Source organism: Solea senegalensis, linkage group LG1 (assembly GCF_019176455.1).
Source record: "Solea senegalensis isolate Sse05_10M linkage group LG1, IFAPA_SoseM_1, whole genome shotgun sequence".
NCBI lineage: Eukaryota > Metazoa > Chordata > Actinopteri > Pleuronectiformes > Soleidae > Solea > Solea senegalensis.
The window spans coordinates 18,260,693-18,328,862 of NC_058021.1; the positions used below are offsets into that span (position 1 = coordinate 18,260,693).

The window sequence follows — 68,170 nt, forward strand, 5'->3', positions numbered from 1 at the left end:
AGGTCCATGTAAAATCCTTCGTGGGGGCCGGCAGCTTGATCTGGGTTGGTGAGGTGGATTTTGAGGAATGTGGTTGGTTGCTGAGTATTTCTGCTTATAATTCTATGCAGTCTGGTGATTTGGATGCATTTGATTTTCCTGTTCTTCTTTAACTTGTGTTTCAGTGATATTGATGTTGATGCCTTTAATGACCAGTAGTTTTACAGGGGGGTCAGATGGGGTTTCAGTGCCTTGTTTACGTGCTAGTCTGCAGGTGAAATGTGCTCCATTGAATGCTCCTTCGGGCCATGGTGACAGAAGACTGTTCAGGGAGGGGATATCCTTAGGGAAAATGAGGAGATTGCCATTTCGCATGTGGATCAGTTTTTGAAGTTGGATTAGTGGCTTGTGTTTTTGTATTTCTTTGTTGATAGATAGGTTGGTTATAAAAGAGCTGTCTGGAGTGTTGTAGTTTTCTATTACAACTGGTGTAATATGTTGGATTTCTGTAGATTCTCTTCTTGCTCTTTTTCTGGTGCCTATGTTGAATATTTTATATTTGTGTATATTTGCATTGACAACGTCCGAGAAGCTGGCAGAGAGTGGTGGGAGAGGGGTGAGTGGGTCCTGTCCTTCCAGTAAGATCCAGTCACTATTCCATTGTGACTAGGGTGGACTTCATCTGTGTGATGGCGCTGTTGATGGAGGTGGACTGGGTGTATTTGCTGAGTTCGTAATACATGTGGTTGATTTGGGCAAAAATATTCTTAATGATAAGATGGTCGATTTTCTCTGTAGTTGGAGGGGCTGGTGTCTCAGCAGAGGTGGTTGGGTTTGGACTGGTTACCATGGTCACTTGTTTATCAGTTCTGAAAGGTTTAGATAGTTTCAGTGTTTTTTCTTTTTCTTTAATGGCCAGTCTGGATTCTGGTGATGCAATAGGGTCCATAGTTTGTAGTTGTTGAAGAGTGTTTGTAATGAAGCTGCATACTGCTGGGTCACTTGGGGGAACAGGATTCTTTTTTACTGGTGCTGGTTTCTGTGTTTTATGATCGGGAGCTTTTTTCTTTAGAATGGTGTCTTTTGCTCCAAAAGCAGTCGCCCAAATTTGTTTTCTTTCCAGAGCATTTGAAGGTTTTGCTGTGGCCATTTTGATCAGGGGACCAGAGTGTGTGGTGATGGGGAGGGGAGCAGTGCTTTAAGTGAGTGAGGTGATAAGTGGGTGATTAATGATAAACGTTGTGACTGTGTATAACCAGTGGGTTATACACAGTTAAGGATCGGTTCACTTCGGCCTCTTCTGGTTATGCCGGATTCTGAACGGCAGTTTGTGGTAGAGGTGGACACCTCCGATGTGGGAGTAGAGGCGGTCCTATCCCAGAGGGTCGCCACCGACCAAACGCTGCACCCCTGTGCCTTTTTCTCCAGGCGTTTGACCCCGGCCGAAAGAAATTATGACATTGACAATAGGGAGCTTTAGTTATCCTTGGAGGATTGGCGATACTGGCTCGAGGGAACGAAGCTGCCGTTTCTGGTTTGGACTGATCATAAGAACCTTGAGTATATCCAGTCCGCCAGACGTCTAAACTCCGGGCAGGCTCGCTAGTCACTCTTCTTCACCCGGTTCAACTTTGCTCTCTCGTATCGGCCGGGGTCCTGCCCTGTCCCGGCAGTTCCAGGAGGAGGAAGAGGACTCTGCTGGCCCTGATACTATCCTGCCACCCTCCCGCTTGGTCAACACACTCACCTGGGACATGGAGGAGAGAGTGAAAGACGCCATCCAGGACTAGCCCGGTCCCTGCTCATGCCCCTCCAATCGTCTGTTCGTGCCACCCAACCTCCGGTCCGAGGTTCTGCAGTGGGCCCACAGCTCCCAACTCTCCTGTCACCCTGGTATCTTGCTGCAAGATGTCTCACTTTGTGCCATTACCCAAGCTCCCATCAGCCAAAGAGACTGCCAGGGTCTCTGACCAGGGTTCCCAGTTTGCCTCTGTCTTCTGGAAGGAGTTCTGCTCGCTCCTGGGGCCCACCGTCAGCCTGTCTTCGGGATACCACCCCCAGTCCAATGGCCAAACCGAGTGAAAGAACCAGGAATTGGAGACGGCCCTCCGCTGCATGACTTCCCAACACCCCAGTTCCAGATGGAAAAAAAGGAGCTATTACTTTTAATCTTGAAAAAAATCCTCTTTAAACCATGGCAACATTTACAGGTATATAAAATAACTTGTTTGCACATACAGTTGTGTGTTTACAATTAAACTAAAATATAGAAAAAAGTGGTAAACAAAACAGGACTACTTTCCATGGCGGATGGATAATATGGTGTTCTACCTTTACACGAAGACGTTTCGGGTAAAAATGACAAAATATTTTATTGGAAGTGCCTTTCGTTTAGGCGGTGACAGCGTTTTTGGGAAACCACCCTCCAGAGTGGATAACTTGAATACGCTCCGCCGTATCATCTCCATCTACACTGGCAAGATGCAAAACTCAGATCTGCTCACGTCACGTACGTGTTTACATCACATTCATGCGCCAGTACAGGGAAATAAACAAACATGTTGGATTATTTCATTGGGACGGACCTTCAAGCTGCTCTGGCAGCTCTATTAAACATACGGGAGTCTTTCCACGAAATGTACATGATATGTCCAGATAATATTACTGAACAGAGAAGGATCTGTAATCTGTTTTGCTTTTCGCGGAGAGGAAGGAAGATTATGCGCATGTGCTCATACATGACGGTGTTTTGTGATAGTGTATCACAGCGCCACCTAGCCGCCTGGCATGCATACCCAATCGAATTCCATGCACTTTTGCGTCACCGTATGAACGCAGATTTCCTCCCGAAAACGCTCGTCTAAACGCGGAATAAAAAGTGAAGACACTTTTGTGTCTTCTGTTCAGACCGTCATCATGTAAACATAGCCTTACTGTATTGACCAGTGTATTGAGGCATTAGTTTTGCGAGAAACGCGGAGAATTTTGCTGACCCCGCCTTCGTTGTTCTCGTTGCTTGCTTGAGTGAACTTGTATGCGCGTTACCATCTGCAGTGTTCTTATGAGTGGCAACAGAGGCTGAGACGGAGAGATGAGACATTAGTTTGCATCAGACCTTTGTTTAAATTATTTATTTTTAAAATGTAATCACTAGTGTTTTCAGTTAAACGCCAAACCCCATTTTAACGGCTGCAATTTCTTTATCGCAAAATCAACATTCTTTTTGGCCGAGCAAACTTTGTAGTTTTTTCACATACTGTTGCAACAACTAGTACGTTAGAAAAACTACAACACCACACTGGATATGGCTAGACCGGAAACAAAACAACAGGCAAAGAGTAGTAGGTGAATGTTACGCGTTGAGTGGATGGCGAGCGCTGTGTGTCTCCAAGTGGGCTCTCCATATCCAACACAGCCTGGATCTTAAGTAATGATGTATGCAGTGTTATCAACCAAGCTGGCAGACCCCCCCAAACGGATACTGCTAGCTCCTTTAGCTTGGTTTAGCTCGTTACAGCAACAACTAAATCATGGGACTTTGTCTGCGTTAAATTGTGCGGCTCTCACAATAAGAGGAATAACTAAAAAATGTGCAGGGTGACAGAGATATTCACCTGTGGCTCGCTAATGTATGTCTGATATCTGTAAGATATGTATGTATATATGCTATGTAATGTCTCTTCGTAGAATAAGATGTGCAATAATAATTAATCTAAAATAATATATTGACACATTTTGGCTTGAACAAATATTGTGTCTCCTGCAATTTGAAATTGCAGTAAGCTGTATTGCTATTTCAATACAATTTTGAAGTGTTCAGCCCTACACTACAGTATATGACAATGTTGTTTTCAGTTTAAAAAAAAAAAATTTAGAATAGATAAAAATGTGTGATTAATCGCGATTAAATATTTTAATAGTTTGACTGTACTAGTAATCATCTGATGTTTCCGTCAGTCACTGATGAATTAAAATGAATGTCGCTGTAGACTAAACTGGTTCAGTCTGTTGACGTGTGTCTTAGCCAGCAGAAAGAGGGTGTATGAGGAGGGTCAGTGATGCTGTGAGACTGGTAGTCACACTCATGTTATAGTTAAGGATTTTACATTTCATTTTAATTCTGATTCTGGTCAATTGTTGAATATTTGGAACAACAGTAAACTGAAGTCCAGTTAAAAAGCCTGTTGGTCCTTAGCAGTAAACTCAAAGCCAAATTGATGGATCTCTGGCATTGCCTGTCAAAACTGAACACTATTGTCTTATCTAAAAGAGAAGACATGGCAGAATTGTTCAACTATATTGTTAACTTTGATAGAAGCATCTGAATAATTTTCAAAAAGTCAAAGCCTTTCGTGTATTTTCATTGTCTTTATAAAGCTTTATGCAGCTCCAATGTATTTCACTCATGCCCCTTTCTCTGCATTTTGTCATTTGTCTGTTTCAGTGCTGAGTGCTGAGTTTGACAGTGTTGTCACCAAAAACCTGCTGGAGTCATTTCTGGAAGGACTAGATGCCACAATGGCAAGTCTGTTGGAGCTCTACAAAGCTGGGGTGGCATCAAAGAGAAGGTCAAACCTGAACAGTGTCTTTAACAGGAGGTATGGACTGTTCAGCAAGTTCAAATATCTTGGTGTGCTACTTGATCCAAATCTGAGTTTCAAAAAACATCAAAAAGATGACAAAAACTATCAAATACAACTTGGCTAACTTCAGGCAGATTAGATCCTCCCTATCCACAGAGGTTGCAGAAATATTTCTGCATGCTCTTATTTTATCACACATCTCCTATTGTATCACTTGTTGGGGACAGGCTAGTCAAACAACAATCAGGCCCTTAGAATCCCTGTATAAACAGGCACTGAAAATATTTGACAAAAAGACAGTTAGGTACCATCACTGTGACATACTACACAGGCACAATCTTCTATCTTTTGAGAAATTCAGATTTTTGTCAAATGTATGTACAGTCTACAAAATCCTAAAAGGCTTGGCTCCCACCTGTCTGCAAAGGTTTGTTTGTGACCGTGGCTCTGTAAGGTCCACTAGAACAGCATCTGTACACAGCTGCACTGAACCCTTTCACTACTCAGCTACAACCTAAAACTCTCACAACAATGCACCCACTAATTTACCTTTGCTTTTGTGCGTGCGTATGTGCGTGTGTGCACCTGTGAGGGGCACTTCCTACATTGCTGTATGTTCTTACTTGTTGCATAATGTTTTATTTGTGCTGTATTTATTTGTCATGATATTACTTGCTGAGTGATATTTGATGTTTTATCTGTGTTGTATTTATCTTTAGGTAGGGACTGCAGATGTAAATTAGCCCATGGCTAACTCTGGTGTAGTGCATCAAATGGTGACATTTATGTTTTTAATTGCACATGGTCCCTTTCAAATCAAATCAAAATCAAAATCAATCAGGAAAACAAATCCTATAAGTATGTACCTAAATGGTACATACTTGGTACATAGAGGATTCTATTGTATTTACATACTCTTTTTTGTGTAGGACACAAACCAACTCAAAAGAACAGCTGCCTTACTTGGTCTTTCGCACTATCTGGCTGAGGATTCGTCAGACATAATAAGGATGTGTGATGTAAGTCAATGTATTTACTAGGGCTGGAGCAATTACTCGATTAATAAATGAATCGTCATCTACTTCTATTTTGAGTATTTTTCTTTAAACAACCAAAATAAGTTTTCTGATTTTTCAGCTTCTTAAATGTGAATTTTCACTGGTTTCTTTGCTCCATATATCAAAGAAATTATAAAGCTGAATAATTTTGTTCTGTGGACAAGACCTTTGAGAATATAATTTCCAGGTTTGAAAAACACTGACATTTTTAATGTTTACTGACATTTTATTGATGAAACAAAATCGATTAATCAAGAATTTAGTTGCAGCCCTAGTCTTTTATACAGATTTTTTTTTTTTTTGCCAAAATTAAAATGCATAAAATATTCCAACTACCAAGGACTAATCTGAAACTGTCAGTCTTTAACATCTTTAACGTCTTTAAAATCTTACCAAACCGTCTACACATAATTTACAGTAATAAAATGGAGGACTAGCCTGGCTTATGTCAGACTGTATCTCAAGCTTATTTGAGATTGAGTATTAGTGCAGACCTTGTCAGAATAAAGGTTAAAGGGGATAAAGGTTCAACCACTGTTGAGCATCTGTACATGTTATACAAAACAGTACAATTTAAGAAAGATGCAGCAACCTGGCCCTCAATAGGCTGTGTTAAAGGGGTTTACGTCTATAAAATGTTTAAATATTGATAAAATTATGAGATGTAACAACTGTTGTATCAGTATATTTCGAGTACCTGACCCACACAACATGGAATACATGTTTGAGTTCTTGCAAAGGGTGATCATGGGCATGAAACCAGATCAATGCTCTGCAAGAATACATGGGCTAAGAAATAAACTCCTCAGATACTGCCTGTAAGCTGAATTGCTGAAATGTTGCGTGGTGTTACCCAAACCTCCAAATGGTTCTCTCAAATGTCTTGTCCTTACACCCAGGAGTTCTAATGAACAATTTCAATGATTTCTTTGTCATAGGGAAGATTTTCATTGAAATTCACAATCAATTCAAGAAAATGAAAAGCTATGTTGTCATTACTCAACTTTATTAGTCAAAACAGTCTATCACTTAAGTCTAGTTGATTTACAATTTCAAGGCAGCAGTTGAACTTACATTTGCAAGTTACACAGAGTAGAAATGTCTTAAATTGTAACTGAGTAACTAACAAAGTATGAACAGTATAGTTATGTTGGTGTTCACCACATTTACTGATGACAGCTTTGATATTATAATAAATATATAAAACATAAAGATGTGTTTATTCATAATGGAAGACAACAATTAATTGATATGTGACTTGTATTATACTAAAATTAAAAAAATATTAAATGTATTGAGGCGGCAGAGAACAGTTGTCTAGAGTTGAGAGTCAGGTGGCTCTTAAAAGAGCCGTTGAGGTGGAGGTTAGTGGAGCAGCATAAGCACAGAGTTTAAGCTCTCTCTCCACGGATGCGGCGAGCCAGCTGGATGTCCTTGGGCATGATGGTGACTCTCTTGGCGTGGATGGCGCACAGGTTGGTGTCCTCGAACAGGCCGACCAGGTAAGCCTCGCTGGACTCCTGCAGAGCCATGACCGCGGAGCTCTGGAAGCGCAGGTCGGTCTTGAAGTCCTGAGCGATCTCTCTCACCAGGCGCTGGAAGGGCAGCTTGCGGATCAGCAGCTCCGTGGATTTCTGGTAGCGACGGATCTCTCGGAGAGCCACGGTACCGGGCCTGTAACGGTGAGGCTTCTTCACGCCGCCGGTGGCAGGCGCGCTCTTACGCGCAGCCTTGGTGGCCAGCTGCTTCCTGGGAGCTTTACCTCCGGTAGATTTACGGGCGGTTTGCTTGGTTCTTGCCATGTTTCTGCTTGTTGCTTTCAACAGGAGAAAAAGTGAAGCAGACACGAGCGACTCTCTGCTCTTAAACTGTGGGAGCAGCTGTGACACGGTGACGCTGCTTCAGTCCTCCGGCTCCTGATTGGTGGTGAGCGGCTCTTCCTGGAGCGCAGCGCCGCCCAGAGGAGCCCGAGACCCCGCTGCTTATTGGACAAAAGTCGCTTGAAAGGACAGAGGGTGATCTCCCCTCTGCTGCTCTGCTCTGGTTGGTCTGGCAGGAGTCTCCGCTCTTTCGTGGACATATAAAGGAGGGTTTGAGCTGTTTGAGTCACAGTTTCTCTGAGTTTGTCAGAAAAATCTAGTAAAAATTAACCATGTCAGGAAGAGGCAAAACCGGCGGAAAGGCCCGTGCCAAGGCAAAGACCCGCTCTTCTCGTGCTGGACTCCAGTTCCCGGTCGGTCGTGTTCACAGGTTGCTTCGCAAAGGCAACTACGCTCATCGTGTGGGTGCCGGCGCCCCCGTCTACCTGGCCGCTGTGCTCGAGTACCTGACCGCTGAGATCCTGGAGCTGGCTGGAAACGCCGCCCGCGACAACAAGAAGACCCGTATCATCCCCCGCCACCTGCAGCTGGCCGTCCGCAACGACGAGGAGCTCAACAAACTCCTGGGCGGAGTGACCATCGCTCAGGGCGGCGTGCTGCCCAACATCCAGGCTGTTCTTCTGCCCAAGAAGACTGAGAAGGCCGCTAAGTCCAAGTAAACCACAACAACTCCGCAAGCAAACAAACAAAAGGCTCTTTTAAGAGCCACACACTCACTCTGAGAAACTGCTCATCCTCCTCTATAAAATTTCTCTAAAATATGAAGACGTTACAAACTATGGAGGGCCAAAATTAAAGGATCACCATAAATACCGAAATAAAATACCAATACACCATTAAATGTGTCATTAATTAAATACATTTAATAAATTAAAGACATGTTTGATTTATTAATGACACATTTAATTATATCATGGTCTGTGTTGCAGTGGATCATTAATTTATTTTATCTGTCAAACACGCCCGTCAAAGGGCGGGGCTAACGCAGTCGGAGTCTGATTCATTGCATTGGTCTCAATTGGCATGGCTGCTATGTATCACAGCTTAGCAGGAGAGAAAATAAATCTAAACCTGAAATAAATAGTTTTGGTTTGTGTATTAAGATATGAATTATTATATATAGTTTGGCAGCGACCGTAGTAGTAGTGCTTAGTGTCCGAAGGAGAGCAGTGTTACCTTGGCCTGACCTGATGAAATGATCCACTGGCTCAGATCATTTGAGGCGAGACATTAGTCATTTAGAATTAATTTAGAACTAATTTCTCGCCTCAAATGATCTGAGCCATCAGGACAGGCCGAGGTAACGCTGATCTCTTAGTTGTTCTGAATTGCTGTTCAGACAACGTGAGTACAAATACAGGAATTCTGCTCCCAACTAAGCCCAGTGTTGCAATATTACAACATTTCTCTAAAATCATACATGAACATTTCTGCATCAAAGTGAGTGAGTGTTAAACTACAATAAAGTGTTATGATTACCTTCCAATTCGGACAATTTATACTTTTATTATTATTTTGTAGTATTAACAACTCTTAAAAGTGAGAACATGTTGTATGATTCATGTATTTATATTTTATAACTCAAAACAACCGAGATTGACCAAAGTGCTGTACAGAATGAAGAACATGTAAAAACAACACAGAGCAAAGTAAAACACATAACTCATCATGATAATAATTCACATGAAGATACTGAAGCAGAAAAATGTTAAACGTTTCTGACTGAATCATAGTTAGGATGTGTTTCTTTAATAAAATGTATCATGTATTTGTTTCTAAAATGTCTCCAGTGTGTTTCAAACAAAGACAACACTATCTCCTCCTCATCCAACCCTCAGTGTGAGAATCAACCAATCACAGGAGGGGGAGCACACAGTGGTGTTTGCATGGAGCCTTCATAAGAAGAGTCTCCTCCGCATGCTACGACTCATTGATCAGTGAGAACTGTCAGGATGCCTGAACCCGCCAAGTCCGCGCCCAAGAAGGGCTCCAAGAAAGCCGTGACTAAGACCGCCGGCAAAGGAGGCAAGAAGAGGAGAAAGAGCAGGAAGGAGAGCTACGCCATCTACGTGTACAAGGTGCTCAAGCAGGTCCACCCCGACACTGGCATCTCGTCCAAGGCCATGGGCATCATGAACTCCTTCGTCAACGACATCTTCGAGCGCATCGCCGGTGAGGCGTCTCGCCTGGCTCACTACAACAAGCGCTCCACCATCACCTCCAGGGAGATTCAGACCGCCGTGCGTCTCCTGCTGCCCGGTGAGCTGGCCAAGCACGCCGTGTCCGAGGGAACCAAGGCCGTCACCAAGTACACCAGCTCCAAGTAAACACACTGCTCAGACTGGAACCACTACATCAACCCAACGGCTCTTTTAAGAGCCACACACTTTATCTAACAGAGTTCATATGATCTTTATACAGTGTGAATAACATCTGTGAGATGTGTCTGTTACCTGTAACCTTGACGTCCTTTCATTGCTGTAAAATGAATGAAACCTAAAGAAGAAACTTTGAAGAATCAACATTAGACATGCTTCTTACTAACGTCATTTACCCCCATGTGCGCGCACCGTACACTATCATTTACCGCCAGTTTATAATGAAACGGACCCGTTGAGGGAAACTGAGGGAAAAAAAGAGCGCACCAGAAAACGGGTGACTTTTCCACACAAACTACACATGATAATCAATGATTGGTAATTAAATGTTGTTCAGTACATAAAGAGGTTTAGAAAAAAAGTTGCCATATGTTGCATTTATAATGGAAGGACAATATTTTGAATGATAATAAATGAAGACTTTCTTTCTCTGAATGGGGATTGTCTAAATTTTCTTATCACACTGGTTAAGATATAAAGCCACTGGATCCAGAAATTGATTCATCCTGGAGGAATTAGTTTTGTCACAGTCCGGAATACAGGATTTGTTTTTAATGTTTTTTGGGTTTTTTTCAAAAACAGAATTTGAAACTGATGACATCAACAATAATTTAGTAAACTGTCCTAACTGAAGAAACATAAGTTACAGTCAAGACAGTTATTAATCATTTATTACCAGAGACATTTAATGTTTACTTAACTATTGATAAAAAACAACAAAGTTGTATCTGCAAATCTTACATACTTGCATTTATATTCTCACACTATTCTCACGTTTTGCCACAATCGCCATGTATAGGAAGTGATTGTGTTTGAAAATAACACAAATTTAGACTTCTTGATTAATTAGTATTTATAAAAGTATTGATATGTAACCTAACCAGGTAAATATTTATTTATTGATAATTATATGATCGGAGTTGCAGACTTGATGTCTTGCAATTAACATCCCACTGTACAAAAATGGTACATGAGTTGAATCACTTCATATCTGAATTATGAGGTACATGTAAAAGTAATGTCATTTCACAAGTTGCATATATTAAGAAATGTATATAATATAATGATTTGATCATTTGCTGCTCAGGTTTGAACAAAGGCTGGGTCAGAGAGTTACTGAAGGAGAAATGGAGACTAAAGTAGTCATTAACCATTTAGTACCCGAGTAATTTAATGTTTTCTGCATCATGATTAATAAACATCAACAAAGTCATACATGCAGCTCAACAGTCAAAATGCACTTTTTGTTTTGCTGCTATTTAAGATACAAGCAACAGATATATTATTAATTTATTATGAGGTATAGAAAGTTATTGTGTTCACTACACAACACAAATAAAGGCATCGTTATTAATTTAAAGCAAAACGAGTATTTGTATGTAAGTATTGATATGTAACCAGGTCAATATTTTCACAGTAGAGACCTGCAGAGAGAATCAAAACAATGTTCCAAGAACATGATCCAGACAAATCACAGCTGGAACAAACTGTAGAAGATGAGGCGTCATAATATTATTTTGTCAAATAATAATAAATATGTAATAAATTATTTACATCAAACTATAAAAGTATTGAGAGAGTCATCACTGCCTGAGGTTTGTTGTCATTTCAGTTCACAGCTGTGACACAAGTGTGTGTGTGTGTGTGAGAACTTGAGCATGAGCCTCGGCCATCAGCAGTGTGTTTGCTGCTGCACAATAAGTGCACTTTATTACACAGTGATCATCAGCAGCTGCTTGTTTTGACTCGGACTCTGAGAACAAACGTGTGCAGCAGCAGAGAAACAGGTTCTGGTGAAGCTCTGGTGTTTTTCACCTGCTTTTAGGAGAGAAACGAGTGTGAAAAGCCGCCGAGCAGCGCTGCTCACCGCGGTGAACAGCTGAGGTTCGTTTGCTCCACAAAGAAAACACAGAGAACATCAGAGCTCTTCATGACTTCAATATGAAGAGAGACCAGTCCGCTATGGACTCCGTTCACTGTGAGCCTCCAGCTCCTCTCACACACTCATTTAAACTCTTTTGTGAGTGAAGAGAAAACACAAGTGTCCCGGTGTCCACGCTGCACACAGGAGCCGTGGCTGCATTGAGTCTTCACGGTTCTCATGCTGCGTTCAAGTACCGCCTCCTCTCTGAGTGCTCTCCAATAATCCGCTTTCTTTCACAGCGATCGTTGTCAGTCTGAGCTCAACTTAGAAACCACGAATCATGGCAGAAGTAGCTCCAGCTCCAGCCGCCGCCGCCGCCCCGGCCAAAGCAGCCAAGAAGAAGGCGGCTTCCAAGCCGAAGAAGGTCGGTCCCAGCGTCAGGGAACTCATCGTTCAAGCCGTGGCCGCGTCCAAGGAGAGGAGCGGCGTGTCAGCGGCCGCCGTCAAGAAGGCTCTGGCTGCCGGAGGCTACGATGTGGACAAGAACAAGGCCCGCGTCAAGACCGCCATCAAGACTCTGGTGTTGAAAGGAACTCTGGTCCAGACCAAGGGAAGCGGGGCCTCTGGATCTTTCAAGATCAACAAGAAGGTGGAAGCCAAGAAGCCAGCACAGAAGGCCGCTCCTAAAGCCAAGAAGCCCGCTGCCAAGAAACCCGCAGCGGCCAAAAAGCCCAAGGCAACGGCAGCTAAGAAGCCAGCAGCTGCTAAAAAGTCTCCTAAGAAGGTGAAGAAACCTGCAGCGGCCAAGAAGGTGGCGACCAAGAGCCCCAAGAAGGTGGCGACCAAGAGCCCCAAGAAGGTGGCGACCAAGAGCCCCAAGAAGGTGGCGGCCAAGAGCCCCAAGAAAGTGGCAGTGAAGAAGGTGGCGAAGAAGGCTCCAGCAGCCAAGAAATCTCCTGCCAAGAAGGTCGCCAAACCCAAAGTGAAGAAGACAGCAGCCAAGAAGAAGTGAGCTGTCCTCAGTGAAACATGTCCATCCTATACAAAGGCTCTTTTAAGAGCCACACACTTGTGTCCGCTAAGAGCTCAGCCATCTTCTCTTTTATTAATAGTAATTATGATTATAATATTATGTGTAAACATAATAGCTGTTGACTATAATATTCATTGAATATACAGTACAGCGCATCATAATATTAATTCCATATTTTCAGAAGTAAAAATGTAGTAATTGCTTTATTAAATGTATCACTATTGACTATAGACGTGAGAGACCAAAACATCATTGTATTTACACTCAGTCCTCAGAATAAGCAAACTTATAACAAATATTACAAAGTCATTGTGTTCATAATCACATCAGATATTTGAGGAATCATAATGAAATGACTTACATAACAGTGTTGCATGTATATATTTATATGTTGTGTATAATGTATAGCATATGTATATGTACATTGTGTTGCATTGTTTCTTTGACTTCCCTCTTCATTGTATCAGTCTCATCTTAATGATTGAATCAAGTGGTAATGTGTTTACATTTTTACTAAACTACTGGGTAATTTCCTTCTCAAAAACACATTTTGTTAAATATATACTAACTCTTCATTTCAAAATAGAACACGTCTTTCTCTGCACATACCAAAACACTGGAAATCTGACTCAAAATTAAATTATTCTGTCAAAGAATAACACTTGTTTTCACTTCACAAGGTACATGCCGCCAATCAAAGTACACCACATTTCAAAATACTGGCTATTGTTGACATTACAAAAACTGCAGACTTTATGTTTCAGTTTTACAGGTATTCCCATGCAAAACATGCAGTCCACCGTTTTTACACTAAATTTCTTGGTTGGGAACTGTTTGTATGCATGTAATGTTCACATTCCAGTAAAAAGCAAATATTTTTTTCTTTACTGTTTACTGGAGGTACAGTAGAAAAAACAATCCATAATTTTGTTGGGAGGTGTCTGTCAAGAAAATTTAATTATGGAAAAGTGTTCAGTGACTGTGTGAAAACGGCATGACATGTGTGAATGGTATGGCCACAAAAGACCAATGCGGTGCCATTTGTTTAGTGTTATGAAGGTGTGACAACTGGTTGGACAAACGCTATTTAGAGACTGTAAACTATTATCCACAATTGGATGAAGTTAATTAAGATGTTAAGTACAAGTTAAAAATATTTTATGTGCCATGTTTTAATTATTGTTGACCGTGCGCCTTATGCATTAAGTTCGATCTCATATTTTTAGCGACAGTTGAGCTATATTTTAAAGAGGAGGATGAGCAGTTTCTCAGAGTGAGTGTGTGGCTCTTAAAAGAGCCTTTTGTTTGTTTGCTTGCGGAGTTGTTGTGGTTTACTTGGACTTAGCGGCCTTCTCAGTCTTCTTGGGCAGAAGAACAGCCTGGATGTTGGGCAGCACGCCGCCCTGAGCGATGGTCACTCCGCCCAGGAGTTTGTTGAGCTCCTCGTCGTTGCGGACGGCCAGCTGCAGGTGGCGGGGGATGATACGGGTCTTCTTGTTGTCGCGGGCGGCGTTTCCAGCCAGCTCCAGGATCTCAGCGGTCAGGTACTCGAGCACAGCGGCCAGGTAGACGGGGGCGCCGGCACCCACACGATGAGCGTAGTTGCCTTTGCGCAGCAGCCTGTGAACACGACCGACCGGGAACTGGAGTCCAGCACGAGAGGAGCGAGTCTTTGCCTTAGCGCGGGCTTTTCCGCCGGTTTTGCCTCTTCCTGACATGGTTAATTTTTATTTGATTTTTCTGACAAACTCAGAGAAACTGTGATTCAAACAACGCAAACCCTCCTTTATATGTTCACGAAAGAGCGGAGACTCCTGCCAGACCAACCAGAGCAGAGCAGCAGAGGGGGGATCACCCTCTGTCCTTTCAAGCGACTTTTGTCCAATAAGCAGCGGGGTCTCGGGCTCCTCTGGGCGGCGCTGTGTTCACCACCAATCAGGAGCCGGAGGACTGAAGCAGCGTCACCGTGTCACAGCTGCTCCCACAGTTTAAGAGCAGAGAGTCGCTCGTGTCTGCTTCACTTTTTCTCCTGTTGAAAGCAACAAGCAGAAACATGGCAAGAACCAAGCAAACCGCCCGTAAATCTACCGGAGGTAAAGCTCCCAGGAAGCAGCTGGCCACCAAGGCTGCGCGTAAGAGCGCGCCTGCCACCGGCGGCGTGAAGAAGCCTCACCGTTACAGGCCCGGTACCGTGGCTCTCCGAGAGATCCGTCGCTACCAGAAATCCACGGAGCTGCTGATCCGCAAGCTGCCCTTCCAGCGCCTGGTGAGAGAGATCGCTCAGGACTTCAAGACCGACCTGCGCTTCCAGAGCTCCGCGGTCATGGCTCTGCAGGAGTCCAGCGAGGCTTACCTGGTCGGCCTGTTCGAGGACACCAACCTGTGCGCCATCCACGCCAAGAGAGTCACCATCATGCCCAAGGACATCCAGCTGGCCCGTCGCATCCGTGGAGAGAGAGCTTAAACTCTGTGTTTATGCTGCTCCACTAACCTCCACCTCAACGGCTCTTTTAAGAGCCACCTCACTCTCAACTCTAGACAACAGTCCTCTGCTCTTTCAACATATATAATGTTGCATAAAGGTTTCCTAACAATTACATGTTTTTTATCAAGAATAAACATTATTTTTTACAGTATCATGCAAATCAAAGCTGTCATGTGATCACCAACAGGGGGACACAACAGACCCACACACCCTTGTCCCTATGGAGGACAGAAAGTGCCACGATGAAATAAATAAATATGCTGTATAATGTAATACAGTTTTTCTCGATTGCGAAGACACATTTCTTGAAAGCTGCTCTCCTTTTCTCTAAACTGTGAACACAAAACCCAATTTTCAAGCAAAATTAACAAAACCTCAGACTCTTCATGCAAAACCAAACTTTCCCCTCAAAACGGTTCAATTTGTGCTCAAAACTGAACTATGTTGTCAAATCGTGCCCCGAGTCAATCAAAATTAAAAACACTACTGAACAATCACTAAACACTACATAGAAAAATAGTGATTGATGTTTTTAATGTAAACGTTTTGACCTGACAGTTTGAACGTTTGTATATTATTAATGTTTTAATTATTTTGACTTTGAATGTCAGCTGAGTTTCACACAGCACCCCCGCGAGCCTCCTGTGGACGTACATATACACACACTACACTGCTGTAATATATATATAGGTTTTCGACATGGTACTGTATATTTTTATAAAAAAATAAATTAATAAATTATGTTAAGTATTTAAAATGAGAAAATAATATACAGTATATGCATTTATTAAACATATTGTTTATGTTCATTTATCAGCACTCTGTGATGAGGATTAAGCACTTGGCGTCACCCGCCATTCAAACAGTAGAACAAGGAAGTAATTGCTGTCCCCCATACTTCTCAAGTATGTACTTCGCAAGTATGCAAGTACTTGCGTATTGAGAAAGGGTCATTGATTTTTAGTTGTTGTAAATAAAGTTTTGTTTGAATAGAGAATCTAAACCAACATAGAGGTGAATAGCGCCATCCAGAGTATAGGAACGTGTTCACTCGCTCTGCATCAATCCATTATGTGCGATGGATTTGCCTTGACTTGATGTGCAGGGTAACCAATCAGGTGTTAGAAATCCGCCCACTGACTTTGATGGGCGAGTTTGACAGATAACATTAATTAATGATGCACAGCAACACGGACCATGAAATAATTAATTGAATATTGATATAATTATATTTTGTTTTTACATAAAATGAATTGATCATTTATTTAATCAATGACACATTTCATTTATTATTTAATGGTGTATTTATTTATTTAATGTTGGCACTTTCTGTTCCCCTTATAGTCACCATGTGTCCTTATGTCTTACATTTCATAAAAGAAAATTCTAATCATTTCATATAAAAGGAGGTGATACTATAATAGCAGCTCATTTCTGAAGTAATGTCTTGGTAAGTAGCTACAAGAGTTATAAGAGGCCATGTTGTTTTCATTGTAATAATTGTGATAATTATGATGTATGAATGTAGGGAAGCAACTTTAACCATGAATCATCCACTAGGTTGATTTTCAGTTTCATGATAATATTCATCTTTTGCACAGTTTAATTTGTTTTCTGTAGTATTCTGTAAATTGGATCTTCACATGTAACATTAATGTTTCAGGGAGAATCTAAATCAGAATCTCCACTGCAGACACCAACTGTCTTGTTTCACTAACTTTATTCTCTGACCCTTTTCACAGTCAGTGTGACTCTGACACTCACATTATTTTGTGACAAACCACCAGATAAAACATTGGTCTGGCTTCCAGGTCAGACATTTTCACTTCAGGGGGCTGTCCACATGAAAACCGGTCTAGTTTTTTTAATCATCTCACGGTTTTTATGTTTTGCTTTTTCTCAATTTTGGGAAAATTATGTTTACCTCTCACTCTTACTCTGGCATTTCCTGTCACTATTTCATTGTCATCGTTATCCTCTTGTGTTGGGAAATTGTTTGTTTTATTCACTTTATAGAAATGATTAATTTCTTTACCTGGTCCATTTCATTTAAGTTTGCACAAAGTGCACATCCTTTATTGCAATGCTCAACATCTGTGTTTCTCAATATTCACAGTCATTTTCAGTGTAAAAATCAAATATGTGAACCACACAGCTGTAGAGGGAGAATCCAAAAAGTTTTTTTGAACTTTAAACCTTACTTTGACATGTTTATTTAAAGTTCTTTAAGCTTTTTTTAAACACTATTTGTTCAGCTTGATTCACAAACCTGTCAGACATAAGTGATTATGTCATGTCTGGATCATACATATGGGTGGAGAAATACAATAAAAAATAAAATTAATAGTTTTTTTTGACTTGCACAATTATTCATACATTACATGTCATTTATCAGACACTTTTTATCCAAAGTGACTCACAAGCGAATTGAGTACAGTTACCCAGGGGTGGAATCGAACTTGCGACCATTGCCCTTTTCGCACACAGGAACCGGTCTTAACTGAGCCACTCCGCCCCTCCACCATACAGAATCTTTTAAATCACCTTTTTTCTTTTCTTTTCTTAATTAACACATATATTTATTAATTGTTGTACTGTTTTTTCATGAATTAATTCATTTTGTTGGCCTTCCACTCTTTCTCTGTTACGTGATGCAAATGTGTGTTTTTTTCTGTTAAATAAGTGTTTATTTTTTAATTATTTAATTATTTTTAATTATTTTGTGAGACCTCTGGGACATGCTGTCACTGACGCTCTTCTCCTGTTGGGGGCGCTGATGAACCACAGACTCCTTTAATCACCATGATAACCCACAGAGGAAGAATAGGGCGCCTTTGTCTTCAACCAGGTCCTCAAAAAGACTTTGAATAGCCGTGAATCTTGACATAGTCACCATATTTGTGTATTTTACAATCCGATAAAATGAGTGGCCGTGGAAAAGGAGGAAAGGGTCTCGGTAAAGGAGGCGCTAAGCGTCACCGCAAAGTTCTCCGTGATAACATCCAGGGAATCACCAAGCCCGCCATCCGCCGTCTGGCTCGCCGTGGCGGAGTGAAGCGTATCTCTGGTCTGATCTACGAGGAGACTCGTGGGGTGTTGAAGGTATTCCTGGAGAACGTGATCCGTGATGCTGTCACCTACACCGAGCACGCAAAGAGGAAGACTGTGACCGCCATGGACGTGGTTTATGCTCTGAAGAGACAGGGAAGAACTCTGTACGGCTTCGGCGGTTAAACTCACTTCACTTTGTCATCAAACAAAACAACAACAACGGCTCTTTTAAGAGCCAACCACTTTGTCTCTGAGAGCTCACAATCTGTTACTTACAGTGTTAATATATTAAGAATGAGTTCTCCTCTATGAATTATGTTACCCTTCACTGTATGATTTTAAAACGTTCTATCAACGATAGAAAGTTAAAATGGATATAGTATCCGTTTTATTTCTGTTGTGGTTTTGAACGTTTGTCTTTCCCATTATCTTGGTTATTTAAATCCATTTCATCTATGGTTCACAAACTTCCACTGGTCCTGGAAGAATTGTGGGCGACATACTAACCTATGACTTTTTGTCACTTTTTGGGACTACTATACTAGTCATACTATACTATGACTTTTTAGTCACATTTTGGACGACATACTAACCTATGACCTTTTGGTCAAATTTTGGACGACATACTATACTTTGACTTTTTTGAGTGACTTTAGACGACATACTATACTATGACTTTTTTGTTACATGTTGGGCGACATAATATACTATGACTTTTTTGAGTGATTTTTGACAACATACTAACCTATGACTTTTTTGGTTTTTTTTGGCCCATATACTATACTACAGTGGCGAACCGTGAGCACTACAGCTGGGCCTTCCCTCAGCAGGAAAAAGCTGGACAGTACGATGAATTGAAAGTGTTAAACGACTGCAATTTTTTAATTAACGATGACAAGGATGTAAACAAATAGACCATAACATCAATAACATTCCCCGCAACAAGATACATTCTCAACATAAACTTCATAAAACTGGAGACCATTATGGCTACATAGTTGAAATTAAATAAACATACTCAGTGCAAACATAGTCAAAATCTGGAAATATAAAATGAGGTCACCCCGGGCAGCGGCTGACATCGACAGCGAGGCTCATTTTATCACCATGGTAAGCGCTATCAAATCACGGTGCACAACAAACCAGAACAAACCATTGAGAAATAAATTCATAAGCATCTTGAAACTACAATACATTTTCAAGAGCACAAGTTGGTAATACAAAGACTATTTTTAAAGATACATAGATCCCACCTAGGCCGGCGTGATTTTGGACGACACACTATACTATGACTTTTTGAGTGATTTTGGACGTTATACTAAACTATGACTTTTTTTTTTATCTAATTTTGGATGACATACTATACTATGACTTTTTTGAGTGGTTTTAGACAAAATACTATATTATGACTTTTTTGGGGGATTTTGGACGACAATTTAAACCACATGCGTCAAACAGGTGGCCTGGGGGCCACATGTGACCCTCCAATTGATTACATGCAGCCCCCCGGCCCGCCCACCACTGTGCGAGGTAATGGAATAGAGACAGCATATAAGACTAAATGTATTTGCCGGCAATATTTTTATAATAGTAATAAGACATTTGGTTGTAATCATTGCTTTATTAAATTTATTCCACTCAACTTGAAATTATATTTAAGTTGTTTTAATCACAATTATCCTCGTCATTATTTGCAAAATTTTCAATTTAACTCTCCATTTTTGTGCATCATAAATATGTTTTTTATTGTGAATCATTTTGTCTAATATCATAATGAATATCTTATATTGCCCACCAGCTACTAAATAGTAGTTTTTTCCACTTTTTTCCTTTATGGAAAATTAAGACTATATTGACAATGACAATGTCAGCCTTTTTACTCTTTTTTTGTTAAATTGGGCACAGCTTTTTTCTTGACTGAAACAAATGAAGACTCTGCACAACTGAATTGCACTTTGCTTTATTCTACAGTTACTTTGGGAACAATATGGGAACTACAGCGCAGGAGTTTTCCAAAAGCTCCAGTCGGTGGTGGTCTGTGTGTTTCACTCCTCATCGAGTCCTTTCTGTGAAGAACGACAAGAGAGTGGACAAGGAGATGGGATTATTAGAGACAGAACACTAACATAATAAGTGTTACAAAAAGATGTGACGCTACATTTAGAAACATGAAACATTCAGGGTGTTGTAGTTTTTGGCTTCAAAAGCAATCATAGGTCTCAAACTCTTTGTCATTTTGGTTCATAAATGTTTGAGGATTTTTTGTGAACTATATCGTTTGTATTAAAACAAACACCTTTATTTTGAAATTATGTGGAACTATTGTGACAATTTAACCCCTGCAGTAAAACCTATGTTGAATGTAAAAAATCTGTAGCATAGACTGTATTTGGAGAAATAACATAATATAGCACAAAAAGTTCTAAGCTTTTCTTCATTAAATCTCCATCCTTTTCTTTATGTGTGTTTTCTTTCTTATTTTCTCTAATTGTAACAGTTAAAACTAAAGGTTTGTTTTTACAAAACAGTTATATTCGTAAAAATGCAATTTGTACATAGCTAATAAAAATGAAGATTTTGTGGTCTATGTATCTTGTATGTATACATATATATATATTATATATTAAACTAAAAATTACTAGTGTGACTTGAAATGGATGACTCTGAAGTTGAAGGAGTATGTTTAGAGGAGCTTCTCACCTTTGCGCCCACATCGCGGCTCTTGGCGCGCATCTTGTTGACCTGGGACTCGGCGATGTCGGCTCGCTCCTCCGCCTCGTCCAGCTCGTGCTGCAGTTTACGGAACTTGGTCAGGTGAGTGTTGGCCTGCTCCTCCTGTGAGATTTAACAAAAACACAAGATTACACAGAATTACTACTACTACACAACTACCAAAGACTGGGCTCTTGTCTCTTTCCTCAAACATTATTTTAGCTTCCAGAAAATGGGACACACTATTCAAAAGTACACACAGAAGAAAACCTTTTACACTTACAGCTTCCTCAGCCGATCTCTTGTAGGCTTTGACTTTCAACTGCAGTTTGTCGACCAGATCCTGCAGACGTGCAACATTCTTGCGGTCTTCCTCGGTCTGTGACCAAGGGAATAGGAAAGACACTCACATGTTCACTTGGGAGCATTCAGAGTAGGTGGTTGGGGTGTAATGCTGATTTAATGTAACATGATCTCATTGTACTGTGTGCAGTTGTGGTAATGAAACGTAGAACTGACCTGGTACGTGAGCTCCTTAATACGTCTTTCATATTTACGGATTCCCTTCACAGCTTCGCTGCTCTTCTTCTGCTCTGACTCCACCTCAGCCTCCAGCTCCCTCACCTGTAACATGAGAAGATTCATGTATTAATCGATGTATGTTGATTAAGCATCTATGAATAGTGACAAAACCCTTGAAAATGTTGAGTTTAATGGTTTAATAAAGTACATTATAATACCTGCAAATAATACGTCAAACAGGTTAAGTAAGAAAATAATGACAAATATTTTTCACAAGATCTGGTGGAGACCTGATTCAAAAGGGAAATTGAATGATGAATATAATAGCACTGTTTGCAGCCAGAAACATGATTATACTGTACTTGTGGGAGAACGCAAGTACAGTGAAGAAACAGCCAGTGAATGTATTTGGAGAAATTTTTCAGGACAAATCTTCGGCCTCTAAATACAACTTATCAATAGTTTCAACTGTATGTTATAGTCTGATTATTGTTAAAAAAAATAAATAAATAAATAAAATAAGATAATCCTTTATGAGTCCAGCAGCGGGGTGAATGTACGATGTCTCAGCAGCAAAGACAGTAAAGGTAACAAATAGTAAATGTGTATTTTCATATCTACAAATACACAACATAGAAACTATTGACATTATAAGAGTATTACACACTACTTAGTATATACCTTAAATAACCAGAATAAATACAATATGAGCTGAATATTTACAGTGTACTGGTTATGTAGACATTTTCAATGGTCATAATATTGTGTTTCTAATAAAATTTGTGCTCTGGTGCCTACAATGAGTTAGTGCAGCTTTGTAAATACAGTATTAACGTTGGTCCAGCAGAGACTTAAATGGACAACAGAACACATTTGTGTGTCTCGAGCGGTTCCTGTTTTTCCTTTTCTGTTTTTTTCACTGTCAGGAACATTGAGATAGTGGTAGGTACTTTTCCACACAGCTGGTGTCATAATTAACACACCTGTGTGTAGATATTGGGTTCCTGTTATTTTCTGCAGTGTTTTTGATACAAATAAGGAAATACATTCTTTAAATAAATCCATAAATTATAAATTAATTCACAGTTTTTCTGTGAAAATCACATCCTTCTGTGCAAAAGAATAAAGGTGAAAGCAAGGGGATCGTTTTTTTCTATCACTATTACCCTGTGTAGTCACTTTTAATATCAAAATGACAGATTTAAGGGGAAACACTAATCTATTCCAGGTTTAAGGAAATGTGTGCTGGTTGTAAACTGTTGTTTTTCTCTTACCCTGGCCTCCAGCTTCTGCACCTGCTTCTTGCCTCCCTTTAGGGCGATCTGCTCAGCTTCGTCCAGACGGTGCTGCAGGTCTTTGATGGTTTGTTCCATGTTCTTCTTCATACGCTCCAGGTGAGCACTGGTGTCCTGCTCTTTCTTCAGCTCCTCTGCCATCATGGCAGCATCAGTGATGGCCTTTTTGGCCTTCTCTTCAGCGTTCCTGCACTCCTGCACAGCGTCTTCAACCTCTGTCTGAAGCTGGGAAGCATCAGCCTCCAGCTTCTTCTTCTGGTTTATCAGACCAGTGTTCTACAAGTGTTCATAGATACGAGCACAAACATGAGAAAATGTGCACCACACTTCAGAAATAGTAGCACTGTTTCTTGCAACACGTGATTAGGTCTCACCTGCGAGTGCAGTAGCTGCACCCTCTCACTAACATCCAGCAGCTCTTGCTCAGCAAGTTTTCGACTTCTCTCGGTTTGCTCCAGAGCAGCCCTCAGTTCCTCCAGTTCAGCCTGGAGCAGGTTGTTGCGTCTCTCAATAATGGCCATGTTTTCCTTCATGTCTTCATTGGCTCGCATAGAGTCATCAAGCTGGAGCTGAGCATCCTGTAAGGTTTTCAACACACATGGTTATAAAAACACTACATGAAACATGGCAGCAAAAATGAAAGGTTAATCTCATCCTTTGACTTACCTTCAAATGTGCATGAACAGATTTAAGTTGTTTCTGGGCCTCAGCTGCCTGCCTGTTGGCCTGGCTAAGCTGGATCTCCATCTCATTGAGGTCTCCCTCCATCTTCTTCTTGATGCGCAGGGCCTCGTTCCTGCTGCGACACTCGGCCTCGAGAGAGCTCTGCAGGGTGTCGATGGTCCTCTGCAGGTTCCTCTTGCTCTGTTCCATCTCCTCGTCTTTCTCAGACAGTTTGCGCTCAATGTCAGCTTTAATTTGATTGAACTCCAACTGGGCTCTGAGAATCTTTCCCTCTTCATGCTCCAGGGAGGCCTGGTGGGGACAGGAGGGTATCGTTTTACACAACAGCATACAGATTCACTAAATAAAAATATATTACTCAGCGAAGAAGTCCTGTACCTCAGCTTCTTCAAGAGCAGACTGGATCTCATTCTTCTCCTGTTCTAGTTGTTTGCGCATTTTCTCCAGCTCATGGATGCTCTTACCGCCCTCACCAAGTTGCTCGGAGAGGTCAGCTATCTCCTCTGTAATGTTCCAAGCAGGGTGATTAAGATAGCATCTCAATTAACTTTGCAAACCTGAACACAAACTGGTAGAAGACCTTACCCTGTAAGTTTTTGTTCTCTCTCTTCATGGTCTCCAGATGATCAAGAGCTTCTTCATAGGAGTTCTTCAGTTTGAAGAGCTCAGTGCTCAGAGCCCTGGCCTCCTTCTGAGAACTCTCCAGCTCACACTGAGACTCCTCATACTTCTGCTTCCACTCAGACAGCACCTAAAATTAATAGAAAGACCATTGGTATGTGGACATGATAAATGGACGGAAATTGACGATCACAGCCAGTCTCCGTTGGTAAAGCCACCACATGCATCTTTTACATTCCATTTGTAATCTTGCTACAGTCTTTGAGAAATTAACCTTAACCCTTATTATTTCAGTCAAGGTCCCTAGAAGAATTCTGAAGTTGTACTGAGCAGCTTCAAATTGTGCTTAAATGTTACGCATCCACTAGAAAGTGGCAGGTTGAATATTGGCCAATCCAGTGGTTGAGACAGTGCACCATTAACTAAATCCTTGAGGACATATATTTCTTTTTGTAGTACTTTACCTTGTCAAAGTTCCTTTGCTTCTTGTCCAGAGCTGCAGCAGCCGCATTAGACCTCTCCACATCCACCATGAGATCTTCAATCTCATTCTGCAGTCGGTGTTTGGTCTTCTCCAGAGAGGAACATTTAGCATTCACTGCTTCAACAGCTTCCTCAGCATCCTGCAGACGCTGAGCCAGCTTCTTCCTTAAGAAATACATCATTCACACGGTTTAATGTTCCTGCAGCTGTGGCCGTTGGACAACTAAACTCATTGTAACTCATCGTCATTGTAAGAACCGCTATGACTGGCTGCTCAGTCATCTAACAGACAAACTTTTTGTTCGTCTTATATTTTAGATGGAACATAACACAAACAAAAAGCTGACCTGCTAGACGAAGTAAAATATCTTTGTTAGAATTACTGGTTAAATCATGAATCTGGATCTCAAACTGTCTTACTTGGCCTCCTCCAGCTCCTCGGTCCTCTGGATTGCATCAGTTTCATACTTTGTTCTCCACTGAGCCACCTCAGAGTTGGCCTTGGACATGCTGCGCTGCAGTTCACCCTTGGCCTCCTGCTCCTCCTCATACTGCTCTCTGAGAAGGTCGCAGTCATGGCGAGCAGACTGCACTGCATGGGCCAGTGCACTCTTTGCCTGATGAAACACATTCATATGAGTACTGCCGTAACGTGCATTGGATAAAGATTACGGTTGGTGCGGTACTCATTTTACCTTGGTCTCTTCTTCCAGTTGTCTTTTTAAGTCTTCAACCTGTTGAGTGTAGGACATTTTTCCTCGTGTCAGTTGAGACACTAGGGAATCCTTCTCCTCCAGTTGCCTTAAGAATTCACCTAATATTTGGGAAAAACAGAATGTTATTGCCCAGAAAACTTTCCATAAACCAAGAAATGTTAGTAGAAATTGTGTCTACAGACAAGTTTTTCTCCTTTTTAAGATTTTGAAACAGCTTCTAGACATGGAAATTGTCAACTATCAAATGGATAAAAACCTACCGTTCTCTGTTTGAAGTTTTGCTTTCTGCATATTGAAATCATTGATGTAGCGCTGAGCTTCTTCAAACTTGGTCTTGTATTCATTCATCTGATCCTCCATGGTCCTGCATGTCTTCTCTAGAGTTGTCTAAAATCAAATCAATCATATCAAATCAAATACTTGTTTTGTACACTTTACAGCTCTACAATGTCAATATTTACACAAAATTATTTGTCACTTCGGCTCACCTTTGTCTTCACAATATGTTCCATATTGGAGACAACGTCATCCAGCTCCAGTCTGAGCTCACTCTTTTCCTTCTCCAGTTTCTGCTTGACCCTCTGCAGGTTGTCTATCTGCTCTCCCAGATCAGCGACGCTGTCAGCTTGTTTCTTCCTGAGTGTGGCGGCAGTGGCTTCATGCTGCAGAGTGGCCTCTTCAAGGTCTCTGCGCAGTTTCTGGAACTCAGCCTCCCTCTTCTTGTTCATCTCAATCTGGGCAGAGGTTGCTCCTCCAGCCTCCTCCAGCCTCTCACTGATCTCCTCCAGCTCTCTGGCCAAGTCTGCTCTCTGCTTCTCCACCTTGGCTCTTGCAGCTCGCTCTGCCTCAAGCTCTTCCTCCAGCTCTTCTATGCGGGCCTGTTGAGCCAAAATGATTCATGAGTCACTCTTACTATTGACCTTTAATCAATCTTGAACCCTTAAATGTGAGTTCTTCTTTACCTGAAGTTCTTTCAGTTTCTTTTGAAGCTGAATGGAAATGGCCTGCTCATCCTCTATTCTGTTATTCAACTGATTGAGTTCAAAGTCTTTCCTGTGTTAAGAATGGGGAATAGCAAAATGTAGGACAACTGTATATCAGCATGAGTGTCATTGCATATCTGCACCATGGGAAATACAGGTGTAAATATGGACTTAATACTTTTTCAGATGCTCTTCAAGTTGTTGTTTGTCATTCTCCACATCCATTAGGCTCTCCTGGGTCAATTTCAGATCTCCCTCCAGCTTCCTCTTTGCTCTCTCAAGATCCATTCGTACCTTCTTCTCTTGTTCCAGAGAACCCTCAAGCTGGAGTATATCAATAGAGAGGGTCATAATTTTCCTCAATGTGCCTTAGACAGAAAATTACCTTTCTTAACACAATTAAATATGGAGATAACGTGTATTTAAGTACGTACATCATCCACTTGCTGTTCCAGCTTGACTTTGGCCTTGGTCAGAGTGTTGACTTTGTCTTCTTCACTCTGCAGGTCATCCAGTGTTTGCTGGTGAGCCTCCTGTAAGGCTTTCTTTTCCTTGGTTAGCTTGGCAATGATTTCATCTAGAGCTGCCATCTCCTCGACCAGATTCTTCACCTGTAAATCAAGGAAAATTCAAAATTCAAATCAGAGGAAAGCTAAATCATGTCATATGCTTATGAACTTAATATTAAGACAAACAGAAATGGCCAATTACTAGTCATACCTTGTTCTCAGTGGCGTGCTTCTCCTTCTCCACTTTGGCCAAAGTAAGCTCTAAGTCATCAATGTCCTTCTTTAACTCAGAACACTCATCCTCCAACTTCCGCTTCTTTGCTGTAAGTTCTGAGTTCATCTCCTCCTCATCCTCCAACCTCTCTGTTAGCTCTTTGGCTTTTGCCTCCATCTGAATTTTGTTTTTGATTAGCCCTTCACATCTTTCCTCTGCATCTGCCAGATTATCTTGTTCCTGAATTGAAAAATTAAATACTGTTTATGGTGAAATAAAATGAGGTGCATTACACATGACGAATATGTGGTACTGTCTAAAGACTCACAGCCTGGACTTGAAGCTGTAGATCGTTCTTCTCTTGGAGAAGAGAAACCATTTTTTCCTCTAGTTCCTTCCTACGGGCTTCAGACTTTGCATAAGCCTCTTTCAGCTTCAGGAATTCTTCCTTCATGTTGGCCATTTCCTTTTCTGCCTCTGCAGATCTCAGCAGAGGTTTAATCTTGAAGAACAGCTTCATCCAGGGCCAATTCTTGACCCCCATGAAGGCACGGATGTTCCACTGGATCACCAGCAAGGCATCTCTGTTGCAAGAGCAACAGGTTATCATTACCACTTAATGCAAAACTAGATCACTATGCCATGTAAATGTCTGATGTCTCTGACCTTCTTTCAACGATCTTCTGGAATTCTACTCTTGCCAGCAGACCTCTGGATCTAGCTTGGATTCCAGTGATAATGAGTGACAAACGGTCATCCCTCATCTCCTCCAGTTGCCCAAGAAGACCAGCCTTGAAGAACACCTTTAGAAGAAGCACTTATCAACATTTAAATATTGACCAGATGTTGCCTTTAATGGTTTTCAAAGTAGGACGTTTTCCTGATACATGCTTATTTGCCTGCTGTGTAACATTGGGCATAGTTTAGACCAGGGGTCACCAACTTCTTTTTGAGACCGAGAGCTACCTGAAGGTTAGAGAATAATATGGAGGGCTACCATATTAACATTTTATGCAGTTTACCATTTAAATGATAAATATTATGCATTCAATTGCATACACATTAATTCCAGTGCTTACTCCTAATGATTATCACAGTTTTAATAAACAATATCAAGGACATTTTACTCAGTGATCATATGGATACATACAAGTGAGGTGAAGTGAAATGAGCCCGTGGGCACCTTGTTGGCTGCTCGCGGGCTACCAGGTGCCCGTGGGCACCACGTTGGTGACCACTGGTTTAGACAATGTAGCACACAGCATGTGCTTTTTCTTTCATTGATTACCTTGGTGTGTCCAAACTTGTATTGACTGTGATCTATATCCAGAGACCCGAGGAGTTTCTCTGCACCTTTCCTGCTGTCAATGAACTGACCATCAGGGATGGCAGCTGGATTCAGGATGCGATATCTTGATCAATATATAAAAAAAAATTACTTTTTGTTTGTTTCGAGTCATGTAGTACAGTATGTGACCTAGTTGGGATAATACCTCTGCTTGAAATCTCCATAGAGGATCCTGTTGGGGAAACCTTTCCTGCAGATCCTGATGCCCTCCAGCACACCGTTACAACGCAGCTGGTGCATCACCAGGGGATTCTCCATGGCCCCAGGAGTCTTGGTCTCGTTGGGGATGATGCAGCGCACAAAGTGAGGGTGAGTAGACCTCAAGTTGGTCATCAGCTTGTTTAGATTCTCCTGTGTAGTCCATTAAAGGTTTTACAAATTGGTGCACAGTACATCTCTGACTAACTGTCCATTCTATTTAGTTAAGTTTACTCACCCTGTGCAAAGCGGACACTGTTTGGAAGGACGAGCCCTTCTTCTTACTACCCTTGCCTTTTCCTCCTTCAGCTAAAAGACCATTATGATTAAAAATCTCATTTGATTGCAGGCACAAATTATGCAATTATGCACTTCTTACAAATACAAATTCTTATTGTAGATGTGTACAGTACTCTCAGTTTATTCCTACCTGAATCAGCTCCAGCGTAATTTACAAAGAGGAACGACAGCAGTTTAAGATTAGACTTCTGGTAGAGTCCTACAACAGTCTCATTCAGAGGGTCTTTGTTCTTCACCAGCCAGTTGTTGATATTGTAATCAACAGTTCCAGCATAGTGCATCAGGGCAAAGTGGGCCTCTGGTTTCCCTTTGATAATTCTGGGCTTTTGGAAGTTGGCAGATTTCCCCAGATGGTTGTCATAGAGCTTAGCTTTAAAGGTGGCATCAGAGGCTTTGGGGAACATGCACTCCTCTTCAAGGATGGACATGATACCCATGGGCTGAAGAGGCAAAGTATGAATTGGTTTGGAAAACAAATGATTTCATTCTTGTGTTTTTCATGTAGTCGTCTCTCACCTTCTCAATGAGGTCAATACAGGCCTGCAAATCCATACCAAAATCAATGAAAGTCCATTCAATGCCCTCTTTCTTGTACTCTTCCTGCTCCAGCACAAACATGTGGTGGTTGAAAAACTGTTGCAGTTTTTCATTGGTGAAGTTGATGCACAGCTGCTCAAAGGTGTTGAACTGTAATGAAATAGGCCCCAGTATGAGGTTTGATCATTTGTCCTTATATCAAACAACGTCACACAGATTATTCTTATTTTATTATTATTATTATTATTATTGTTGTTGTTATCATTATTATTTTGAACTCACTTCAAAAATTTCAAATCCAGCAATGTCCAGCACACCAATGAAGTACTGGCGTGGCTGCTTAGTGTCCAGGGATTGGTTGATCCTCACCACCATCCACAAAAACATCTTCTCATACACTGCCTTAGACAGCGCACCGATTCCGTAGGACACCTTAAAATGAAGACACAAAAAAGTGTTGTTTTGTTTGTTTGTTTTTTAATCTGTCTTAACTTAGCGGCCATCTTGCACAACATTTAGCTCTGTGCTCTTACCTGCTGGACATTCTGTCCCTTGGTGACCCACTCATTTCCTACTTTGACTCTTGGGTGACAGAGCCCTTTGATGAGGTCAGCAGAATTCAGGCCCATCAGATAGGCTGCTTTGTCAACAGCTGAGGAAACATGTTGAATCATTAAATCCTGACATGCTGTATACACCACTTCATCATCTTTCTGGGATTCACAGCGCTTCACTGACCTTCTGTGCCGTCGGCCTCGGCTTGCTCCTCACGCTGCTTATTCTTGAACTTCATGTTTCCATGATGCATGATGGCACCAGTCAGCTTGTAAATGCCATTCTTCTCTTCTTGAGTGAAGCCCAGCACATCAAAGGCGTCCTAAATTGACATGGAGGGGTCATTAAAACAGCTATTACTCTCTATAAAAACTGTTTTCACTTTCATACAGTGCTGTCAGTCATGTAAAGTTTCTTAATGCCAGAAACAACAGTTCAACAGGTCACATCATCAGAAATTTGATTTATTTTTGGTCAAATGTCATTTATAAAGCATTGCTTTTGTGGCTATTATCTGGTGTCTGGTGTGGTCTTCTGCTTCAAGGTTCTACACGTTGTGTTTGTTAAGAAATTGTCTTCTTCCTGCCTTGGTTGTAACGAGTAGATATTTAAGTCACTCTTGACTTTCCATGGCAATTTTTAACGGGCAGTTGAATTGGTGTACCTAATAACGTGGGTGTTAAATGTACACCCTGTGCTTTTTTCTCCTATATGTCACTCAATCACATTTGAAGTGGAGTGTCTTTCCTAGGAACACATCAACTAGAGGAGCCTGGGATCAAACCCCCTACTTCTGATGCGAAGACAACTCCAATCACTATGAGGTCACTTTAAGGTACTTGTCTTGAGAGTACGTGTTCTGTGTGTCCCCTGTTCCGTACTCACATCAGTGGCCATCAGCTCGTCAGCATCATTAATGGAGGCTACAGTGGTTTCTCCTTGGGAGATGAAGCTGTAGTCATAGGGATTGTTGGTGATGAGCAACATCTCTGAAAGGCAAAATACGGAGGACGTCAAGTTAACTGTTGCGTCCTAATTTGTAAAGATCAAAATTTGTGCTCCAGGGAGCGGTCATTTTCATTTACCAAGCAGCTCAGGTTTCTTCTGAGACAGAATCTGATAGAAGATGTGGTAGTCTCTCTCAGCCTTAAGCTGAAAGGTGACACGGGACTTTTCCAGCAGATCTGTTAAGACATTATGCGTCATGTAGCTGAAAGGACAGGTGATCATTATGAAGACAAAAAAATAAACAGCTACACAACTCACATGTCTCAATATCAGCCGAGGCCAACTTCCCACTGGCAGCAAAATGAATTCTGATAAATTTTCCCTAAAATTGAGGACAAAACGAAAGTTTAACTATATGATGTATACAATGGGTTGTTTCAGTAAAATGTAGACAGGAACTTACAAATCTGGAAGAGTTGTCATTTCTGATGGTCTTGGCATTACCAAAGGCCTCTAAAGCTGGATTAGCCTGGATGATTTGATCTTCCAGAGTTCCCTAATAAAATACAGGAGAGTAAGAGTTCTTCATACTCATGATTCACAGTATATGAAATAATGATATGCAAGATTAAACGTGCTATATGTAATGTATATATATATGTTTGCCCTCAAGAGGTTTTTTAGTCAGAAATTCTACCCAATTGTAACATACAATTGGGTAGAATTGTACAAGTATATAATAAGTGTATACAATTATTTAGTATTTGTAGTTTTAGAATAAGCCTTGTATGAACTTTAGACAAGGGCCTTGCATTACAGGGGCCACCGTCATTCTTGTCCATGTTTCTCCAACAGCTTGTGTGGATAAACCAGTCAAAGCAAAGGAGAAGGATGATACGAGAGAGGGTAGAAGAGTGGAGAGATTTCATTAACATCCTTTCTGGCATGTGAAGACCACCAAAGGTCCCTGACAAGCTCAGAAACAGAAGGGATGAGTGGAGGAGTCCTTTTTGTGTAGCAGTTAGATGTCACCATTAGATGTCACTAATTCCTACACTCTGGGCCTTTAATTGAGATTTTACTCTCCTTCCCAGAAACTGCACGTTAATTAATATACTGCTTGTATAAATAGGTTAATGCAGCTATTTAAAGAGCAAAAACATAAATGAGGCAACTTTAATTAAGTATTCATGTAAAAAAAAAAAAGTAAACTCAGTGTAATGACCTTTTTGTCGGAGCCTGTGTCTTTCTTCCCACCTCCAGCTGCAATGCTGGCAAAGTACTGGATGACTCTCTTGGTGTTGACAGTTTTCCCAGCGCCAGATTCTCCCCTGAGGACACACATTTAATTGTCACTTTACAGACACATATTTTCCTCAGTCTCAGTATACGTTGACTTAGTTTAACTATTATCCATTCTCAAGTGCTCACAATAGGATACAATGTTCAACAAAGTCGGGAAAGCACAACTTACGTGATGAGAATTGACTGATTTTCTCTGTCTGAAAAAGAGAAGACAGAATAACTTCAGAAATCTGGGATTCCTTAGCATTTTCTCCCACTTTATTTAGTTATTATTTTTTTGCAGCCTATGTTAAATAATGCTGAAGGTGCATTACCAGTGAGCATGTACTGGTAGGCATTGTCAGAGATGGAGAAGATGTGAGGAGGAGCTTCACTCCTCTTCTTTCCTCTGTAGGCAACAACCACCTCTTGGTTGTAGACTGGCAGCCACTTGTAGGGGTTGACAGTCACACAGAAGAGGCCAGAGTAGGTCTATGAGAGTAAGTGCGAGGGTTAGGAAAGGGTGTGCGTGTGATGAAGTTAACGTTGTAGTCCATTAATCTTTAAAACGTTTAAAACTCACGTAGATCATCCATGCTGCGTAACGCTCTTTGAGGTTAAACAGCACAGCGGGCTCATGGAGGAAAGTGAACATGGCCATGTCTTCAATTTTATCAAACTTTGGCGGGTTCTGGGGGTGGACATCACAGTCCTTCACTGTGACAGTCTGAAAATAGAGACAGACAGTGCTAAGGAATTTCAGGCTAGAGTGTGGAATCATTATGTGTCTTAGGGACTTGAATCATCCATCCTGGGGCATCTGGGCCGGCACTGACCTTCCCTTTCTCAGTCTGAGCAGTGACTTTGTCGCCCTCTCGGCTGGTGATGGAAGCCTTCACATACTCCTCGTCAGAGTCGGGAACAAAGCACTCCTTCTTCATGTCGAAGGGACGAGTCTGGGCCTCCAGACGCTCCCTGTCTGACTTCCGTAGGTAGGAGGCCGCTGGCCCAAACTCTGCCATGGCAGCATCACCCATTTTTCACCTAGCCTGTGTGAGAATAGTTACAGTCAAGGATTTACACCACCAAAGCAAAATAAATTATATTTCTTCTCCTATTTTACACAGATAACATAATTCAAATCAAACAAATGTCAAGTTGTTTGATGCCCTTACCTTATAAACCCCGACTGACTGGTGTTAAAAGGTCCTGAGGAAAGAAAATAAATGGATTCTGTTGAGACCAATGGTTTAGCATCACAGCACAGAAGTTGAATTGTAAGCCAGTGTCCTCCGGCCTTACCTTAAGATAGAATGGTGACCTATTGGAGGTTTCACCATGAGTTGTCTTTTTAAACAAAGCCCCACTCCCAAATATGGAGGGGCGTTTCAGAGTACAGGAATGTTTTTGTGTCTGACTTAGGTTAGGGAGAAGGGAGGGGAGGGGGTTAATAAGGGTGGTGGACGGCAATATAGAAATCAGCGGGTAAGAGTCTTATCAGTGACGGGGTTGGCCTTCTGAAGAGGCCATATTTGGAGTTCCATGCAGTGCGGTGATTAATCATAGGTATCCTCAAGCACCCAGAGGATCACAACTACATCTTTAAATAGAACAAGGGAGGACCTCCTTCCCCATCATCCCTTAAGTTTGCTTCTGATGCAGGGACAGAAGCAACAGAGCACAGGCAGGACTGATACTGATCAAACACTGACTAAATGTATATTTTGCGCAGAGAAATGAAGGGATTAGAGGGGGAGCGACTAAATCACACATCAGAAAATTGTATAATTCCTGGGCAAAAACTAATGTAACATCCACCAAACCAAACCAAAATCATCAACCCGTTATGGGCTGGATTTGAAATAACATATTGCAGTGTGCTTTTGTGCTTTAGTGTAGGGTGTCCGTTCTGAAATGTTCATTTTCATGGATGAAATATCCTTGACAAGTTGTAAAAAAAGAGCACAAATGAGAACACCATAACTGATGTATACAGTATAAAAACACACATATAATTCCATAGTTTACAGTACAAAATCATTTAAATAAATCAGCACATTACACTAACCCTGAATATCATTTATACATTTTGCAAAGATGCAAAAAAATAAGAGAAAAGGGCCATTCAAATTCTCTGCATGCGCTGCAATAATTCTTAGTATGACATGAATGTAAACTACAGGCACTGTTGTTTAAACACAAAGGAAGGCAAGACAATGCCTGGAGAGATATTTTAGTGAGGTATGCGAGTCTATGAATTACCCACAGGGCTTAAGTGGCACAGCAGTGAGGTATGGCCAACAAACAGTTTTGTTATCATAGAACGGACTTAGCAGTAACATAATCAGCCATCAGATACCAAGTGGTGGCAATCTAAATAAAGAACATTAGTCTGTGAGATTAACCAGGCGACAAGTGCGTCGGGGCAACGCAGACAGAGGTCTGTCACAGGTGACATGCCTGAGATTCACTGGAGGGGAGTAATGATGACACACGGTGGAGCGCCGTGCCATCGCACTTCGCTCCAATGCGGTGCCCAAGGTCAGCGCCGAAGCCTTCTCCCGCACACAATGGGCCCCCTCAGTTACAGTCGTGTTGACATAGCATTGTGTCTTTGAGGACAAAGATAACTGTGTGAAATTCCTGCTGAGAAGCCTGCACTGATTGAAGAGGACAGATAGGCAGGGCCTGTCAGGATTCTGCTGCCAGCCTCACACTGGGCACAGTCTCGTATCGTTTTACTCCGAATGACAGGGTATATTTGACACCCCATCATATTTAAATGTTCCCATTTAAAATTCCACACTTATGTCCACAGGGCCTTTCAGAGAGAAAATTATATGGGCAGTGCAGGGGCGCCAAAAGTGTGTGTGTCGGGGGGTGATTAGGGGATGATAGGATGATTCCAAGAGCCAAGATTATCAAAGGGAGGATTGATAGGGCAAAAGGGGAGTAGACCCTGGACAGGTCGCCAGTCCATCGCAGGGCCAACGTATAGAGACCGTCACTCTCACAATCACACCCTATGCTCATTTTATGCTGTGTTTCCAGTTTGGAATGGTAAAGTCTTGTCTTTGAACACAACTGAGAACAGTAACTTTACTTGGTAGACGAGGGGTGGGTCGTGCCCCAAAGGCCACTACGGACATGGAAGGATGACGAAATGTATGTCACATCGACCTCTGCGGACACGAGAGACAGTAGGTGGCGTCGCAACAAGCAAGGGAGACATTTACCTAAATATCAACTTAACTTCTTACTTAACTTAAATTTGAATGCTTTCATTGACCCATGTCAATTATGGGGCGATTTTCAAGGGCCTTGAAAATGTTTCTTCTGATTTACCAAATTTCAAGGACCGGTGGGAACCCTGACAACTGTTAAACACACTCCTGTAAATGCCTTGCTGTGTGGAAATGTGTTTACACCGCAGGTTCCTAGTATAGACATAAACTTGTGTCTCACAGTTCTGTACACTCTGTACACAAGATTTACAACGCATCCATTTTTGTGGAGGGAATAAGACTTTGTTCCTAGTGTGAGGCTACTCCATCAACAGTAGGTGGTTTTTTAAATACCTCGTTACCTCCACCATGAAGGTTCGCTTTTATGTTCTATGAGCAGCTTAACTGAAAACATGGAGTGATGAATTGTTTGGGGGATGTACATTAGGTTATGTCCCTAGGAATAATACATATTCATGTGACTATTACAACTAAAGTTACACTATACAAACTGCGGTTCACGATATACACGACAATGTATAGCACACTCTCTCGCCAGCAGCAGCAGTAAACACAGCCCCTTCAAAGGTTAAGAGATAAAAGGAGGGTCAACAGCTGCTGACAAGTGCTGAGATTATTTCCATTCTGATAACTGTTACTGACAGCCCGTGTCACCGTGCCAAATGGAAGTGACAGATTCCGAGCCCCATGCTAAAGAGTGATGATAACGTTGACCTTAAAGGTCAAACACCAATACTCGCAAATGGGAAAACACACAATTTAAATGCCTTGTTCGTGTCACAACAAATGAACATTGTTTCCATATGTATCCTAACAATAGAAACATACTTTTCTTCTTTTTACTGAAACACAATTGTGTGCATTATAAGATCATTGTTATTGATTTACTTTCTGTAAATATAACATGACATACTGTATATTTATCATCACATTAAGTGCTGCAAAAATAATAGCTTAAAATAAAGCTACTAATTAAAAATTCAAAAAAGTCTATATACTATTAAATTGAGAGGGGGGTTAAGGGGTTTCATTCAACACTGAATGAAAATTTTACTGCGGTTCTTTAAGGACCTCGAGGACTTTCTATCCTCCCTGGATGTTTTTTTCGTGCAGATTCAACACATGTATATCTGTTTAACGGGGGTCATTTCCAATTTCAAGATTGTGTAACCACCTACTGTAGCTCTCAACCAAATCACCATTGTGTCACAAACAATTGCCCTTACCGCCACAAACAAAACCACAGACACACCACGTTTAAGGTGATCTAATTATAGAGTCAGAGAGTTGCTCCATATTTTTGATGCAAGCCTGCAATCAGATGGGCTGTTAATGAAGCTGATAATCCTCTGCATACGCCGTGCGCTATGGCGTGTTAAGCACAGGTATGAATGTACGGCCATTAGCTCACAGATACCTGCTTGTCCACTTAGAGGGTTAACGACATGACATGTAATAAGAGAAGAGACAAGACACCCTGAACTTTATTAACACAAACAGAGCGTGTGAGGCCTCCCTCTCCTCCCTCTGCCTTCCTTAAATACTTATCCATACACAATCCTTCAGCAGCACCAGTGACAGAGACAGAGACCGGCACGATGGTAAGCTCAGTTAGCTTCATGCTTCTGAACCACTGCTTGTACTGAGAGGCGTGAAACATGAACATAATCTTCATTTCCTGCTTGATTTCTACTTATATTTGATAACTTATTTCCTAAAAAAGTTCACGAAGCCTTTGGAGGAGCAGGCAGACTTGGACATGGATTGACTGACCAGCTGGAAGTGATTATACGTGGGATTATGATGGGTCTGAGTATGAGCAGTGGTTCGTTGTTGACCTTGAGGCCCAGGCTCTTGGGCTGTCTGTGACTCTATTTTAAGCACGAGAGATTTGTTTTATCTTGCTCCGTTGGAGTCACCACGTCACCTCGACTTTACAGCTTTCAAGCCCTGTGACACCACACGTCATGGATCCTCTATGTTCCTCTGTCGAGGCCTAACTCTGCTCCTCCTGCTCTTTAATCTCCACTCAGACGCATGGCTTACTTTGTATTTTTATTCAGTTCACTGAATTCTCTTTTTATGGCAACTAGGCATAAGACACCGATTGTTAAGTTAAGTTAAGTTAAGTTATAGTAGCAGCAATTGTTCCTTTAAGGCTGGATTTGTTGTAACATTTATAACTGAATATTCTAAATTCAATATTTTCCACACTAGGTTCAAGGAAGTTAATCATTTTCAAAAAGAAAAAGGAAGAATACTTGTTGTGCAGCAGCTTGTTGCATCTTTATTAAGCACTACAGGTGGTGAATATTAGTAGTTGAGGGGATCTACGGTACACAGCAGGGCAAAGTATCTCTGAGGGCTCCAGAGCTTCACTCTTCATCAAAGCCTTTTTGCTGCAGCCATGACAGTTGGAAAGAAAGAAGAGGAAGAGCTGTTAGGTCACTAGATTAGTATTGATTTAGCTTTCATATATACAAAACAGACAAGTATACACCGGAGCACTGCAATTGGCCCCACACAATTGAGCTATAGAGCAGCATGAGTCAAATGTAGCCAACAGAGGGCAGCATGTGCCAGGGTCAGTTGCTGTGCACCTGCTACAGAATGCATGCTTCAAACCTTGGAGCCCACGTCACGGCTCTTGGCACGCATCTTGTTGACCTGAGTCTCGGCGATGTCGGCTCGCTCTTCAGCCTCGTCCAGCTCGTGCTGAAGCTTGCGGAACTTGGTGAGGTGAACGTTAGCCTGTTCCTCCTGTTGTTGCCGTTAAATTGAACAAACACGTGTCATGAGTTTGATTGAATTAATCCTCGACAAAACAATGGGAAGACGAAGACGCAGCAGGAAGACACTCACAGCCTCCTCAGAAGATCTCTTGTATGATTTAACTTTCAGCTGCAGCTTGTCAACCAGATCTTGGAGGCGGGCGATATTCTTGCGGTCCTCCTCATTCTATGGGAAAAGGAACATTTGCTTTCTTTTAATTTATCCACGTATTGAGGTTAATAAAGCCAGAGAAGTCTAAATTGTCTAAATTGTAGACCTAAGTCTAAAATTGTAAAGTGTTCTTAAGTCATAATGGCCTTCAATGTATAGTGTGTGAAACATGTTAAAGTGGTTCTTATTCGGTTTTCAAGCCAAAAAAAGTCTCCTCACTCTCAGCTTAAGGAAGTTGCCATTTTTTACTTTATCATATACCAGTAAAAATGCAGTGGCAGCTACGGAGACATTGGGGGATCTTATACCTCTCAAGTGAGCAAGACAGTACTCTCACACTTTTAGACCCAAAGTGTGTACATGCTACAGTACCTGATAGGTCAGTTCCTTGATGCGGCGCTCATATTTACGAACACCTTTCACAGCGTCACTGCTTTTTTTCTGCTCCATTTCCAGTTCATTTTCCAGGTCCTTCACCTGATCACAAACAAGAATATTTAGGTAAAAATGTTTTTGGTTTTTTTGCTACACTTGCAACATCACAGCAAATGAAACAGAAATACTCACCCTGGCCTCCAGCTTCTGCACTTGCTTCTTGCCTCCCTTTAGGGCGATCTGCTCAGCTTCGTCCAGACGGTGCTGAAGGTCTTTGATGGTTTGCTCCATGTTCTTCTTCATACGCTCCAGGTGAGCGCTGGTGTCCTGCTCTTTCTTCAGCTCCTCTGCCATCATGGCAGCATCAGTGATGGCCTTCTTGGCCTTCTCTTCAGCGTTTCTGCACTCCTGCACAGCGTCTTCTACTTCCGTCTGAAGCTGGGAAGTGTCAGCCTCCAGCTTCTTCTTCTGATTTATCAGGCTGGTATTCTAGTGTTACATAAAAATATATACATTTTAGAGGAAAACATAGATTTTAAAAGAAGGGAAAAGGTAGTTGGTCACTGCATTTTACCTGTGAGTGCAGCAGCTGCACCCTCTCACTGACATCCAGCAGCTCTTGCTCAGCAAGTTTGCGGCTTCTCTCAGCTTGCTCCAGAGCAGCCCTCAGTTCTTCTAGTTCAGCCTGAAGAAGCGTGTTGCGTCTCTCAACAATGGCCATGTTTTCCTTCATGTCTTCACTGGCGCGCAGAGCGTCATCAAGCTGGAGCTGAGCATCCTGTAAGGTTTTCAACACCAAATGGTTATAAGAAAATGCCGTGAAAAAAAAGAGAATAATGACAGCAAAAATTTAAGTTTAGTTTAAACTCTCATCCTTTGACTTACCTTCAAATGTGCATGAACAGATTTAAGTTGTTTCTGGGCCTCAGCTGCCTGCCTGTTGGCCTGGCTAAGCTGGATCTCCATCTCATTGAGGTCTCCCTCCATCTTCTTCTTGATACGCAGGGCCTCGTTCCTGCTGCGACACTCGGCCTCGAGAGAGCTCTGCAGGGTGTCGATGGTCCTCTGCAGGTTCCTCTTGCTCTGTTCCATCTCCTCGTCTTTCTCAGACAGTTTGCGCTCAATGTCGGCTTTAATTTGATTGAACTCAAGTTGAGCTCTCAGAATCTTTCCCTCCTCATGCTCAAGAGAACACTGAAATAGAAATCAGGCAATTTATATCATTTCAAAACTGTGCTTGTACTGTACACTCATATAAAGTGCTAGGTGAGTGTAAACATGTCAATAACTAACTGTGGATTTTAGGTTTCTTACCTCTGCTTCCTCAAGGGCACATTGAATCTCACTTTTTTCCTGGTCCAGCTGCTTACGAACCTTCTCCAACTCGTGAATAGTTTTTCCTCCCTCACCGAGTTGCTCAGTGATATCAGAAATTTCCTCTATTTATTTAGAATAATTGGCTTTCATTGGCTTTTTTTCCCTTGGCAAATTGACAAATACAAATTTGTCAATTGTCAATTAATTGATACTTTACCTTGAAGGTTCTTGTTCTCTCTCTTCATGGTCTCCAGTTGTTCCAGAGCTTCTTCGTAGGAGTTCTTCAGTTTGAAGAGCTCTGTGCTCAGAGACCTGGCTTCTTTTTGAGAGCTCTCCAGTTCACACTGAGACTCCTCATATTTCTGCTTCCACTCAGACAGGATCTAGACATTGAGATGTCAAGTTCTGTCATCACAAATTTATCTTCCAGAGCAGATGTGAAAACACCTCAGAATACAGATTTCAATCATTTGTGGTGAGGATATTTTTATAACTGGAAAGAAAAAAAAAAACCATACCTTGTCAAAGTTCCTTTGCTTCTTGTCCAGAGCAGCAGCAGCAGCATTAGACCTCTCTACATCCACCATGAGATCTTCAATCTCATTCTGCAGTCGGTGTTTGGTCTTCTCCAGAGAGGAACATTTAGCATTCACTGCTTCAACAGCTTCCTCAGCATCCTGCAGACGCTGAGCCAGCTTTTTTCTGGAGTACAACAGATTTCGATCAACATTATATACTCTTAAATTGTACTAAAGTACAATGTATTTAACTCACTTGGCCTCCTCCAGCTCTTCGGTCCTCTGGATGGCATCAGTTTCGTACTTAGTTCTCCACTGAGCCACCTCAGAGTTGGCCTTGGACATGCCACGCTGCAGTTCACCCTTGGCCTCCTGCTCCTCCTCATACTGCTCTCTGAGAAGGTCACAGTCATGGCGAGCAGACTGCACTGCATGTGCTAATGCATTCTTGGCCTATAAATGGATAACAAATGAATTCCTCATGTACATTTACTCCATAAATAAACCATAAGGTTTTTAATAAGTTGCTTTGCTACCTTGACTTCTTCCTCCAGTTGTCTTTTAAGGTCTTCAGCTTGCTGATTGTAGGAATTCTTTCCCCTTGTGAGCTGAGAGACAAGAGATTCCTTCTCCTCCATCCGTCTCGATAGCTCATCTAGACAAGAAAATGTTTCACTCTTACATTACTCTACATAAAAGACGTTTTTATTTTTGCATAATACTCACCATTCTCAGCTTGAAGCTTGGCTTTTTGGGTGGTGACGTCGTTGAGGGACCTCTGATATTCATCGCACTTGCTTCTGTAATCGTTCATTTGATCCTCCAGAGTTCTGCAGGTCTTCTCCAAGATAGTCTTCAAAATAAATATATTGTTGGTCACTGACACGTTTACCACTATTCAGTCCCAGTTAGACCAGATTTAAAGTATTATATTAGCATATTCAGCATTTTCAAGCACACATTACCTTTGACTTCACAATATGTTCCATATTGGAGACAACATCATCCAGCTCCAGTCTGAGCTCACTCTTTTCCTTCTCCAGTTTCTGCTTGACTCTCTGCAGGTTGTCTATCTGCTCTCCCAGATCAGCGACGCTGTCAGCTTGTTTCTTCCTGAGTGTGGCAGCAGTGGCTTCATGCTGCAGAGTGGCCTCTTCAAGGTCTCTGCGCAGTTTCTGGAACTCGGCCTCCCTCTTCTTGTTCATCTCAATCTGGGCAGAGGTTGCTCCACCAGCCTCCTCCAACCTCTCACTGATCTCCTCCAGCTCTCGGGCCAAGTCTGCTCTCTGCTTCTCTACCTTGGCTCGGGCAGCTCGCTCTGCCTCGAGCTCTTCCTCCAGCTCTTCGACGCGGGCCTGATGTCACAACATGTTTAAGTGCAGCAATATTTGGAAACATAGTTTGCACTTCATTGAAATCATTTCACTATACCTGCAGCTCCTTCAACTTTTTCTGGAGTTGAGCGATTATGGCCTGCTCATCTTCAAGTTTGCCATTCAGCTGACTGATTTCAAAGTCTTTCCTGCAAAATGTTGTTAGTTTATGATATTGGCTCATACTAAATAACCATAAAAGCGACAAATATAAAGTAATAATTAAATATTACTTCTTCATCCGCTCTTCCAATTGCTGCTTGTCATTTTCTAGATCCATTATAGTCTCCTGGGTCAGCTTCAGGTCTCCCTCCAGCTTTCTTTTGGCCCTTTCAAGGTCCATTCGAATCTTCTTCTCTTGCTCCAAAGACCCTTCAAGCTTAAAGTGATATAAAAAAAAAAAGTGAGTTGTTGTCAACCATGAATACTTCATCTATTATAAGTGAGATATGCCATACGTTCATACATCATCCACTTGCTGTTCCAGCTTGACTTTGGCCTTGGTCAGAGTGTTGACTTTGTCTTCTTCACTCTGCAGGTCATCCAGTGTTTGCTGGTGAGCCTCCTGTAAGGCTTTCTTCTCCTTGGTTAACTTGGCAATGATTTCATCCAGAGCTGCCATCTCCTCGACCAGGTTCTTCACCTGTGAATTATTAAAAGAGGCATTAATGGATGCCCCATTAATTATGTGTCACAGATGTTTTAGTTTGTTGTCATACCTTGTTCTCAGTGGCATGCTTCTCTTTTTCCACTTTAGCCAGAGTTAACTCTAAGTCATCAATGTCTTTCTTTAACTCAGAGCACTCATCCTCCAGCTTCCTCTTCTTAGCAGTTAGCTCAGCATTCATCTCCTCCTCATCATCCAGCCTTTCAGTCAACTCTTTGGCTTTGGCCTCCAGCTGGATTTTGTTTTTGATCAGCCCCTCACATCTTTCCTCTGCATCACAGAGATTATCTTGCTCCTGTCAGACATTTAGTCTCATTAGCATGTCCTGGAAGAACATGTTTAAAAGGAGAGCGTTATGATCATTATTTTCTTACTGCTTGAACTTGTAATTGCAGGTCATTCTTCTCTTGGAGAAGAGAAACCATTTTCTCCTCTAGTTCCTTTCTTCGAGCTTCAGACTTTGCATAAGCCTCTTTCAGCTTCAGGAATTCTTCCTTCATGTTGGCCATCTCCTTCTCTGCCTCAGCTGATCTCAGGAGAGGTTTAATCTTGAAGAACAGCTTCATCCAGGGCCAATTCTTGACCCCCATGAAGGAACGGACATTCCACTGGATCACCAGCAAAGCATCTCTGTTTTCAGTGAAATGAAAGGCTTGAGTAGAATTCATGAATCACAAAATCAGTGACTAATGTATAATGTCTGTTACCTGCGTTCCACCATCTTCTGATACTCAATACGAGACAAAAGACCACGAGACCTGGCTTGAATGCCAGTGATGATTTTAGAGAGACGTTCGTCTCTCATTTCCTCAAGCAGACCCAGCAATCCAGCCTTAAAGAACACCTAAAGAGAGAAGTCTGTTTTGTTTAAGTGTCACTTTCAGTCACTTTTTCCCAAATCAGAACTCCAGACAGTACCTTGGTGTGTCCGAACTTGTACTGATTATGATCTATATCCAGAGACCCGAGGAGTTTCTCTGCTCCCTTCCGGCTGTCAATGAACTGACCCTCAGGGATGGCAGCGGGATTCAGGATGCGATATCTGGAGAATCAAAAAGAACATCATGAAGCATCATCTCATATATCTTTCAGTATCTGTGGAGTCGTGCAGTATGTGTAATACCTCTGCTTGAAATCTCCATAGAGGATCCTGTTGGGGAAACCTTTCCTGCAGATCCTGATGCCCTCCAGCACACCATTACAGCGCAGCTGGTGCATCACCAGAGGATTCTCCATGGCCCCAGGAGTCTTGGTCTCGTTGGGGATGATGCAGCGCACAAAGTGAGGGTGAGTAGACCTCAAGTTGGTCATCAGCTTGTTCAGGTTTTCCTTTAATAATGTAGCACATATATTTACATGGTCTGGTGCGCTTGTATACAAAATACCTTATAATAGAGGAGTGAAAACAGTGAATGCACAATACCCTGTGAAGAGCAGACACTGTCTGAAAGGATGATCCCTTCTTTTTTTTTTCTTTTTTACCTTCAGTACCTTCACCCACTGTTCAGGGAGAAACATTTTTTTAACTTATAAGCTAAACGAAAAAAAAATTCTCCAAATAAGCAATTCACACCATACCTGAATCAGCTCCAGCATAATTTGCAAAGAGTGTAGCCAACAGCTTTAAAGTAGACTTCTGGTACAGGGCTACAACAGTCTCATTCAGAGGGTCTTTGTTCTTCACCAGCCAGTTGTTGATATTGTAATCAACAGTTCCAGCATAGTGCATCAGGGCAAAGTGGGCCTCTGGTTTCCCTTTGATAATTCTGGGCTTTTGGAAGTTGGCAGATTTCCCCAGATGGTTGTCATAGAGCTTAGCTTTAAATGTGGCATCAGAGGCTTTGGGGAACATGCACTCCTCTTCAAGGATGGACATGATACCCATGGGCTGAAGAGACAAAGTATGAATTGGTTTGGAAAACAAATGATTTGATTCTTGTGTTTTTCATGTAGTCGTCTCTCACCTTCTCAATGAGGTCAATACAGGCCTGCAAATCCATACCAAAATCAATGAAAGTCCATTCAATGCCCTCTTTCTTGTACTCTTCCTGCTCCAGCACAAACATGTGGTGGTTGAAAAACTGTTGCAGTTTTTCATTGGTGAAGTTGATGCACAGCTGCTCAAAGGTGTTGAACTGTAATGAAATAGTCCCCAGTATGAGGTTTGATCATTTGTCCTTAAACCAAATATAACATATATTTTTGGGGGGGGTTTGGAGCTCACTTCAAAGATTTCAAACCCAGCGATGTCCAGTACACCAATGAAGTACTGGCGAGGCTGTCTGGTCTCCAGTGACTGGTTGATTCTGATGACCATCCACAGGAACATCCTTTCATAAACAGCTTTGGACAGAGCTCCAACAGCATAGTTCACCTTTAGCACAGGAAATATAGAAAAACCCAAATACACTAAACAATACACTTTGCAACTGAATTGACGTAGAGAGAGTTTGTCCTTTGCTAATGGTTCGGTTTTTGGGGATGAATTCCATTCTTTCTCACCTGGGCGACATTCTGTCCCTTGGTGACCCACTCATTTCCTACTTTGACTCTTGGGTGACAGAGACATTTGATGAGGTCGGCAGAGTTCAGGCCCATGAGATACGCTGATTTGTCAGCATCTTAAGAAAGGACAGGAGTGCAGTGAAACTGTAAGTTGGTTCCTGAGTCGATATGACACACGAAAAGCCCTCTCTTACCCTCAGTGCCGTCAGCTTCGGCCTGCTCCTCTCTCGGCCTCTGCTTGAACTTCATGTTGCCATAATGCATGATGGCTCCAGTCAGCTTGTACACAGAGTTCTTCTCCTCTTGAGTGAAGCCCAACACATCGAAGGCACTCTGCGGAGGCAAACACATTAACTTTTTTGTTAAGTGCTACAAATGGGGGTCTTCTCCACTCACCAGAGAGAAATTAAACACGCTTTCACCACTATTGCAACTCTGTCGCGACTCATGCAACTCTTTCACGACTATCGCAACAATAAACTCGTAAAATAATATTCTACACATTTGTTACTAACCTATGACTTTTTTGTCACTTTTTGGACGACATACTATGCTATGACTTTTTTGTCAAATTTTGCACGACATACTAACCTATGACATTTTTGTCAACTTTGGGATAACATACTAACGTACACCTTCTTTTGTCACATTTTGGACGACATGCTAACGTACAACTTCTTTTGTCACATTTTGGACGACATACTTACCTACAACTTTTTTTGTCACATTTTGGACGACATACTAACCTATGACTAAAGAAAAACATTTAGTTTTCTGCTCAAAAATGTGAAAATGTCAAGTCAAAAAAGAACATGTTCTACATTTTCGCAAGACTCATTTTATTAAATGGATATGTACAGCACAATCCTGCATTAAGACAGCAAAAAATATTCCTCTTTTTAATGTTGAGAAATGTTTTTGCTACTCCAAAAAATATACTACAATATACAACAGGTGTGCTTCATTGATTTATTTTTAAAACCTCCTCCTACCAGAGCCTTTCAGACATGAGTCCCAGCGTCAGTGTGAAGTAAAACATCAGTCCCACAACATGGGGACAAAGTAAAGACGATTTTAGTCATTGATTTTTAACAACTACAGCTGCTTTAATCACTGTAGTTTCACCATAAAACATTAATGCAACAAAAACATTATTTTTTAGAAAAGACACCAAGATGTCTATAAAAACGTGTATCCATAAAATGAATTTGTTTGAAAAAGAAGAGGGAGAGTTGGGGGAAGGACTTCACTTCAAAAGGTTTCACTAAATGTTCCAAAGTTTAATATACAGAAGCATCTCAGAGATTTTCGGAAGAGTGTGATTGCTCTTTGGCTTCTTTTACACGGATACAAAACAACATTTTCACCAATTATGCCATTAAGTCACGTCTTTGTTGAAAATCACCACTTTTTTTGACTGAAATGAAAATATTTGACAAATACAAACTCCACACAATCAATAAAATCTCATTTATGGTTGCTTTTTTGCATTTAAAAACAGAAAATGACATGGTCTCATTAATATGTTATTACTGTTATTAACATGTTTTTAATCATAGAGGAAGAAGAAAAAAAAAGATAATTGCACCTGTGTAAAATCAGCCAAAAATCTTCTGGCACCATTCAATTAAAAACAGAAAAGTTGCTTCTTCTTTTTTTTTTTTTACAAAATGTTCAAATGAGTCCTGTAGACCACAACATTAAAATGAATGGACTTTCACATGGTCCACTTTACAAGAAGAAATCAAATCAAGTGCCGGTTCAAGTCCCGGTTTATCTGCTGGTGTGAAACGGCTCAGCAGGGAACAACGTGAGTGTGTGTGTGAGTTTAAAGATAAGGGTTTTTCTGCCGTGCATTCAGTGCATTTTTTAAACTTTAGATGCATCGCTCACAGTCCACGAGAAAGTATAAAAAGGCAACAAGGAGTAAAAAATGTCAGCGGAGAAATAAAAGGCTGTGAAACTCAGTGAAAAAAAGAGTAATAAGCACAATTTAAGGGGGGGTGAATGACTGAATTGTTCATGGTGCGTTCCATTTGCAGTAACGGCCCTTTCGACTGTATTTGTGTGTAAACTGTGTGTACGACTGATTAAATGTGAAAAAAAAGGAAATAAAGTGTTTTAAATGACTGACATGCGCGGCAGCCATCTTAGAATCACATGCCGACGTTTCTGAAGTTGTGGAACGCACCAAAACCCCAGATGTAAGTGGTACAAGTACAAATGTAGCCGCGACAGAAGCTGCGTTGTTTTAAAACGGCAAAACACAAGTTTTCTAAATAAAAAAGACATTAAAAGTAAATCATTTAGAATGTGTAACTTCTGCTACGGCTATTTGTCCCTGAGAACCGTAATCTCAGTTTGATCCGTGAGGTTTTTTTTTTGTCCCCTAAAAACTTCTTAGAAGGGCACAGCGTGTGAAACAAGAGGAGGATGCATCTAAGAAAGTGTGTTGCCATGACGCCCAGGACAAAACAACAGAGTGAAGAAAGAGTGGGAAATAGAGGCAGAACGTGTGGGCGGGTGTGATTGCATGGAGGCGGAGTCAAACAGAGACAACAGAATATTTTGTGGAAAGGTGATAAAGCAGGGGTCTCAAACTCTGGTGACCTGGGGGGGAGGGAGTCAATGAAAGGCTAGTCTGGTCAGGAGGGGGCAAAAAAACCCAAGAGTTCAGTAGAGATAGACGATCTGAGCTTAAAATCATGTCACGATAATCCAATTTGTAATCTCAACAACGATATTTAAGACGACATTCCACAGAATTTCACAATAAAAGTGTTGGAACGACGATAAAAACGTATTTATGATGCAAAAATGAAACTACAATTAACAATAACAAAAATGGACAGGAAATCAATTAAGGGGCCGCATGTGTCCCAAGTTTGAGACCTCTGAATTAAAGGGATAGTTTGGGTTAGTGTGAACCGGACCATCACTGAAAACGTGGCCGCCTACGGCGTCAAAAGGTAAAACAGATTTTTAGCCACTTAACAAAAAGATTCGATTTACTTTTCCTGCAGGAAACTGAGGTTTGTAAAAAATGCTCTCCGTCCTGCACCAAAGTCCATAGAGAAAATCAGTGTTTTTAGCCTGCGGGGGACACAGGAGCTGCTGGTTCACTGCTGCACTCACTCTGTGGTCACTTTGTGTCAAAGAGGTGACTCGAAACACAGACGTTCAAATAATAAAACTACAAGATAAACAAATGTGAACAAACTGAAGAGGGCGGATCAACAACTCTTGTGTGCCAGGATGTAAAATCGCTGATTTTCTCTATGGAGTTTGGTGCAGGTGTTCTCAAACCTGTATTTTCTTTCACTTGTGTTTACACAGTAAAACAGGAAATTATGTTTGTGTAAACCCATGATTTACAATGTTAAATAATTGAGTCAATCATTGAATGATGGATACTTAAAGTCATTTTAGACAAAAATTGGAAAATTCCTTTTCACACATGCTGAACAACACCAGGAGAACGTCCGGAAACAAAAACACCAAACTATCCCTTTAAGCAACTTGTAAACTCACAGTGACCACACCGTGAGCTTAAGAAAGCAACACTTCAGAGGGCGTTTAGAAGAACAACAGCTGAGTTTGAGTGGTTTTTCTGCTGAAATACTGAGCGAAAACAACGTTCACATTTGATCAGAGCAGTTGAGTCCACTTACACACACGCACACTCAGCCTTCAGAGACTTTAGCAGCCTCAAAGTTGACCGCCAGTTTCCTGTGTCTCCTCTTGGAGGCGGAGCCAGGGGTGTGGCCCGTTGCCGGGACGTTTTGTCTGGGTGGCGTCTGCGGGGCCGCTGTCGTCATGGCTCCGTCGGCGAGGCTGGTACAGGACAGGGAGGTGCTGCTGTTGGCAGCGTGAGGGTGTGGCTGCTCCACTTGCCCGCTCTGAGGCTCACTCTGAACATGTGACTGGCCAAACGGCTGGTTCTGGCATTTCTGCGATTGGTTCCTGGCCACGGTGTGGGCGGCGCTGTAGAACTCGCGAGTTTCCTGGTTCTTCTTGTTGGCCGAGACTCGCTTCTTAGTGACCTGTCAGAGGACGGAAACCTGGGTTACAGTCGACAGGAGTTTCTTACACACTTTTACAATTAGGCTACATCCACACTTCTGTTTTCTTTTAATAAGCCTCACGTCCACACGACCCCAGAGCACTAGGGCTGAAAAATGCTGCCGCCTCCATTTGCTTTTGAAAACTCCAGTGCTGGACGGAAAGAAACTGACACCATTGGTTTTTTTAATCGCCACAATGTGAATATGAACGGTGTAAGAAAAACTCCTAACAGCTAACACTTCAGTTTCACTTTGACCACGTCATTCAACTAATAAGAAAAATACCTCATTAAGGCTTTGTATCAGGGCTGCAACGACTGAAATCATTAAAAACTGAATCCTTTTTGTTTGTGAACATCATCGTTTCAGGTTTGGTAAACACTGTTCAACATTTTTCAACACAAGTCGAGAAAAATAATCAACAGATTAATCGATTTTGAAAATTATCGTTTGATTGTAGCTCTACTTTGTATACAAAATTGCGATTCTCATCCGAACTAAATGACCATGTCGTCCGGGAGAAGCTGCTGTGAGCACAGCTTGGCCTTTGACCCACGTTGAATCAGCCAGAAAAATAAAACATTCTGTTGTTTTGCTGTGAAAATGGAGGATACAAGCTAAACTGCTTTCTCCTGTTGTGAGTGGACATCACAACAGCAGAGTGTCTGAAAAGTGGCGGCGTGTGGACGTACTTTGGCCAATCGATGAAAAAGTTACACACAAATCTGTTAACTTGCTCCGAATGAGGTGAGCAGAGGAGGCAACACAGATGAAACAAGTGATCAAAATCATGTGACTTATAGTAAGAGAAAGAATAAATAAAGCTGTCAGATGTGTGTGTTTGCAACTGGGGAAATATCTGAGTATCTTAGCTGGAACAGCGTGTCATGTAACGGCATAACTGAACAAAGCAGTTTGCTTGACAAGCTTCAAACTCGGCAGGTGACTTACTAAGGGCACCAGTGTGCACGACGCCGTCTTTGACGTTATTTGGATGAGAGATGCAAGAGATATTGGTGGAAATGCGACAAATAAATTAACATATAATGGCTCTAAAAGAGCCGCTTCCTAACCCTCTCAAAAAAAACAACAACCAGGCACATATTGAATGGGAACTGCAGTAGTTTGACACAGAGAATTTTCATAGGCGTGTTCGTTTGGACACAGATTACTTTCATTTTTATGTGTGTTGTGTTTTCAAATCAAACTAAAGTCGTATTGGATGCAGCCGTATTCATTTATTCATCCTCTTGACCTTCTAGTACGTGCTCGCGTTTACCTGTAAGGGGATGAACTGGTTATGTGAGCCGATGGGCACAGTCGTCGCTGCAGGCTGGGGGCGGGCGGCGCCGGGGAAAGTTCCCGCCGCTCCAAAAAACGGTTGGTTCTGGTGATGCGGAGGCAGCGGCATTCCCCACATGGGGGGAGGACCGTAACCCTGGTGAGGCAACAGTAAACCTCCTGGAGGGGAAAACGGAAAACAACATGTCAAAATGATCAAATGACGGGACAAGAGAAGACAATAGAGAACAGATACAATATGAGAGGACTGACCTTGTTGGTTAAAGACCCGAGTCATGGCTCCCATTGGTGGAGGTCGTATGTGACCCATCGCAGGGTATAGAGGAGGTGGGAGCGGGAAGCCCGATCCAACTGAGTTCTACAGTTACACACAGGGATCAGCAGCAAGTTAATGACAACAATTATTCTTTATTAAGATCAGATAACGTGGATTCAAAACGTGTGTATGTGTTATGTACCAGTCTCTGAAGGGCAAAGAAAGCAGCTTTTTCCTTGGCATCATTTTCAGACTGGCACTGTGGTCCGTGAACCATCAACCCATTGGACAGCTTCACCTGGCACACGACGAGACCCTGACGAGACAAACATCCAAAAACAACAGTGCCAAATGATTTAAAAAGCGGAAATATATGAACAACAATGTGAGTGACACTTGTGACGCTGGTGCACTTTAACCTTTAACTCTAACCCAGCAGTTAAAGGACAGAGAATAAAGTAGAACACAATAGAAAAGAAATAGAACATGAAAAACTCATGAGAACTAATGAAATTGTGTGTTACCTGTCTGTTGCGTATAGCGCTGAACTCGGGCGGTGCCATGCCTAAGCCCACACAGACACAAGCCAGCTCTGACACTTTATTGGTCAGCAAAGCGTTGGGGAGATTGGTGGGTGGAGCAGATGCAGGCGGAGCTAATGGCATGTCGCCGTGTGGCGAGTTCATCTTTGCCGCTAGAGGAGGAGAAATAGGGATGAATAAAAATACTTTTGTTGTGTGATTCTGTAAATCAGCTGAGGTGTAGGAGTCGGTCACTTACCTAGTTTCTTGGACGATCGTCTCCTGTTCTGCTGCTGACCTCCAGAGGGGGTGGAGTTGGCCGTGTCCTGGACAGGTGGACTTCCTGGGCTGGAACTGTCGATCTTAAGCATCTCCTTTAGCACCATGGTTCCCTTCTGTAACAACGAAATGCACAAGCTGAGGTCAAACTATGGACAAAGTCGTCCTGCTGCTGGAGTGAGTTTGCCGTTTGCTCCGCAAATGAATGAGGGAACACTGAGTTATCAAATAGATTCACTGTTTCTTTCTCAATATAGCCACACAAGATGCCGGCCTATGTAAAACAAACATTTGTTTTCATTTTTAAAGCAATTATACACTTCTACTAATATTGTGTATTCAAATTTTGCCAATAAATGTTTCACACTGGACCTTTCATTTCAGGTAAACACTGTCACACTGTCAGCTTTGAGAATACAGGTCATGTAAAACTGGAAGTTTTAAAATCTAATCTATTCTGATTTGTAGCAGACATGAGGTTGGAATAAACAAATAACACTTAACCCCGAATCAAAATGTACGACGCAGCAGAATGGGCGTCATTGCTAAGATGTAAACACCTTCAAAACACAATGGGTGCCTTAAAATGGTGTCTCCTTACTTACTCTTCAGTGATGTCTCACACTGTCAGTGTCCACGCGTGTAATGTTAACTTAACCAGGAGCTGACTGACGGCAGAAAACCTGTACCCAAATCCAAACTAAAGGCTTAGTTACACTGGTAATGTCTCCATTCAAAAATGCATACAATGTAATAAAGAACATGTCATTTGTCTCCCATTTTAAAAATCTATGTTTTTTTATTACAGTCATTACATTAACTGCGAGATATTTACTTGATACTGAATGTGTTCTGATGGCAGGGAAATTGTCAGAAATCCACTGTAGCCATGAAGAACTTTGACCCGTGTCTCCAGTACTCACCATGGCGAAGGACTGTGGAGACAGTGGGCCGTCGGTCTCGCTGGTGGGCGCCTGTGGAGGAACGGGAAGAGGTGGGGTTTGCTGGCTCCCTTTAGAGATCTTAAGGCTGGCAATGAGATCCTCAAACTCAGTCGAAGCCTATGTGACGAGAAAAGCGACAAGATGCTGTAGAGGGAAAAGTTTCCACCACCAAACAGTCCACGCAATTATTCACAACAGAGAAAACAAGGATGTGTGTACTACCTTAGTGGGCGTGTTGTGTGGTGGGAAAAGGGCCTCTGCATTTTCGTTTTTCTTCAACAGCCTGATGCCGCCAACTGGAGCCTACAAACACAGTCACACGCTCAAATTATACAATAACACATGTGTGTCTACATAGTAAACCAAAACATCACAACACAACAGGGCACACGTGTGGATGGACACACAGTCTGTTGTCAGCCTCTACCATATGTGTGTGTGTGTGTGTGTGTGTGTGTGTGTGTGTGTGTGTGACTCACAGCTTTGTTGGATGGTGTGTGCTGGTTCTTCCCTGGCTGCGAGTATCCGTCCTACAATTAGAAAAACAAAGTTCTAATTTTTACATTTCTACACACTTTATGAACGTTTGTTTTTTCCTTTTTCTATCAGTAAAAGTAAGACGCTCTTCTGTGCTCTGTAATCCTCACCCTGCTACGTGTCAAGCATTTGCAGGTTGGAAACTTTGAAGTTTTGAGTTTACAAGGGGACACAAGCAAGACAGACACTTCAAAAACCTAAACTATCCCTTTAAAATCAATTAATATTCAGCAACACAAACGTAAAACTTGACAGTACAAATACGACAGAAGTGCTATTAATGGTAAAAGCAGCAGTGTTTGTATGGAGGCGGCCTCATCCTAACTTTCGAGTTTCCAAGATCGAACTTTGAGTTAAAGGGGCTGAGGTATGGCCCTAATCTCGGAGATTCCGAGTTCTGACCACAAATGGAATGCACCATTAGAGTAGTTTTAAGTATTTACAATACTATACACCCACACACACGCAGACACACACTCTCGCTTACCTGATTTTGCCAGTGAGCAGGAGGTTTGTTGGGAGGGCCCACGTTCTGTAGCGTCTGCCACGCATTACCATACTCCTCTTTACTCTGAAGGGAGAAAAAATATAGTATATAAAATGTTATTTCACCATTTGTTAAATTAAATGCACACTGAGGAACATACCATGTACATTTACAAGGTCACAAGGAGAGGTGCACTTACCTTGGCCTGTTGTTTCAGGATGGGACCCTTAGAGGGAGAGTTTCTGTTGCCATGTTTGTTGTTATGCTACAGATAAAAGGTACAGAGTTGGAGAGAAGTGTTATTTAACACCATTTTCTCTCATTTTAGACAGGGGAAAAAAAAAACTTGTCATTCTCCACTGACCTGTGTGGGTATGAAAGGTGAGCGTGGTGAATGGTTGAGGCCGGCCAGCTGGCGGTGTGAGTGGAAGTTGGCGCCAGCAACGGGCTGAGGTTTGACGATGGCGGTGAGTTTGCGGGAGGTGTGATCCGCACGGGCTCCGTGGGAGAGATTGATGAGAGCACACGGAGGCAGGCGGTAACCGCGCGGTGACGGACACCTGTAGAGACACGCGGATGACACAGCAGTCACACGACTGGTCAGAAATCAATTCTAGTTTGATAAAGTGGATACTGGAACACAGTGTATAATACAGTATACACAAGCAGTATATGTTGTGTACAAATGTGATCACCTGATGCTGAGACCACCAGCAAAATCATCATCAAACAGGACCTCATATAGAACCTCTGCCTCACGGTCGGCTGAAAACACAAACACACGACTCAATCTGGGATTCATATGAAAAATGGATATTCTCTTTTATGAAGTTCAAAATATTACTGCAATAATTGTAAAAATATGCTTTAACCCAGTGATCCAGGAAGTATAAGGCCAAAGGTAGAGCAGGTGGGCAGTTAAATAAATCAACAAGTCTCACATTTTCAGTTTTGTGACCAAGGCTAAATAACTGTAAATAGTTTTGGTCAATTGGGAATTGATCATGGTTATTTGGCTTGTAGCTGGTGGGTTTCTGGTTTGAATCTCAACAAGCCATGGGCTGGATTGTCCCTGAGCAAGGTACCCAACCCCTATTGTTCCCTGGGTGTTGCTCAGTAGATGCCCACTGTTTCAAGATCTTGGAGCATTCCTGGTAGAGGATGGGTTAAATGCTTATATCCATATGTGGATTCAAAGTTAAAGTTGAAAAGATAAGACTGGTCTGGTTAAGTGATTTAAATAATGTCCCCTTTGTTTTATCTGAGGACATATGATAGGCATCACTAGATTTATTGACCGCTCACATCCACAGTGGAGCCTCTATCTCGTAACTGATTGAGGAAAACAGTTAATGAAAAAACTAAATCAGGTCATGACATAATTAAAGTTTTTACCTTACTAAACGTGAATATTTACTGGTTTCTTTGCACCATATAACAAGGAAATCAATAAAACTGAATTGTTTTGGTTTGTGGGTAAAACAAGACATTTTAGAATATCATTATTTTGAATGATTACGCACTTAATAGAATAAATAATCGACAGTTGATTCAATTATGAAAATAATTGGTGCAGCCCAAGAATGTGAACGCACTCACCTCCTTTGATGCCGACTACGGTTCCCCTGAGTCCCAGTGGGACGGTGAAACTCTCCCTGACGTTGACGACTCTGTCAAACAGGCGATATTCTGCATCCGGGTCTGGAACCACACCCTGCTGCTGCTCCAACGGCTACACACACACACACACAAATGCAGACATTCCTTCATTACTCCTGTTCAATCAATCACATCAAAACACTGAGCTGAATTTGTTTAAACGTTAATTGTTGAATATGAAAGCCAAACATTCTCACCCTGAAGAGCAGATGAGGCTTAACGGTCACGCGGACTTTCTTAGTGTTCTTCTTCACCTGAGAGTGGGAGAGACAATGTTAAGCAAAGACACACGGTGTAAAACAAGAAATTAATCATTTTAGCTTGCAGATGCCACATGTGAGTCAAAGTCACCTTAGTTTTCTCCACTGCCTCTTCGATTTTTTCCACAATGGCGGTGTCCAGCACCTGTAGATCACATGACGTTCTACTGATGGAGCTGACCGGGTGACTTTTCAGCCATGACGTGATTTCAGACACTTTCTCTGCCCTGTGGATTTATCCAGCAACAACAGGGATCATTCGTAAATACACAACCAACTCAATAAAGAATCTCTTCAAAATATCCACACTTTGATCTGCTCTATATATTACACCCATAACTGAAAACACACCACATGTATTCATGTACACTCGGTGTGTGTATGCTGGTGTAAACAGGAAGTATTTAGTTAATGGACTGCATGTGTGTTCAGAAAAAAGTGATGACATTTACGAGATTTCTTAAATGCATCTTGAAGCTGCTCCTCCAAGATCAACACACCACATATGCTGCGTTTTCTTGTATACGATACCTCTTCTACCTTTTCTAATGATTTGTTTGGGTTTAGAAATCAAAGCAAGTCCCGTGAGTGTGTGTTTTTTTTTTTTTACCCATTCTGGTCCTCTCCAGGCCAGATGTCATCTTCATAGAAAACATCATCGTGGCTGTTTCTGGCCACTGTGTTGAAAACCTCAGAAAATCTATCAAAACAGAAATTGATTACATTAAATATACTGATCTACAACACTTCATCAGAATTCTAAGTTATGATCTCTGATAGAAAACAAAACCGTTCAGTTCATTATGAAATTGTGGCAGATCAAATTAGATTGTGGCAGCCACGGGTGTTTCCTGACATCTTGTAGAGCTGAACGTTGTATATCTGACCGTACAGTAGTTCAAAGAAAAAGTGAACACATTACAGACTTGTCACTTCCTGAACGGTGAGACGTTTTACCTCTCCAGGTATTCAGCCAGCAGTTCCTCCACAGCAGAAGAGTAGAGCCACTCCTTTTCAGTCCTCTTGGTGTATCCAGGAACCTCCTCATTCTTCTTGTTGAACTTTAGGTTCAAGCCAACGTTGGCCTTTTGCTCCCCACAAGGACTGGACGCAGAGAAGAAAAGGAGATGATTGGAGCAGAGAACGCAGTTTTACAGAGATGATTTACAGCCCGATGGTGGTGTACTCACTTCTTCTTAGAGCCTCTGCCGATGAAGATGCTTCCAGAGAAGCGGGATACGAGGTAGCTGGTAATGCCGAGATGAGACGCCAGAATGTAACCAGGACTGTACCTCACACAGTATTTCTAAAAACAACAAAACAAACACACAGACACACTCTCAGGCATGTATAAATAACGAGAGGCATATGAAAACTCTCAAACACACATGCACGGTGTCTCTTACATGCTGATTCTGGATCAGGGACTCCATCTGCGGCTCGTGTGGCACGTTAAAGACGACACGTACTCGGCCGTCTTTAATGACGTCGCTGGAATCCTGCACCTGTTCAGCCAGAGACAAGGAAAACAAATGAGAGAGTGCGTGTTGCTGATCGCAAATTACAAATACGTAAATGGTAATTGTGCAGGAAGTTGCTTGTTATTGTAATTAAATATACCATGCCATGTAGTAATCACGATTAAGCTTACATACATACATGGAAGGAGAGGTTTGGCATCACAAACACACAGTTAACAATGCACATACCTCTCCCATGGCACCGTAGTACGGGTTTCCCACCATGAAGACCGTAGTTGCTTGGGGGAAGAGGTCGTCTAAGCTCTTAAAACAGGTCAGTGCAGAGAAGAAGGCCTTGATGTCCTGAGAAAAAGAAGGGTGGAGGAAGAACATAGATGAGGTGAGTTCACTGTGAATGCATCCAAGTGTTTATGTAGTGTGATAAATATGTGATGAGTGCAATATTTCACAGTATTACACCAGGTCTAATCGAACACGTCAAACACACCATCTTTTAAAAGATAAGCTGGTTAGACCGTTTGTTTTCATGAGATTTGTGTGTGTGCGAGCACCTTGACGATGGTCTGGAGGGCAAAAGGGAGAACTTGTTTGGACCACTGCTTCTCGAGTTCCACGGCTCCATTGGCTTTGGGGACAAACTTCCTTCCTGTCAGCAGCTGGCCATACAAAACCACAGACGTCTCATTCACCAAGATGCCTTTCCTTTTCATGTAACTGTGAGAGTTACAAAAAAAAAAAAACATCAGCTTCAACATCATGAGCTTTGTTATTGTGGTTTAAGGGTCTCCCAGACCTGTTTTAATTTTTTCAAAGTTCCATTGAGATTTAGAAACTTAAATAAAACATCATCATGTAAGCATAAAAGACAACATAAGACAAACAAATAAATATTTGAGGATAAAGGGGCAGGTGTGACAGAAATATTAACATACAAGTTAATATTTCTGTTAATTCACCAAACGGTCTTGTTTTTATTTATCTTACTGTTCAGTGATTCCCTGGACATCTTTCACCCACTCCTTCTGCTCCTTGTCAGACAGACAGGTGACTTTGGTGGGAGGGGGAGACGTCGGCCTGTCGTACACTTTCTGGACGCCCGCTGGTTCCTGGAGATAAAACCTACAGAGCAGAATGAAAAGATTTATGCTTTAAACAAGTACAAAAAAATACTCTTAATGCTATCAAATAATTAGCACAGATGGTGGAGGATAAAGCGGTAGAAAATGGATGGATGGACACACTTGCTGCATTTAGTGAATGTTGATGACATTACTACACGCGTCATCATCTCAAATTGACTATGGAGTGATTTCAATATTTCTAATGGCAGCAGACGGCATTACGTAGTTAGATCTTAGGACTCCTAGGATTCTTACTTGGTGTCTCCGTCTGACACTGCAATGATGCGAGCTTCCTCTAGATGAGGCCAGTTCACGAACACGGACTTGCCCAGCACTTGTGCAGCGACATCATCACATATCTGGAGTTACAGAGGGGAAAAAACCGAGAGTGAAGTGTTGAAAGTAAGAAAAAGGCAAAGCTAATTTTGTCTGTAAAATAATGAAAGGGAAATATTAATGAGCTTAATTACATGTATGTGCTTTATGGGCTTCAAAGGCCCAACAACAAATTTTAACAGTTGTATAAATAAACAAAACAAAACTTTACCATCTCTTCTTCATCTCGGGAAAGGATCTCCAACATCATGTTCTCTCCTCTGCTGCTCTGCTGGAACACGACCACGCCACTCTTCTTCTTATAAAACTGAACACAGAGAGCGAGGATGTGGATGAGAGGGAGAATGAGAGAAAAATAAATCGCCATCTAACAAGAGTGGGGCTTCTGTATCTGGGCTTTGAAGCTGCAGTGGGTAAGTTTTGTTGTTGTCAATGTTATTTTTTTCCACTTTTGTTTGGTTTTTTTGTGCACAGGAACAATATTACATTATTTGTTTGCAGAGTCCTTCATCTGGAAGGGCTCTGTCAAGCACATCTTTCAGCATTTGTGTGTATACAGCAGCAGTGTAGGGGCGGGCGGAGACAAGGTGTTTTTATCCCGTCACACTGATGAATGACCTGGTTTTTGAGCAGGAAAATTGACTTTTGAATTTTTTTGTAGGTGCTTCTTTATTGTTTTCAGTCAAACTCCAACATGTTGGCAGCTATCATGCTTTGATAGCTCAATGTTGCACTCGCCTCAATCGTGTCTGGACATAAAATGTTACCAAAATTGTTACATGTTTGCACACAAGGTCTAAACACACACAGAGAGCCAAGGGCAGCTGTGTGAACTAATTTGACAAGTGGTTTGTAAGCAATGGAAGATGCTTGTAGATTCATAGTTTTAAAGAGATGTTTCATTGTGATTATACTGAACATACACACACACCTTGTGCTTGATGTGTTGCAGAGAAGGGAAGCCACAGAAGTACAGAGCTGAACGGTCCAGTCTCCTGCTGACATGGTCCAAAGGCACCACCCAGGCGTCCATGGGGATGTCTGTAAACCTGTGTGAAGCAAACGGAGAAGAGTTTAACGACATTTAACAGCAGCCTGCAGGTAAAACAAGTGGCTGTGTGCTGTGTGCCAATGTGGAAACAAATCCACGAGAATTCCCAAATAATTAACTGCAAACAATCGAATTGCAACAATCTGCTACTGGGAACGTGTCCAACTTAGACAATCTCGTGCTATCTTCATCAGCTCAGACTTTGTCAACACCTAATTCTCAAAGTCCATGTCTGAAAATAGATAATGTTGGCTCACAGTCACGTGAGATTTTTTTTTGTACGGTGATCATTTCAAGTCACACATTCTACATTTATCTGGATGAGTGTGTTTCTACCTGACGTGGCAGTGGATGATGTCGGGGAACAGCTGAGGCAGCAACGACGTGTATGTGAAGTCAGCCTCGCCGTCGTAGGAGTAGACGGCACACTCCGTGTGTCGATTCCTGGATTTTTCCTCTTTAGTCAGTTTGTAATTGCAGGGCTCCATGGCTGCTAGTAAACACCGCTGTTCAAACACAAACATGGTGGTTATATTGTTAGAAGGTGCTTTTTTAAACATTATTTTCTCTGAGCATGTGAATGTGTGTAAGTTTACCTCATCTATGAAGGGGATGAGCACCACAGCCTCCCACTCCTGCTGTTTGCCATTCAGGTCTGTTTTGAAGTCAACTGGGTAGTACTCAATGATGGTCGAATTTTCACTGGTCATCAGGTGCTGAAACAATGACATTAATATATTATCATCTATTAGATTGAGGACATACTTTACAACCTGCTCAGATGAATATTTGACGGTAGATACATTTGTGATAACTGCAGAGTTCATACAAATACGATCAAGGCTTTGTTTAGGCTGTCCAAATGAATGGAAGTCAATACGAGTCCCTAAAAGGAAAGCTGCGTGTGTGTGTGTGTAACTGTTACCCTGTAAGCCTGAGGCAGCAGCTCCGCACTGGCAGCAGGCAGGACTCCCAAAAGCTGCTCAAAGGGCATGAAGGGTTTTCCAAGGTCGAAGGTTAATTTTAGGTGAGCGATATTTCTGATGTCAGATAGGAAGGGTGCGTAGTGGTAGGGGTAGTACCTAGAGAGACGGGTTTATCATTTTATTAAGGACTGATTCGGCTTCTGCTGGTTACAGAGAAATGTGAAACTTCACTGTGTGAAGAAAACATATGAGAAATGATCTTATCTACTTCTAGAGAAATTAACTGAATTATTACCAGCTCCAGGATTGAACTCCGTGGTAATAATAATGAAGAATCCACTGGATGCCTTCCACGTAACACTTGGCCTGCTTGGCAAGAAACTCGCTGCAAATGGTTAAAAAATAAAATCAGACAAAATCCCAAAAGCAGGTTCCGTTTACATTCTCTTTTTACTTTACGAATACATTTGCAAACTTATTGTCCAATGTTGTTGTCAATGAAAAGTGATACTGGTTTGTGTGCATCTCATAATCATGACTCACTCAGACACGACGTCCACGCCCATCTTGGTCATATAGTAGGTGCGTTTGTATTGTCTGAACTCCGTTTCAAACATGTCGTCCTCCTCTTCTTCATCGTCAGCCATCTTTCCTCCTCCGGTTATTCCATCTGATGAGGTCAGAGCTGCCAGGCAGAGGGAAGAATCCTACACAAAGAAAATAATGTATTCAATACAGGGAACATATGCAGGAATGTTGCGTTTAGTTAACTTTTTCAAAATCACTACATGTTTACCTCAGTCTTGTTACGTTTGCAAGCAGCTTCCTTCTCTGCTGCTCGTCCCGCCGCCTCATTCAAGTACTTGTTACCGACTTTACTCTCAAACCACTTCAAGTCAACAAACACTTCGCTAAAATGTTCCCGGTCAAACTGAGGAGAAATGAGGAGGAAAAAACAGAAACCAAACAAAATCAGACCTTACATATTTTCCCGAAATTTCTTATACTATACTAATACTCTAACCACTTCAGACAAAAAAAGGCTAGGCATGGAATTGTAGAAACCCACAGACTGGGTCGAAACCCACCTGTGGTGGGTCCAGGTGGGTCCAGTAATTGTACAGTAATTCACTTAAGATTAATGAAATAACTTTCTTTCAATGAAGTCTAAAACATGAATATCTTCAAGTATTTCTGGTTCATCCATTCAAACCCATATGAAGTGTATCATAGAGATCAGAGACTTTATATTTTGCAAAGATTTGCTCTTGCTGTGACTTAGTGTGTACCAGAATTTGGCTGGGTAAGAAAACAAATTAACTCTAAGCTTCACAGCAGTGACTCACCTCTGCAAGCTTCTCCATGTACTTCTCAAAGTTTCTGAGGTTTAGATGGCCATTCTCATTCAGATAACCTGGGGCCGAAACAGGATGTTTATTTTTATTCAAAGGAAGACACACAGAGAGAGAAAATGAGAACTTCTATATGACAAAAAGTAAACAAAAAAGGGATTTTTGTGTGTGTGTGTGTGTGTGTGTGTGTGAGTCTCACCTCCCACACTGGGTAGTACACTGATGTAGGTCTTGTACAACAGTGGCAGAGCATCATGGCTGATGTGCAAATGAGGGAGATGAGGGATGAAATCGTTTCCCACAAGGAAGCCCATTAGGATCCAGTCGTCTATTATTCGCTCCAAATCATAATCAGAACCAATGTGATTCTGAAATTCAAAACACAAAACATATTCAGCATAAAGCACACATAAAATACAGTGGAACACATTAAACAGCGTAACTACTGCTGAAACTATGAACATTTTATTGACTCATTTGTCATTTGGAGCAAAGAAACCGATTAATTGATTAACAAAATGGTTGAAAACTAATTTAATAATTGATTATTAATCTATTTTACTAATTGTGCTGTTCATTCCGTTGTGTGTGTGTTTGTGTGTGTGTTACCCTGAGCGGAGAGAACTCATAGTCGATGTACTCCCTCATCAGAGACAAGTGAAGTAAGTGAAATGTTGTCTCCTCTGGAGCTGTTATCCTGGTTGAGACCAAAAAGAGCAGGGTTTAGAAAAGCAACAGGAAATTCTGACACATAATTACACATTATATTTTTTGATTTAAAACTGAATTATTTCAACAGTAATAAGATAATAACATAGGAGCGGGTAAACGGCATTTTCCCACCACCTTGAGAAAAGCGTCACACCTTTTCTGAGATTTCTTTCCTCCGAAGCGGACCTCTTCTCTGAGCAGGGAGAAGTTTGGCTCATGGCTGGTTAAACCCAACATTATCTACAACACAGAGAGCAAACGGGAAATTAACGTGTGTAAAGTGTCTGTATTCAAACTAATTAAGGCAAAAATAATTATTATAATACATTATAATTTTCAAGTTTGGTTAGAATTTAAGAATAACAAACAAAGATAAAAAATTGAGAAATTCAATACATCCAACTTGGAAAAAATTTAAACGGACTCTTTAAAATGTAAAACAACACGTTTGTGAGTATTTAGTGGAAATCATTAAAATAAGAACACAAATTCTGCATGTAAATTATTGCAAAATATGTATAATAAAAAATTTAAAAAGCTCCAAACACCAACAATTAAATTAAGTGCTGCAACATCCATTATGCTATCACAGAAATGGTATTTATGTATCATCGTTCAGTTAACAAGGATTTGCCATCTTCTCATGGGGCTTTGAGGACTAAACTCATACATTTCAGGTTAATTATATCCCACTAAATTGTCTTAAAACATGGCATTAGATGGATTATATTAATCAACTATACCAGATCGGCATCCAGGCCATAAAGGCAGTGACGGGTGTTGGGGTCATGACTCGGCTTTGAGTTCTCCGAGCGAATAAACTCCATGATTTTATGTTCTCCTTCCCCTGGTGTCTACAAGGAGAAAATCACACTGTTAGTACAAACAATATCTACTACAGTGACAAGAATCATTGCAAGTGAAAAAGGGACTAATAACACACACCTCGTGACCAGACAAGTAAACTCTGACATTTTGCCACAGTCTGTCAGTGGAGAGTTTGTTGTGGACAAAATATTTGAGCTGCTCCTGAAGTCTCGCCATGAATTCAGTACCTGGAGAGAGCATGTGATTAAAAGGAGCCAAGATTTTAACCACTTTACCGAAGGCTCACCGAATAAAATCTACAATAACTTAAATATATGATATTTAGGACTATGAAAACTGAAGTTCGTGCCATTTTGTAAACTGCTCACTCCCCCCTACCAAAGTCCATAAAGAAAATTTGTGTTTTTAACTCTGGGGACACAGGAGTTGTTACTGCCTTGTTTGGTATGGTTGTGTCACTGAGGTAAATCCAGACAAAGGCTTTCAAAAACCAAAGTCACAAAATAACACGTTTGCACTCCCTAATAGAGGCAGCAGTGGATCAACACTTCCTGTGTGCTGTGGTGGAAAAATTGGAGATTTTTCCTAGTATTTGGTGCAGGGAGTGAGCGGTTTACAATCCAAACATTCAAATTTTCTTTTGGCTCCGTTTAACAATTTTAACTTGTGGGGTTATTCTCTATAAAGTTGGAGAGCTTCCCTACCAGGAGTGATACAGTTGGAATCGAAGCGAGCCTCTGTAGGAAGGACCTCTCCTTTGTCCAGGGCCTTTTTTATCTTATCCTCTGCTTCTTTGGCAGACCTTAAAAAAACACACACTAAAAGGTTAGAGTCAAGTTTCTGACGGCAATCTGGTTTCTTCTGCAATGTTAATTTAGTCTGTTTGAGGCTCACTCAGCCTAGTAACACTTCTAATGACATACATCACTATATACTTATACTACAGTGCCTGACAAAAGTATTGTCACTTATCCATTTTGTAGAAAAAACAGCTCATAACCTACCTTTAAATTAATCCATTGGTTTTAGAAATGGCTCATATGAAAGCTAAAACCCTCCCAAATCATGTTCAATATACTAAAATAAATTTGCTTCACTGAAGAAAGATTGATCATTTAATGAACACAGAAAGGTCAGATTTTGGCAAGACAAAAGTTTTGTCGCCTACAGAGAGTAATGTGAAAATTGAACAAATAATTTACTTCAAATACAAAAATATGCTGCATAACATCAGCAAATTAAGCAGTGGTGCTGTGAGATTCATATTTAATATCTTGTATGACTTCCATGAGCTTGAAGGACTGCATCCATGCGGTTCGATAATGATTCATACAAGTCATCAGGAATAGCAAAGAAAGCAGTCTTACATGCCTCCCAGAGTTCATCAAGATTCTTTGGTATTGTCTTCCATGCTTCCTCTTTCATTCTACCCCAGACATGCTCAATGATGTTCATGTCTGGTGACTGGGCTGGCCAGTCCTGGAGCACCTTGATCTTCATCGCCTTGAGGAACTTTGACGTAGAGGTGGAAGTATGCGATGGAGCACCATCCTGCTGCAAAATTTGACCCCTTTTATGTTTGGGAATGTAAGAGGTAGCTAATACTTCTTGAAATTTTAGGCTATTGATATTGCCTTCCACCCTGCAAATCTCTCACACACCCCTTTACTGGATGTAACCCCAGACCATGATTTCTCCACCACCAAACTTAACTGTTTTCTGGGTGAATCTTGGATCTATGCGGGCTCCACTAGGTCTCCTGCAATATTTACGGCGGCTGTGATGTAATTCAACTGAAGATTCATCTGAGAAATCCACCTTCTGCCACTTTTCCAGGGTCCATCCTTTTAGCAGGCTGTGGGCCTTGGCAAATGCCACACGTTTTTTTAATTGCCTTTTGTTTAGTGATGGTTTCTGGGCACAGAGGCCATTTCGAGACAGAATTCTACGAACTGTTCTGGTTGACATGGGGACTTGAGGTGACCAGGCCTGGTGAAGCTCTGCTACAGTGGAAAAGGGGCTGGCCTTGGATTTTCGAGCAGTTGTCTTGCAGGGTCTGCCGGACCTGGGCTTGTCAAAAACATCTCCAGTCTTTTCTAATCTTTTTCTTACACTTTGTATTAGAGGCTGAGACACATTGAAGGTGTCAGCCACCTCAGCAGTGGATCTGGTCTTCAGCCTCTTGATAATCAACGCTTTGGTCTCAGGGTGAATCTTAGGCATGTTGTCAGAGGTCAAGTTGCAGTTGAAGTGAATGTCTGGTGTGATGGGGTTCTTTTTATACACACCCGCTAATTGATTGATCAATTATTGATCACAGGAGAGGCTGTAATCTAGGATTGGGTGCATCATATGACAAGGCGACAAGACTTTTGTCTTTGCAAAAACTGATTAAATGGGCTTTACCAAGCTGTGAACGTTAGAATGCTTTTCAGAAGTTTCATTTGGCACCAAAACATTACTTCAAAAACTGTTGGGATTAAAATTAGCCATTTCTTGTAAAAAAAAATTGATTAGACATATATTTAAGGGGCACTTAAGGTCAACTTGTACCCAGGCGACAAGACTTTTGTCAGGGACTGTATATATGAAATGAAAAGCTGCTTCAGTTATATTTAACAAATAATACTATTCAAGTGTTTTGGAGGTTGAGAAGAGGAGCAAGTATGTGGTAAGACTGCAAATACAGATAATTTCCATCAATCAATCGATCAGTTTATCTGTTGATTAATCAATTAGTCGGTCATAAAGTTTCAGGAAAAAAAACGATCATCAAATGTCTTCTTTTGTCAACAGACCAAATGTATTTCCTTGACAGTGACAGACCAGCCAATTACTCCATTGCCAAAATAGTTTAGTAGTTGATAACAATATGATTAAATGACTAAACCTTGCAGTTGTTGTAAGCTTATTCTTCTTTTATTCTAAAAAATACTTAAAAAATAAATTTTACGGAGCCAACAAGTAATCAATTGATCAAGAATATAATCAACATAAACGAGTAAATATAAATGTAAGTTCCAATCTGTCCATGTTCCTTTCATCATCTACCTGAATCTCCTCCCTCTCTGCTGGTTCATCTTCGCCCTTGGTGCCACACCATCCACAGCCATGAAGAAGACCTTGCGAGGCTTGATGATCCTGAACAGCACCTCCAGGTAGTGGAAGATGTCTGCAAAAATCTTTTCCTCAGAAATGCGAAAGTGAACATCCTCGTCGTTTGGGTGGGAACACTGGTGGATAATCCCATTCATGTCCAGATAGAGATTATCAAACTCTGGGATCTGAGGAAACACAGAACCAAAAAAAATATATATATACAATGCAATGACGATGGTTAAATAGTATACAAAATAGAGATATATATAACTGTGTTAGTGTGTTAACATTCATTGATGACCAAGCTTGAATCTATCAATAACAAAAATGTCACTTTGAGGAGTTCCTTAAGATTTGTTTTGGACATGTAGCTGTTTTCAGACATGTACTGAAGTCCACATATGTCTGCTACAGTAATTTCAAACTTGTTATCAAATTCTCCTGCCAGTTCCAAAGTCAAATATCCCCATTAATATTTAAAGGTGACATAGAATGCCGATCCCCTTCGCAGAGCCCAGGAAAACAATACAACACTATTTTCTCAGCAGTGGCAGAACTGTTTGTTCTGAAACTTTAGGGTTTCATAAACGAGGTAATGACGCAGATACACACACAAACGCAGCGTTAATTGGAGCTTCCGGTCTATGTGGGCTTTAAGTGAGCTCAAATATAAACACAGCGGGAGAAACACTCTCGCCTGAAGACATTCTCTGGAGATTCTCCTGCTGTGAACGCAGCTCACCCAAACAATCACCTGCTGAGTTTGTCATATGTGAACATTAAACTCTGGACAATATCCAAACCCACCTCTCCGCTCATAAACCTGAGGTTACGTCTGAAAACAGCTGAGTATGAACGAGGAACCAGGATATACAAGGATAAGAGAAATTATATTTGTCTCTGTCACAAGCCAGAAGCATTCTAGTAGGATCCTCTAACCAAATGCAGACAATGAATCCCAAAACATTTTCCAATTACAATGACAACAATGTTGACGGTTATTTTAAAGTGAAGGCCCTCCATGATGTCAGAGGTGGACAGAAAATATAGTTTGTTCAATATAAAGACAGTAACAAGGGGACAGGATGAAAACATACAATAAGTTGTGGTCAACAGCTCTGATAATAAGTTGATCATAATTTATTTCTTCTATCAGGAAAACCATTAACAGGGCAAATTGCTAAGCCTGTATCCACTTATACTCTTGAAACCAAGACGTCATGAATTATAATGACGGTAAATTTTGTTTTTATTTCTTTGTTACTTGACTTTGTAACATTGCATCATTTTTTTGGCAACAAACATAGGTTTTTGTTACATCTAACAACATGAGTTCATCTGTTTCCTCAGAATTTGTAAGTTTTGAGAAAATAAATTTTTTCTGAAAGCTTCCATACACAAACTAAAGATAAAGAAAGCCCAGCCTATTTACTTTTACAACACCAAAAACATTATATTTTCGCAATTTTAACAAAGAATATTTCAAATCGCACTTATTCAGCAGTTCGTATAATTGCGACAGGAGGGTTTCTACTTTGTCCCATGGCTACACCTTTTAGATTGTCTATTACATTGTTGTCTTATACAATGAGTGACTCTGAGAAGTGTGATACAGCTGATGAAACTGCTGCACCAGCACTGAAATACTATCCCCCTCCTCTCTACACAAGGAACTAGGTCACTAAAGTTCAGTCCACTTCAGGCTGAAGGAGCCGAAAAACCCGTCTAATGTGAGGATGACTAAAAATATTCTCCTTCTTTCCCCAAATGAACCACAAATTGTAAACATTCCC

General features: G+C 41.4%; 9 protein-coding genes across 10 annotated transcripts in view; 4 read left to right on the top strand and 5 right to left on the bottom strand.

Moving 5' to 3' along the window:
- Positions 1–6,624: 6,624 nt before the first annotated feature.
- Positions 6,625–7,622, bottom strand: LOC122766589 (histone H3). The gene has a single exon (XM_044021579.1). It carries the CDS (start codon positions 7,420–7,422, stop codon positions 7,012–7,014), a length of 411 nt encoding a protein of 136 aa, XP_043877514.1. The 5' UTR covers positions 7,423–7,622; the 3' UTR covers positions 6,625–7,011.
- A 103-nt stretch (positions 7,623–7,725) lies between these two features.
- Positions 7,726–8,263, top strand: LOC122766623 (histone H2A-like). The gene has a single exon (XM_044021641.1). The coding sequence runs from the start codon at positions 7,773–7,775 to the stop codon at positions 8,157–8,159; it is 387 nt and encodes a 128-aa protein (XP_043877576.1). The 5' UTR covers positions 7,726–7,772; the 3' UTR covers positions 8,160–8,263.
- Positions 8,264–9,443: 1,180 nt separating this feature from the next.
- LOC122766670 (histone H2B) lies at positions 9,444–9,883 on the top strand. Its single transcript, XM_044021730.1, has one exon. It carries the CDS (start codon positions 9,453–9,455, stop codon positions 9,825–9,827), a length of 375 nt encoding a protein of 124 aa, XP_043877665.1. The 5' UTR covers positions 9,444–9,452; the 3' UTR covers positions 9,828–9,883.
- A 2,155-nt stretch (positions 9,884–12,038) lies between these two features.
- On the top strand, positions 12,039–13,086 carry LOC122766537 (histone H1-like). 2 transcript variants are annotated; one of them, XM_044021490.1, is made up of 2 exons: positions 12,039–12,553; positions 12,602–13,086. In XM_044021490.1, the coding sequence occupies exons 1-2, from the start codon at positions 12,083–12,085 to the stop codon at positions 12,752–12,754; spliced, it is 624 nt and encodes a 207-aa protein (XP_043877425.1). In that variant the 5' UTR covers positions 12,039–12,082; the 3' UTR covers positions 12,755–13,086. The 2 variants fall into 2 exon arrangements, with proteins under 2 accessions (XP_043877425.1, XP_043877415.1); XM_044021480.1 differs by having other exon boundaries at positions 12,039–13,086.
- A 935-nt stretch (positions 13,087–14,021) lies between these two features.
- On the bottom strand, positions 14,022–14,499 carry LOC122766617 (histone H2A-like). The gene has a single exon (XM_044021627.1). It carries the CDS (start codon positions 14,491–14,493, stop codon positions 14,107–14,109), a length of 387 nt encoding a protein of 128 aa, XP_043877562.1. The 5' UTR covers positions 14,494–14,499; the 3' UTR covers positions 14,022–14,106.
- A 208-nt stretch (positions 14,500–14,707) lies between these two features.
- On the top strand, positions 14,708–18,566 carry LOC122766746 (histone H3-like). The gene is made up of 2 exons (XM_044021898.1): positions 14,708–15,172; positions 18,182–18,566. Exons 1-2 carry the CDS (start codon positions 14,829–14,831, stop codon positions 18,492–18,494), a joined length of 657 nt encoding a protein of 218 aa, XP_043877833.1. The 5' UTR covers positions 14,708–14,828; the 3' UTR covers positions 18,495–18,566.
- Positions 18,567–20,255: 1,689 nt separating this feature from the next.
- LOC122766297 (myosin-7) lies at positions 20,256–33,429 on the bottom strand. The gene is made up of 38 exons (XM_044021045.1): positions 33,396–33,429; positions 33,057–33,269; positions 32,804–32,947; positions 32,556–32,712; positions 32,411–32,438; positions 32,162–32,267; positions 31,400–31,492; positions 31,255–31,318; positions 31,074–31,172; positions 30,874–30,977; positions 30,172–30,310; positions 29,967–30,085; positions 29,716–29,865; positions 29,413–29,583; positions 29,027–29,336; positions 28,835–28,905; positions 28,544–28,749; positions 28,339–28,462; positions 27,717–27,853; positions 27,379–27,634; positions 27,048–27,290; positions 26,762–26,938; positions 26,506–26,651; positions 26,307–26,397; positions 25,833–26,222; positions 25,605–25,731; positions 25,324–25,442; positions 25,049–25,245; positions 24,610–24,793; positions 24,110–24,275; positions 23,903–24,027; positions 23,507–23,815; positions 23,215–23,418; positions 22,820–23,116; positions 21,543–21,647; positions 21,307–21,402; positions 21,012–21,146; positions 20,256–20,377 (listed from the first exon to the last, which is right to left on the bottom strand). Exons 2-38 carry the CDS (start codon positions 33,255–33,257, stop codon positions 20,357–20,359), a joined length of 5,811 nt encoding a protein of 1,936 aa, XP_043876980.1. The 5' UTR covers positions 33,258–33,269; positions 33,396–33,429; the 3' UTR covers positions 20,256–20,356.
- A 4,300-nt stretch (positions 33,430–37,729) lies between these two features.
- LOC122766300 (myosin-7-like) lies at positions 37,730–45,493 on the bottom strand. Its single transcript, XM_044021059.1, has 28 exons — positions 45,358–45,493; positions 45,161–45,279; positions 44,883–45,032; positions 44,623–44,793; positions 44,237–44,546; positions 44,082–44,158; positions 43,782–43,987; positions 43,577–43,700; positions 43,366–43,502; positions 43,033–43,288; positions 42,711–42,953; positions 42,458–42,634; positions 42,225–42,370; positions 42,050–42,140; positions 41,584–41,973; positions 41,345–41,471; positions 41,155–41,273; positions 40,875–41,071; positions 40,619–40,802; positions 40,318–40,483; positions 40,098–40,222; positions 39,669–39,977; positions 39,358–39,561; positions 38,976–39,272; positions 38,781–38,885; positions 38,328–38,423; positions 38,091–38,225; positions 37,730–37,864 (listed from the first exon to the last, which is right to left on the bottom strand). The coding sequence occupies exons 1-28, from the start codon at positions 45,425–45,427 to the stop codon at positions 37,841–37,843; spliced, it is 4,755 nt and encodes a 1,584-aa protein (XP_043876994.1). The 5' UTR covers positions 45,428–45,493; the 3' UTR covers positions 37,730–37,840.
- A 2,953-nt stretch (positions 45,494–48,446) lies between these two features.
- xrn1 (5'-3' exoribonuclease 1) overlaps positions 48,447–68,170 on the bottom strand; it is a 20,359-nt gene continuing 635 nt past the window's right edge. The window contains exons 2-41 of the mRNA XM_044021919.1: positions 66,330–66,562; positions 63,983–64,080; positions 63,396–63,505; positions 63,194–63,304; positions 62,605–62,690; positions 62,349–62,436; positions 61,939–62,107; positions 61,734–61,801; positions 61,184–61,318; positions 60,931–61,094; positions 60,683–60,772; positions 60,387–60,543; positions 60,058–60,177; positions 59,798–59,967; positions 59,342–59,459; positions 58,622–58,717; positions 58,330–58,433; positions 57,938–58,072; positions 57,505–57,667; positions 57,182–57,295; positions 56,879–56,977; positions 56,663–56,778; positions 56,430–56,576; positions 56,083–56,172; positions 55,564–55,699; positions 55,410–55,466; positions 55,153–55,285; positions 54,249–54,318; positions 53,918–54,113; positions 53,753–53,818; positions 53,554–53,637; positions 53,009–53,059; positions 52,752–52,832; positions 52,509–52,646; positions 51,566–51,701; positions 51,310–51,479; positions 50,988–51,101; positions 50,782–50,887; positions 50,507–50,688; positions 48,447–49,206 (exon numbers count right to left, since the gene is read on the bottom strand). Coding sequence (XP_043877854.1) covers positions 48,847–49,206; positions 50,507–50,688; positions 50,782–50,887; positions 50,988–51,101; positions 51,310–51,479; positions 51,566–51,701; positions 52,509–52,646; positions 52,752–52,832; positions 53,009–53,059; positions 53,554–53,637; positions 53,753–53,818; positions 53,918–54,113; positions 54,249–54,318; positions 55,153–55,285; positions 55,410–55,466; positions 55,564–55,699; positions 56,083–56,172; positions 56,430–56,576; positions 56,663–56,778; positions 56,879–56,977; positions 57,182–57,295; positions 57,505–57,667; positions 57,938–58,072; positions 58,330–58,433; positions 58,622–58,717; positions 59,342–59,459; positions 59,798–59,967; positions 60,058–60,177; positions 60,387–60,543; positions 60,683–60,772; positions 60,931–61,094; positions 61,184–61,318; positions 61,734–61,801; positions 61,939–62,107; positions 62,349–62,436; positions 62,605–62,690; positions 63,194–63,304; positions 63,396–63,505; positions 63,983–64,080; positions 66,330–66,562 — 5,061 coding nt within the window. The 3' untranslated portion in view covers positions 48,447–48,846. The remainder of the gene's footprint in view (positions 49,207–50,506; positions 50,689–50,781; positions 50,888–50,987; positions 51,102–51,309; positions 51,480–51,565; positions 51,702–52,508; positions 52,647–52,751; positions 52,833–53,008; positions 53,060–53,553; positions 53,638–53,752; positions 53,819–53,917; positions 54,114–54,248; positions 54,319–55,152; positions 55,286–55,409; positions 55,467–55,563; positions 55,700–56,082; positions 56,173–56,429; positions 56,577–56,662; positions 56,779–56,878; positions 56,978–57,181; positions 57,296–57,504; positions 57,668–57,937; positions 58,073–58,329; positions 58,434–58,621; positions 58,718–59,341; positions 59,460–59,797; positions 59,968–60,057; positions 60,178–60,386; positions 60,544–60,682; positions 60,773–60,930; positions 61,095–61,183; positions 61,319–61,733; positions 61,802–61,938; positions 62,108–62,348; positions 62,437–62,604; positions 62,691–63,193; positions 63,305–63,395; positions 63,506–63,982; positions 64,081–66,329; positions 66,563–68,170) is intronic.

Bases quoted from the DNA above. Each gene is read 5' to 3' on its own strand.
- LOC122766589 (XM_044021579.1), bottom strand. From the start codon at position 7,422: ATGGCAAGAACCAAGCAAACCGCCCGTAAATCTACCGGAGGTAAAGCT.
- LOC122766623 (XM_044021641.1), top strand. From the start codon at position 7,773: ATGTCAGGAAGAGGCAAAACCGGCGGAAAGGCCCGTGCCAAGGCAAAG.
- LOC122766670 (XM_044021730.1), top strand. From the start codon at position 9,453: ATGCCTGAACCCGCCAAGTCCGCGCCCAAGAAGGGCTCCAAGAAAGCC.
- LOC122766537 (XM_044021480.1), top strand. From the start codon at position 12,083: ATGGCAGAAGTAGCTCCAGCTCCAGCCGCCGCCGCCGCCCCGGCCAAA.
- LOC122766617 (XM_044021627.1), bottom strand. From the start codon at position 14,493: ATGTCAGGAAGAGGCAAAACCGGCGGAAAAGCCCGCGCTAAGGCAAAG.
- LOC122766746 (XM_044021898.1), top strand. From the start codon at position 14,829: ATGGCAAGAACCAAGCAAACCGCCCGTAAATCTACCGGAGGTAAAGCT. The intron at 15,173-18,181 runs CAAGAGAGTCAC...ACAATCCGATAA, and splicing joins AACCTGTGCGCCATCCACGC to AATGAGTGGCCGTGGAAAAG.
- LOC122766297 (XM_044021045.1), bottom strand. From the start codon at position 33,257: ATGGGTGATGCTGCCATGGCAGAGTTTGGGCCAGCGGCCTCCTACCTA. The intron at 29,337-29,412 runs GTGAGAGACGAC...TTGCCTCTTCAG, and splicing joins GTATTGACCTCATTGAGAAG to CCCATGGGTATCATGTCCAT. The intron at 21,147-21,306 runs GTAAGTGTAAAA...TAAATCTCACAG, and splicing joins AGAGATCGGCTGAGGAAGCT to GAGGAGCAGGCCAACACTCA.
- LOC122766300 (XM_044021059.1), bottom strand. From the start codon at position 45,427: ATGCATTATGGCAACATGAAGTTCAAGCAGAGGCCGAGAGAGGAGCAG. The intron at 43,289-43,365 runs GTAACAGACATT...CACTGAAAACAG, and splicing joins CAGAAGATGGTGGAACGCAG to AGATGCTTTGCTGGTGATCC. The intron at 38,886-38,975 runs GTGAGTATTTCT...GTTTGTGATCAG, and splicing joins TGCAGAAGCTGGAGGCCAGG to GTGAAGGACCTGGAAAATGA.